Consider the following 72,089-nt stretch of genomic DNA (forward strand, 5'->3'; position numbering starts at 1 on the left):
ATGGTCAACAAAACTAAAGGGCAGTCTTCAGAATGGGAGAAGATATCTGCAAATGACACAGCTGATGACGGATTAGTATCCAAAAGGTATAAAGAAGTTATAAGTCAATACCAAAAAACAAAATAATCCAGTCAATAAATAAATAGAAGACCTGAACAGACATTTTTCTAAAGAAGATATATGGATGGTCAGTAGATACATGAAAAGATTCTTAACATCACTCATCATTGGGGAAATACAAATGAAAACTACAATGAGCTATTACCTCACACCAGTTAGAATGGCCAAAATTAACAACACAAGAAACAAAGGAGTTGGTAAAGATTTAGAGAGAAGGGAACCCTCTTACTCTTTTGGTGGGAATGCAAACTGGTGCAGCCATTCTGGAAAACAGTATGGAGGGTCCTTAAAAACTTAAAAATAGAATTGTACTATTAAGATATGTATGCACCTAAAGAATTCAAAAATATTAATTTGAAGAGTCATATGTATCCGGATGTTTATAGCAGTATTATCGACCATAGCCCAATTATGGAAGAAACCCCAATGTCCATCAACTGATGAATGGACAAAGAAATTGTGTATGTGTGTATACATATATATGTGTATATACACATGTATATAATATTCATATCATTTATATAAAGTATTAAAATATTATACAATGTACTATTAATGGAATTAATATTGCATAATAAAATAAGTTAATAATATAAAAATATAAAATAAATATATAATATATAATATAATAATAGAAAATATATTATCTCATAAATATTATATAAAATATATTAAAATATAATAAAATATAAAATAATACTTTATATATAATATTAGTCCAATTACACTATATATGAGTATTACTCAGGTAACAAAGTATGATATCTTTTTATTTGTAATGTCATGGATGAAGCTGAAAATTATTTTGCTAAGTGAAGTAAGTCAGAGAAAGACAATTACAATTTTATTCATATGTGGATTTTAAGAAACAAAGCACAGGAACATAAGGGGGAAAGAAAAGAAAGGAAAACTAAGAAACAGATTCTTAACTATAGAGAACAAAATGGTAGTTACCAGAGGGGAGAGGGGTAGAAGGATGCATTAAATATGTGATGTAGATTAAGGAGTGCCCTTGTGATGAGCACCAGTCTTGTATATAAGTCTTGCATCACTAAATCCCACAACTGAAAGTAATATTATACTCTTATGTTTACTAATTGGATGTAAGTAATACTTGGAAGAAAGAAAAAGAAACACAAGGAAATAGCCACATGCTTAACTCCTTGAAACTGTAATGTATATAAATGGTCTTTTTTATTTTAAGATTTTATCTATTCACCTGACAGACAGAGAGAGATCACAAGTAGGCAGAGAAGCAGGCAGAGAGAGAGGAGGAAGCAGGCTCAATGCCGAGAAAAGAATCCCATGTGGGACTTGATCCTGGAACCCCGGGATCATGAGCCTTGCGGAAGGCAGAGGCCTTAACCCTCTGAGCCACCCAGGCGCCCCATAAATGTATTATGTATTTAAAGATATAAATGGTCTTTAAATAATATCTTCTTTCATTAAAAAAAAAAAAAGTGTCTGGAGTGTAATCCCACTTTCCTCATGACCCAGCTCTGTGACCTTAGGCAAATGACTCAACAATCTCACCGGCATTTGAAAGAAGTGAGTGATAAAAGTACCACACCTCTTACTCATTAAGAGTGTCAACTACAATTGCAGTAACCTGACCACAGTTTTCAATTAGAGTTCTCTCTCATCCCACCTCACTATTATGTAGGAGAGAAGGCATCCCAACAAAGATCACTAAAGTTTACCTCTTTCTTTTTTGACGCTGACTTCCAGGAATTGATTTCTTTTGTCCCTTGCTGTGTTGATTTAGGGCTGCTACCTTAGGAGAGAGGCCCAGCTGACCTGGGAGTTGAACTTTTCACATCACCTGTTCCAACAGGGTCCGAATTCTCATAACCCCTGAGCTGGACAGAAGTTAGGAGAGGGGCTGTTTTACCATTGACCCAGCTGGTAAGAAGATTGTAAGACGCCTTCAGACAGGAGCACCAAAGATCAGGGTTGGGAGGTTTCCCTCTCACCAACACCAACCCTCTGGTAGTCCAAGTCACTATACCCAAAGTCAGGCCATGAGAGGAGTTTTGTCCTCATGGAGAACAAAAAGATTAAGGCACTGTGAGATGGTTGGGCTGCTGAATGACAGGGCTCACCCCAGATGCCCTGGGGTGATGGCCAACCATCATGGCACCTCCTGGAGAAATTTAAGTCCCCTCAGACAGATTCTAGCTGAGTCTTCAATGCTGAGCTGATAAAGACCCCAAATCTCTCACAATTGTTGACTGGCTGGGCCCACAGGTCTTGGTTTACAGACACCTCACAGCTCCATCTCCTGCTTCCAGACACCTCTCTATCCTCTTAACTGCTACCTCCTTTCACACTTTTCACTGCCAGGGAAATCACGAATGCCAGCTAGGTACATGAACGCTCTTATTCACCCTGGGAGAAGACTGATAAAACCAAAGCACTAAATCTTATTCCCTTACTCTTATCTTCTTCTGAGTTCTTTCTTCCCACAGTGAAAGAAAGACACACATAGTTGGGACAGTTGCAATTCTGCTGATGGCTTGGGGTGGGGAATGTCCCTCAGGTAGGTGGGGCCATCTGGGGCTCCTTCATACTGTTGGCCACCTACCTCCTTAGTGTCAGACAAAGAATGGGAGTTCAGCCTCTTTCCCTGGAGATCATCTGAGGTAGGAAGACCATCCCAGCCCTTATTTTTTTCCCAGAAGGAAAACACATCCCCTTGCAAGAGGCTTGCCTTCTCATCCTCAACTTGATAGCTGTGATTCCCTCCCCCTGGCTTTTTTTAAAAAAAGATTTTATCTATTTATTTGTGAGAGAGAGAGAGAGAGAGAAAACAGAGGGAGAAAGGGAGAGGCAGACTCCCTCTGCTGAGCAGAGAGCCTGACATGGGGTTTGATCCCAGGACCCTGACATCATGACCTGAGCCAAAGGTGGACACTTAACTAACTGAGCCATGCGGGCATCCCTAGCTGTGGTTTTCTAACACGGAAGAAGGATCAAGGGTTGTGATGCCATGTTGAGAGTCTCTTGGCTGTCTAAGAGTTGTATACCTTGTTGTGGATATTTGCAATCTTTGCACTTTGCAAAGCAAACCATTTCTATCACCCTGTTACAGTCATTAGACACCTCCCTGGGGCCTCTTTCCTGTCCACAAAGACCCTGGGGAGCTTTCCTTTCTGCTTCCACATGAGAATGAGAAAGTTACAATCACTGAGAGGTTGAAGAGCTGCCCAGAGTTACCCAGTCAGTAGTGAGCAGTGCTGGGATTCAGCCCCGAAACTCCTTGGGGCTGGTGCATTGACACCAGGAGAGGCCACAGCTGAATTCAGAAAGGACACTCAGTGGTGGATGTAGCATTTGCATCTACTCTCAACAGATGGAAGCCAGGGAGATCCTGAGGTGGACATGTTGGGAAATCCCAGGGAACAATTTTCTGGGCAGTGTGTGCACCCAGCTGAGGGGCTACCCCCACAGGAGCTAAATGTGGACTTCTTAGTGGTCTGGGCCCAGTATGGAGTTCATGCAGCCTCTGCATTGTCCCTGCCCTCTGGAACAGAAGTGGACTTGGGAATTTCTATTTTGGGGAACTGGAATCCTTTCCAGGAATAGAAACTGAAGCTGACCTTTCCTGATTTCCTTCTTGCTGGATCTGGATTCCTGCCAACTGCTTTATCTACAAATGATAGAGCTCTGAGCATGAGAGGTGCTAGAGCAGAAAAACTAACAAAATTGTACTGTCCTTTCTAGCTCCTCTTCCCTCCTTCTCTCTAGGCTCTTCCGAGGAAAATCTGAGCCCAACATAATTCCCTTCCTTCCTTCTGGAGCAAATGGGGCCTGGAGGTAGTTTGGATACTCCCAGAGGGGACTGCCTCTGCCTGAGGGCTGGACCCTTCTTCAAGGAAAGGTAACTTTATAAGTGGACCACTGACATCTTCCTGATCATGGTCGTTCCCTGCTTACCGGACCAGGTAACTGAGAGAGCTCCTATAACCCAACTTGGTTCCTAAGCCTGCTAGTATGAAGACATGGAAGGTAGAGCCTGACACCAGGGCAGGAGAGCTTGGGGACTGGCCTATCCAGTTCAGTGAGTATTCACAACAGGCCCCGCCCCTCTGACATTCTTCAGTGACAAAGCTCAGCACCCAAACTCTGGATCCCCCAGATCCACCTAGCCCTCCCATACAGAGGCAATGTACTTCTCATAATCTTTCCAAGTTAGTTCTGGTCTGTTCAAGAGCATGCCCACTGAGCATGTGGAGTTGTTCCACTTTCCTGGAACAAACTGGGATATTGGTTTCCCCTTAGATTTTCCCTGCAATGATCGGATAAAGAACACATCTGGGGCTTGACCCACATTGAGTTTTGAGTTGACAAAAGTCCTTGATGTTTCAGGCTCTACATCTGGTATAAGGTGGGTTCCACTTCTCCATGAATCTCCCTTGTTGGTGCTCAGGATAAATAGGCATGGTGCAACCTGTATGGGAAATCCCCTAACAAGTGTCCTCATTGTATGTTTTAGGTGGTGAAATCTTTTTTATGAATATGACTAGCATTATATATATTTTTTATTTTTCACTTGCATATATTCATTTACTAAAACTTGCATAAGCCTGACCTTATTCACCAACACAAAACATATGAGCAGGACAATGCACATGCACAAGGCCTTGGAGGAGGCTGAATATGACCAGCATTTTTAAAAAGGTTAACTGATTAGAATAGACGTGAGTAGAAAACCAATTGTGTGGTGAAACATAGTTTTGGATGAGTGAGTGTGTGCATAAGTGTTGAATGTGTGCTTAGTTCCTATGTGACATGTATCTCTTACTGCTGGTCTCATTCAGAAGACTTTGGAAGACCTGCTCACAGGTCTGGTTCTCCTTCTAAGCACCACTGCCCTCTCCTGTTGAACCTGCCTCATGGGTTCCCACCATAAAGGTCTATGTCCCTTTTTAAAGGAGACATTCAGTTCCTCTTCAGAGAGAGAGAGACCAGAGGTAAGACATGAATCGGGTCTGCAAGGAAGGGCCACTTGCATCCCAGATTGATCCTTGATGGGCTTTTCTTGACTTCTGGGTCAGTGCTCTGGGTCTCAATGTCCTGAAGGCTCACATACACCAATAATGACCACTCTTGGAGGACCCTGCAACCTCTCATAAAGTTATGTGTTCTGACCCTCGCCTGGTGGGGTCACATGGATACAGTACTTCACTGGAAGGGCAATTGGGCTAGGGCTTGGGCAGACTCTATATACAAGGTTGATCAGCATCAGGGTGCAGGGTATGGACAGATGAATAGGCAATGGGGGCCCAGAGCTGGGACTTTGAGGTCTCAGCACCCTCTTCAGCAGGAACCAACAGAGGTACTCAGGTGAGCAGACAGGTACAAAGTCAATGAATAGGTCAGATGTGGTCACAGAAACGGTCTATCCTAGCTCCCATTCACTTTCCTCAGGGGTGTGAATGAGCTGACTTCAACACTTCAGGTCACAGATTTAGGAAGAAAAGTTAATTTATTTGTCACCAATAAGTTCAGGATATGAAAAAAGTATATTATGTTTCTTTCATCTAATAGAAATGTGCCAAATAGCAGCTGGGAGCTAGGATCACAGGAAAAGGAATCTATTGGATTTATTTGTTTAAGAATGCGAATATCTGAATGCGTATTTTCATACCAAGTATTTCACATGAGGTGTGGCAATACTTTCTGGGACTTTAGCTCATTCTTTATGTCAGTTTCAGCCTATTGACAGCGGCTATAGTGTCTGGAAGAGACTGGGGCATTAACCTGGGTCCCTAATACTTGAGGCTAGCCAGCATAGATATTGCCATGGCCAGAGCCAATGCTGCAGCTGGACTGGCCCTTGTACTTCTTATTATGATTAGAAGATACACCTCAGCAAAACCCATCAGAGAACTTTGAAAAAACTGTATTACTCACAGGTGTTGGAGGACACGTGGTATGCAAGGGACCACACGGTGAAGTTAAGGGGAGAGAGAGAGAGAGAGAGAGAGAGGTGGACTTGAGGTTCTGTCTTTGTTGGGGTTAAATGTGGGATGCCTAGGGCTTGGGGGCTCACTATTTATTAATGAATTTAAAACATGAGAGTGGTAATTAAAACATGGGAAGGGAAAAGCAGAGTGACATGGGTGGTACGTTATCTAAGATATCCAGGGCTTTCTAAAGAGAGCTTCATGGGTAGAGTGACCAGGTTCTTTATCCAGTTGTGTAGTTGGTAACATGTTTATCTGAATGGATATCTTGGAAGGGCTGCTTTGGCATCGATGTAGGTTATGCACTTTATAAACTAAAAAGCTAATTGCCAAGCACTTACTGAGGAGACAGGGTATTTTCAGTGATCTGATAGAGAAGTCAGGGTGATATGGATACATGCGGAGGTAATGCTGGGATTGAGACAAACGAGAGCAAGGATTCAAGGGCTCCTGCCCAATTCTTGTCCTTTCTGGCTGGCCTGGCCCAGAGCACTGCTGACAAGAGCACTGAGCCTTTCCCAGTCCATATTAGGTATAAGCTTAGAAGCAAGCAGAATCCATGGCATGCTCAGGGTTAGAAGACAGCTGTTTACACAACCTTGTCAGTGAGCTGGAAACTCACCCAGAGGATTGTTTCCCTGGGGCCAGGATGACAGGTGAGGCCTCCTGGAATCTTCATATCCCCCATAAGCAAGGGACTAAAGAGGTCTTAAAGAAGGTTTTGGTGCAAAGGTAGGGAAAGGGTGCTCTTTGAAAATTGAGATAAAAGAGATTTTATATCCACTACCACGGCTGACCATTCCTTCCTCATCCTCCACTACTCTCCTTGTGAGCAAATCATACTGTGTCCACTTATATGGCAAACACATTTTCAACTTGGTGGATAAGAGGTTGAGGGGAGGAGAATTGGAATAGGGCCTGTGAATAAGATGGTTATCTTGACATCACAGAGTTTTCTTCCCTTGTCACTTCTCCCAGTCTAGGAGGTTCCCCTATCCCCCAACCCAACCCAGAGCTCCATCTTCCTGGCTTCTAGCCAGATTTGCCCATGCATGCTCTGCCCAACCACCATGTTGCTTACCTCTCACCAAGCTCAGGGCAGCTCGACTCCCTGTAGAAGGAGAAGCCATCCTTGCTGACCTATTGCATCTCAAGTTTGTCAAGGGAGCCCCTGGTAGAGAACACTGAAGACTTTGTTGTTACCAGAAGCAGGGGATTCTGGTCTCCAAGAAGATGGGGTGGTGATCACATGATATTTCCATCATTTTTTTTTTTTTCTGTGTATACTCCCATAAACTTCTGATCATTTTTTAAGGAATTTCTATCTCCCCTTGGGTGTGTAGGTCCCAAGAAGAGTTTCTGAGAAGTGGGGACACTTTTTTGGGATTTTCTCTCATACTTGCAAAAGTGGGGAGTGCCAAATTTCAGTGAGTTTTCTTTAAGGTGGAATGAGGGTGGGAACTTATAGAGAACTATGATTTCCATTCTCTTCCTATATTAGGAAGGGCACTTACAGGAAGGGGGGTAAAAGACCATTGATAGCAGTAAGAGGACCCACATCCCCAAGGGAAGCGTCTCAGCATCCAGCCACCCTTCAGTTCATAGGGCTACAGATTTAGCATTAACTAGGATTATCCTCCCTTCCTGTATAGAAAGAAAATAATCACACTATGGGTTCAAATCTTTTATTTCTTTTCTGTAAGACATCATTTCTTCATCTATAACCAGAAATAATAATATCACTTATCTAACAGAACTTGTGAACGATTAACTAAGAAAAGGCTTTCAAAAGACCTAGCCTCAACAGACTTACAGAATAGTACCATCATACACTGTGGTAAGAGTTAGAGTGTGTTAGAACCAGAGAAAAGTCTTCCTCAAAGATCCTAATAAGATGAGAGAGGATTTACTGACAGGTGCTGGGAGCCCTGCTGAAAGAGCTTCACCTGGATGATACCACGTAACCTTCACTGGAGTCCTGAGAGGTAGGTGATATGATGGCCCTGCTGCACAGGGAAGAATACTGAGCAGGTTTTACATTGTCTTGGGCAGAGCTCATCCCTTGGCCCTTTCCTTCAATAGGCAGGGTGAGTCCATGTTTTGGAGCTGGTTTCAGCCAGAGAAGTCTGGGGAGCAATGAAGGAAACAGGTCCCACCCTAGGAGAAGTGAACTTGGCTGACCAGAGGATAAAAGCAAGAAGCTTTACCATGCGGCCTACCAATGGGTGTGGAACTTATACCACAGTGGGGACCGTGGGCTCTCTGGGACAGAAACATTGCAGGTGGGTGTGAGCATGGGTTTCTAGCAGCTTCACAGGGCCCCATAGGTTTGTCTGGTAGGCGGCATTTCATGGAGTAGAATTTTCAGGGCTTCTCTACCAAAATGGCAGACTTGAATTAAAAAAAAAAAAAAATCTGTTCATGCATACAGAAGTAGTAGATTTTTAAAAATATTTTTATTGTGTTATGTTAGTCACCATACTAAACATGATTAGTTTTTGATGTACTGCTCCCTGATACATTGTTTAAAATCCTTATTTTTAAAAATTTTTAAATTTTTTTATTTTTTACAAACACATAATATATTTTTATCCGCAGGGGTACAGGTCTGTGAATCGCCAGGTTTACACACTTCATAGCACTTACCATAGCACATACCCTCCCCATTGTCCATAACCCCACCCCCCTCTCCCAACTCCCTCCCACCAGCAACCCTCAGTTTGTTTTGTGAGATTAAGAGTCTCACAAAACTTGGTTTGTCTCCTCCCAATCCCATCTTGTTTCATTTATTCTTCTCCTACCCCCTTAACACCCCCCCCCCATGTTGCATCTCCACATGCTCATATCAGGGAGATCATATGATAGTTGTCTTTCTCTGATCGACTTATTTCGCTAAGCATGATATCCTCTAGTTCCATCCACATTGTCGCATATAACACACAATACTCCATGAATATGTGCCCTCCTTAATACACACCACCTGGCAATTGCACTACTGGGTATTTACCCCAAAGATACAGGTGTAGTGAAAAGAAGGGCCACCTATACCCCAACATTTACAGCAGCAATGTCCACAATAGCCAAACTGTGGAAAGAGCTGAGATGCCCTTCAATAGATGAATGGATAAAGAAGATGGGGTCCATATAGACAATGGAATATTACTCAGCCATCAGAAAGGACAAATACCCAACTTTTACTTCAGCTTGGATGGGACTGGAGGAGATTATGCGGAGAAGTAAGAGATTTTTAAGAGAACAGCAAGTAGGCACTCATTACTTGTGGGATTGTGAAAGCACACCAGCCAAAAGCACTATGTGTGCAGGAAGTAGGAGGAAAGTCCACTAGGTAATCCCAGTCAATTCCTTTTCCTAATCCTGTTTTACAAAATGCTTGTAATCCCACTGTAGGTTTCATCCTACAAGAGAAATCTACATTCATGGAAGAGCTTAAATACTTATGACAACAACCAGACAATGATAAATAATCATGTGCAAACATAAGTGCTGACTTAAAATCAGTAAGAAATTATTTGGAAAGTTTGTGATGACTTAGATGTTCAAGTTGCAAAGACACAGGCGTTCCTTACGCATGCCCTTGGTGTTAAAAGGTAACCTTTTTTTTTTGTTTATTTTTTAATTTAAATTCAATTATCCAAGGTATCATACATCATTAGTTTTTTAGACAGTGTTCAGTGATTCTTTGGTTGAGTGTAACAAATTTTTTTTGCATAGGTGCAAAAAGGAAACATATTTAACAGTACTCAGAAAAAATAGACTTTAAAACAAAGATTGTAAGAAGATACAAAGTAGAATATTATATAGTCATAGACAAAAGAATTCAACAACAACATATAAGAATTATAAATATTTATGCAACAAACATGACAGCACCCAAACACATAAACTGAAAACAGGTATAAAGGAAATAATCAATAGCAATACAATAATAATAGACTTTATAAAAAAATTAACATATAATGGATTATTTGTTTCAGGGGTATAGGTCTGTGATTCATGAATCCTACACAAATGCCAGCACTCCCCAATGTCCATCACCCAGCCACCCCATACCTCCCACCCACCTCCACTCCAGCAACCCTCAGTCTGTTTCCTGAGACCAAGAGTATCTTAAGTTTTATCTCCCTCTCTGGTTTCATCTTATTTCATTTTCCCCTCCCTTTCCCATGATCCTCTGTCTTTTTTCTCAAATTCCTCAAATCAGTGAGATCATATGATAACTGTCCCTCTCTGATTGAATTATTTCACTCAGCATAATACCCTCTAGCTCCATTCATGTCATTGCAAATGTTAAGATTTTGCTTCTCTTGAAGGCTGCATAGTATTCCATTGTGTGTGTGTGTGTGTGTGTGTGTGTGTGTGTATCTATCTCACATCTTCTTTATCCATTCATCTGTTGATGGACATCTAGGTTCTTTCCATAGTTTGGCTATTGTGGACATTGCTGCTGTAAACACTGTGGTGCATGTGCCAATAAAGGACCCCATTTACCTCAACAGACAGATTATCATAGCAGAATATCAATAAGGAAACCATAGCTTTGAATGACAAACAGGATCAGGTGGATGTAAGTGGATATATCCAGAACATTCTATCTTAAAACTGCAGAATACACATTCTTTATCAGTGCATATGGAACATTCTCCGGATTAGATCACATATTAGGCCACAAAACAAGTCTCAATAAGTTTCAAAAGTTCTAAGTCATATCATGCACCTTTTCTGATTGTGGTGCTGTGAAACTAGAAATCAACCACAAGATAAAATCTGGAAAGAGCACAAGTACATGGGGGCTAAATAATTGGGTCTACATAATGAGTGGGTTAGCCAAGAAATGAGAGAGAAAATTAAAAAATACAAGGAGGCAGTTGAAAATAATACACAGTGGTTCAAAATCTTTGGGATGCAGAAAACATGGATGGAACTAGAGCGTATCATGCTTAGCGAAATAAGTCAAGCAGAGAAAGACAACTATCATATGATCTCCCTGATATGAGGAAGTGGTGATGCAACATGGGGGCTTAAGTGGGTAGGAGAAGAATAAATGAAGCAATTCTTTTTTTAAAATTTTTTATATATTTGTCAGAGAGATAGAGAGAGCACAGGCATGCAGAGTGGCAAGTAGAGGCAGAGTGAGAAGCAGGCTCCCTGTGAACAAGGAGCCAGATGTGGGACTCAATCCCAGGACCCTGGGATCATGACCTTAGCTGAAGGCAGCTGCTTAACTGACAGCCACTCAGGCATCCCCAGGAAAAGCAATTCTAAGACTTAAGTTTGCACCGGTATGAAAGACCCTAGAGGACCCGCACCCAAGGACGCACTCACAGACCACTGGATGCAATAAGCAAGAGGATTTTATTCGGACATGCTCGGACTCCCAGGGACACTTGACCACGAAATCCGCAAGGGATGGGTCAGTGTCTGAGAGCCCCGATCTGTTTTGGGAGTCCCATAATATAGAATTTTACAGTCCATTACATCAGAGCCCTCACTTTTCTAGCCAGTAATTTCAAAGCATTACAGTAAGGCCTACACACAGGTAGCCAATCCTTTAAAACCAACCATAAATTCTGGCCAGTCACCGTTCAGGTAGTGTACAGTAGAGGGTACGTGTTGAATTGCACGTTTCTAACCTTTATCTGTATACGTGCTGAACCCCACGTCTCCAGCTAGCGTACGTGCTGAACCGTACGTCTCCGGCCTTGGTACGGGAGACAACCCTTATCAATCTTACTTAGTAGTAGGGGAAATTCTTAACAGGGGAAAGGTATAACTATTTGATTACACAGCGAGCGAGGGTTTAAGCAATTTTTCATTTCTTATCAAAGCATTAGAAGCATTATTATACAGAAGCCAGAAACAGCTGGGTTAAACACAGATTTTTGCTATTCGTTATCCTGTTATGCTGCTTGCTGACTCCCTTATCTATGGTCAGCTGGCCACAGTTTCTTAGTTAGCATAAGCTGGTTATAAAAAGAATGTTAAAACTTATAGGCTATACTATAGTTCTGACCTGGGGTCCTTCAGGTACAGTTCTGCCTCAAGAAGCAAGAAAAATATCAAATAAACTACCTCACCCTACACCTAAAACAGATAGAAAAAGGAAAACAACCAAAGCTCTAAAACAGTAGAAGAAAGGAAATAATATAAAGTACAACTGGAATAAATGAAATGAAAGAACAAAACCAATAGAAAAGAGTAATGAAACCAGGAGCAGGTTCTTTGGAAAGATCAACAGAAGTGATAAACCTCTACCAGACTCATCAAAAAAGAAAGAGAGAGAGAGAGACAAATGAGCTCACATAAGCAAAATAAGAAATGAAAGAGGAGACATAGAAAGTGACACAACAGAAACACAAACGGTTATCAGAGGATATTATGAAAAATTATTTGCCAAGGAATTGGATATTACAGAAGAAATGGATAAATTCCTAGAAACACGTAACCTCCTAAAACTCAATCAGGAAGAAATAGAAAATCCAAATGACTATCAGCAATGAAATTGAATCAGTAATCAAAATACTTCCAACAAACAAATGTCAGGGTCAAATGGCTTCCCAGGTTAATTTTTGCAAATATTTATGGAAGAGTAAGCTCCTGTTTTTATCAGACCATTCCAAAAAATAGAAGAGGAAGGAAAACTTCCAAAATCATTCTATAAAGCTAGCATTACCCTAATATGAAAATCAGATAGAGACACTAAGAAAGAGAGGGAGAGAGAGAACTGTAGGCCATAATCTCTGATGAACATAGATGCAAAACTCCTCATTAAATATTAGCAAGTCAAATCCAACAATACATTAAAATATCACCCACCACCATCAAGTGGGATTTGTTCCCAACTGCAAATGTGGTTCAATAGATGCAAATTGTTAAAAAAAAAAATATCAATCAGTGTTATACAACACATGAAAAAGAGAAAGAAGAAAAACTGTATGATCATTTCAATTGATGCAGAAAAAAACAATGGCAAAGTATAACATCTATTCATTAAAAAAACCCTCTATAGGTTTAGAGGGAACAAATCTCAACATAATAGAGCCCATGTATGAAAAACCTACAGTGAACATCACACTCAGTGGTGAAAAACTGAGAGCCTTTCCCCTAAGATCAGGAACACAAGGATGTTCACTCCCACTACGTTTATTCAAGATAGTACTACAAGTCCTAGCCACAGCAATCAGACCAAAAAAAAAAAAAAGAAAAGAAAAGAAAAAAAGACTAAAATCCATCCAAATTAAATGAAGTTGTAAAAGTTTCACTATTTGCAAATGACATGAAACTAGACAGAGAAAAAACTGAAGATTCCAACAAAAAACTCCTAGAACTGATAAATGAAATCAGTAACATCTCAGGATACACAATAAACTGTGCAGAAATCCATTGCATTTTTATAAACTAATAATAAAGTAGCAGAAAGAGAAATCATTAAAAATCCCATTTACATTACACCAAAACCATGACATATCGGGAATAAATTTAACCAATGCAGTGAAAGATCTGTACCCTGAAAACTATAAAGCCTTAGTGGAAGTCTGAAGATGTTGCAAACAAATGGAAAGATATTCCATGTCATGCATTGGAAGAACATATACTGTTAAATTGTCCACGCAAAGCATAGCACTATACAGATTTAATGCAATCCCTCTCAAAATACCCACAGCATTTTTCACGGAACTAGAACCAGCAATCCTAAAATTACTATGGAACTTCAAAGACCCCAAATAGCAAAAGCAATCTTGAGAAAGAAAAATAAAGGTATCACAATTCCAGATTTCAAGTGATACTTCAAACTGGTAGTAATTAAAACAGTATTGTCTTGGGATGAAAATATACACAAGATCAATGGAATAAAACTGAAAGCCCAGAAATTAATCTAAATGCATAGGGTCAATTAACGCATAACAAAGAAGATAAGAATAGGCAAAGGGAAAAAAGCAGTTATTTCAACAAATGGTTTTAGGAAAACTGGACAGCCAGATGTAAAAGACTGGCTGGACCACTTTTAACACCGTACCCCAAAATAACTCAAAATGGATTAATGACTTAAATGTGAGACCTGAAACCAAGAAACTATTTTGTTGTTGTTTTTCTTCAGAGTTCTCTACCTTACTTGCTAATCCCTCATTAATTCAACCCCCAATCATAGTTAAATGTACAATTCATTGGGAAGCTCTATTTTTAATTTCTTAAGGAATCTGCACACTGTTTTCCAAAGTGGCTGCACCAACTACTGGGTATTTACCCCGAAGATACAGATGTAGTGAAAAGAAGGGCCATCTGTACCCCAATGTTTATAGCCAAACTATGGAAAGAACCAAGATGCCCTTCAAAGGACGAATGGATAAGGAAGATGTGGTCCATATACACTATGGAGTATTATGCCTCCATCAGAAAGGATGAATACCCAACTTTTGTAGTAACATGGATGGGTCTGCAGGAGATTATGCTGAGTGAAATAAGTCAAGCAGAGAGAGTCAGTTGTCATATGGTCTCACTTGTGGAGCATAAGGAATAACACGGAGGACATGGGGAGATGGAGAGGAGAAGGGAATTGGGGGAAATTGAAGGGGGAGACGAACCATGCGAAACTGAAGGGGCAGGGGGTGGGAGGTTGGGCGAGCCTGGTGGTGGGTATTATGGAGGGCACGTATTGCATGGAGCACTGGGTGTGGTACATAAACAATGTAAACATAAACAATGAATTCTGGTACACTCCTATACACTGAAAAGAAATAAAAAAAATAAAGATGTACAATTCATTGCTTTTTGTCTTAAATTTAACTTTATTTTATTTAAATTCAACTAAGTAACATATAGTGCATTATTATTTTCAGTGGTAGAGTTCAGTTATTCATCAGTTTCATATAATACCCAGTGCTCATTTCATAATGTGCCCCCCCCTTAATGCCCATCACCCAGTTACTCCATCCCCCACCCATCTCCCCTCCAGCCACCTTCGGTTTGTTTCCTAGTTGAGTCTCTTATAGTTGGGGCACCTGGGTGGCTCAGTCAATTGAACATCGGCCTTTGATTGGATAAGGATCTCAGGGTCCTGGAATAAGCCCAGTGTCTGGTCCCTTGCTTAGTGGGGTACCTGCTTCTCCCTCTCCCTCTGTCCCCACTGCTGTGCTCTCTCTCTCTCAAAAAAATAGATAAAATCTTCTAAAAATTTTTCAAAAAGGGTGTCTTGGTTGCTCAATCCCTTAAGTATTTGCCTTCAGCTTAGGTCATGATCCTGAGGTCCAGGGATGGAGCCTGGTATGGGTCCCCCTGCTCCTCAGGGAGCCTGATTCTCTCTTTCTCCCTCTGCCTGCCACTCCCCTGCTTGTGCACTCTCTCCCTCTGTCAAATAAATAAATAAAATCTTTAAAAATTTTTTTAAAGTTTTAAAAATAATAAAATTTATTTTAAAAAAAGAGTCTCTATGGTTTGTCTCCCTCTCTAATTTCATCTTATTTTATTTTTCTTTCCCCTCCCCTATGATCCTCTATTTTGTGAAACCACAAATCTCTTAAAAAATATATGCAGTAATCTCTTACATGTCTCCTTCAGCAACATATTTACAAAAATGTCTCTCCAGGCAGGGCAAACAAAGGCAAAGATAAATTATTGTGATTACAAGAAAATAAAAAGCTTTTCTACAGGGAAGGAAACTAAACACAAAACAGAAGTCCATAAAAGGGAAGATATTTGCAAATAATAGATCTGATAAGGGATTATTATAGAAAAGTTATAAAGAACTTACACAACTCAACATACACACACACACACACACACACACACGTGATTTTAAAATGGGCAGATGACCTGAGTAGACATAACTCCTTCCCAAGAAATTCCCAAGCAAAAGCATGCAGATGACCAAAACCGATACCAATCACCGAAAAGACGATCAACATTACTAATTATCAGGGAATGCAAATCAAAGCTGCAGTGAGATATCGCACATCAGTCAGAATGGCTATTAAAAAGAAAGAACACCAAGTGTTGGTGAGATGTAGAATGAAGGGAATTATCAGGCACTGTTGTGAGAATGTAAATTGGTACAACCACCATGGGCAACTGTGTGACCTTTCATCAAAAGACTAAAAATACATAACAGATGAAATCTAGTAAAAGATAAAATTCAGTAACACCACTATTGTGCATTTAAACAAAGAAAACAAAACCATTAATTCAAAAAAGTATCTGCACCTCTATGTTTATTGCAACATTATTTACTATGGTCGAGATATGGAAGCAATGCAGGTGTGCACTGATAGATGAATAGACACAGAAGATGAAGTGTGTATATATAAATATACGTGTGTATACACGCACACATACACACACACACACACACACAATGGATTACCCAGCCATAAAACATGAGAGCTTGCCATTTGCAACAACATGGATCACTTCGAAGGTGTTATACTAAGTGAAATAAGTCAGAAAGAGAAAGACAAATACCACGTAATTTTACTTATAAGTGGAATCTGAACAAGCAAACAAGTGAGAACAAAACAGACTGTTAAATACAGAGAACAAACTGGTAGTTGCCAGAGGGGAGGTGGGTGAGGGGAAGGTAAAAATAGGTAAAGGAGATTAGGAAGTACCCACTTCCAGTTATAAAGTAAGTCACAGAGATGAATAGTACAACATGTGGAATGTAGTCAATAATATTATAACAATGTTGTATGGTGACAGATGGTGACTGCGCTGTATAGAGTTGTCAAATCAGTGTTTTGCACCTAAAACTAGTGTAATGTTTTATGTTAATTATTCTTTAATCAAAAGCTGGTGGGTGTGTGAGGGATATAAGCTCCAGGTTAGAGGAGAGAACTGCTGTTTGCAGGGGTCACAGCAGTTTACTGGGCGGATGGTTCATTCCATTTTTTTCTCCTTCTTTTTTAGAAAGACAGCTTCATTGAGCTATAGTTCACATAAGTCTTATTTCTTCAGCTATTTTTCTTACCAGATGTTTGTTTGAAAAGACATTAATAAAAATATTTTTAACAGGTGGAGCCTTGAGTGTGCTCATCTAGGACAATTACCAAATAGCAAATGGAGAACCTGGGGTACAGGACATTGTGTAGGGAGTGCTGCCATTTTTGTCAAGAGGAGAAAACAGATGTGCATATTTCTTCCTATATTCCTTAAAGGGACCTGTAAAGATGACAGGGTCCCCTCTGGTACAGAAACTTGAAGAATGGCCATTGTGTGCCTTGTATACATCTTATAGCTCTTGGTTCATAAACTACATAGCTGATGTCTTTTCGACAAATAAATGAAAAACAAAACTAAACAAAAATACCAAAAGCCAGACTATGGCTCCCCAGGACACAAGGTTACTCCCTATTCAGTTTCCACCCCAACTGGGTATACTGTCTTTTAATTCCTGCACTAACCATGCAGAGTTAGCAAAGACTCCCCAGGTTTCAGGGCTCAGTCCTTCAGAAGACTACTCTCACTTCAGACACCAGCTGCACTGGGGGGTGGGGGGATCCTTAGGTCACCTGGATCTCCAACTGTCTACAAATTAGAGGGGTCTTGTAACCCCCTCAGACTTGCTAATTGATCAGAATGCTTCACATGAGTCAGGCAAGTGTTATACTTACAAATCCAGTTTTATTTAAAAGGATGCACATAGGGTGGGTTCTGGTGGGGAGTACACAGCTTCCATGCTCTGTTCATGGAGCCAGAGTATGCAACCTTCCAGAACATCAATGCAAACATAACTAAGAAGCTGAATGAGCTTTAGTGTCTAGGGTTTTTGTTGATGTTCACTTCAAAGACATGATTGCTTAAATAACTGGCTATTTAATTGAACTCAGTGTCTACCCACTTCTCCTTCCCAGAGGTTCAGCTGGCCCTGAGCCTCCACTCTCTGTTCACATGGTGGGTTTCCTGGTGACCAGCCACTGACCTGAAGCAATTAAGGATCCTACCAGGAATAACTTCATTAGCAAAACAAAGTCAGCTTCCAACAGTCAGGAAATCCTCAGGGATTTTTTTTAAATTAAAAAGAGTGTTAATTGGGAAGAGATACAAGAGAGCATTTTACACCCCTAAAGAGAGGATACATAATATTTTCAAATACAAAAAAAATATATTTTTTTCAAACGGCAAGGTTTTAGGTCTATCTGTTGTAACTAACTTCATGAAAGTAGAAATCCAACAGGCTGTCTAGTCTTGACACTGTAAAATAAAAGTAGAAACTGACAATTGTTCCCAGGGATTCTGAAGCTCTGTGCCAGGAACCAGGGACAAGGCTAGATAGACTCTTCATTAGATTCACTCCCTGTAGAGTTTGAGCTGTCCACGGCCAACAGGTGAGGCATGAGTGTCATTCTCCCAGGAAGCAGTCCTGTGTTCTCTGAATGTGGATTCAGATTCTGCCTGGCTAGGAACCTGGGGCTGGTTAGGGTGTCCTTTGGGGTCACTGAGAAGCCTGCTGACTGGGATCCCATGTCTTTCTCTTACTCACAATGCCAAAGCACATCATATCAACGGCCACGGTGCCTTTCAGTTTCTCTTCCCAACAATGTTTGTGTTTCTCGGAAAAGGAGCTTTCAACTTTGATTTCACTTTCTATTCCTGGAAATGCAGGGCTCTGCCATGCGATGACTGCTTCTTACTATTGGGCAGGTTCCTGTGAGGGTGGAGCAGAGGCCACAGATGATTTAAGTCCTGCCAGCTCCTCACACAAAGTGAAGACATTTCAGATGACCATCAGCTGTTTAATTTCTTCAGTGACCACACCAGCACACAGGACCTGTTCCAGTGTAAGGCCAGTCTGAGCGGAGCAGAGCTCCTGCTGGGGGCTGCAGGGAGCACATCCACCAGGCTCAGCATCTCCTGAGCTGCTCAGGGACACATTCAGAGCTCAACGCTGACACCGGGAGTCTCTTTCCCTCCAGGAACTGGCAAGCAAGAAATCACAGATTTGTATGTCTAAGCTTGGAAGAGACTGGATGCATGATCTCGGGTGCTATGGACTTGAAAGGCTGAGGGGCAGGGTGTCTGGTGGATGGCTGTGAGCCAGTTAGAGCATTTAACTATTTGGGACATTTTCAGAGGGAGGTTGGAGGACAAACTTGATTCCTGTGAACTGCAGAAGGATCATGTGAATGTCTGGGGTATTAGTGGATGGGGCTTTTCCCCAAGAGCTTCCTGATCAGACACCCCCTACTCCCCATCTCATGCCTAACTACCTTTCTGTGGGGGAGACAATGCATGTATTATCTATTAATGACACAATTCAAATAAATAATTTTTTAAAGACTTTATTTATTTATTTGACAGGCAGTGATCACAAGTATGCAGAGAGGCAAGCAGTGGGGAAGCAGGCTCCTTGCTGAGCAGAGAGCTCCATGTAGGGTTCAATCCCAGGACCCTGGGATCATGACCTGAGCCAAAGGCAGAGGCTTTAACCCACTGAGCCACCCAGGTACCCCTCAAATAAATTAATTTTAAAGGATCATTAGCTTTATTATATAATTCATGAATTAGGCAATATCTTATCTAGCAAACAGAAAGGGGCTCTATTGAGCTGTGGGAAGGGAAATGTTTTTAAAGGAAGAGGGGAAGAGAAAAAGAAAGAAATCATTGACAGTTCCTTTCCCACTGGGAGGGCACCTGCTTTGCAGCAGGGCAAACTTCAACTGAACTGGAAAACACACATACAGTAAGAAGAACACATTGATGACTCAGGCTAGGTGACAGCTGAATGAAGACCAGCTGTGGGTGTTCAAATGTCTCTCAAAGGAGGTGATGTGAGTCCTCTGAGGGCAAAAACAATTTTTCCAGGATAATGGGCCTGACAAGTCAGACATTGCTGGTAGACTTCCACAATTTTATAGAAGTCTTCCCTCCAATATGTATCGATAGTTTGAGTCATCTTAAATATACTATAATGGGTGAAGAAATAAAACAACAACAACAAAAAATGTATTTGCTAGTGAGTCAGGAAGAATCTGGCCACTGTCTTGTGTTCCATAAATCCCCGACTGTTCATTCAACTTACAACCATTGGTTACCCATGTTATATTTCTCTGGTTTGGAAGCAGAGGGTTGCCATGTTACCCTGGCATTAGAATGGGCAAAAATCTCACAACGAGCAGACATTTTTGCAGAGAGGCAGAATGGACGTTGTCCACATGTGTCACGTTCTTTATAGATTCTTTTGTTGGCTGCCTTTGCATATGAAAGTCAGCTGGAGGCAGTTTCCTTGTACTCTGTTTCAGTCCTGTTAGTGGGAGCCTCAGTTTTGATGACTGCAATTTCAGAAGGTAAGAGAATAATTACAAGCATTAACATTATACTAGGATGTATCAAATTCCCAGGAATTTCACATAATTTCTAGAATACATATACCCATGGAAATGCAACATAATACACGGGATCTTTGTTTTCTAGGAAGATCACTTAAAATGGAAGGGTAACATTCTCAACCGACTACCAAAAGTAGATCAGATGTTTAAAATAACCATCAAATCTTTGTCCTTTTAACATATAGGAATCCAAATTCTAATTTTACACCAGTTTACTTTTCTATGAGAACATATTCATTGTAATGTTTGTCAGTCCCAACCATGAATAAATTCCTTTCTAAAGGTTCATTTTTATAGTATTTCTACAACTTTCTTTTGCCTCAAAAAAAAAATGTTTCTCCAGTCCATATATATTTTTTTAACCAAAAGCACATAACCTAGTTTTCTTTCTTTCAGAGATGTTTCCTTTTTTAATTTTTAGTAGCTTTACCACACACATTAGAGGTCTGAACACTTAGAAGCTTTAATTTCTAGTTATAACTAAGTAACGTTATATAAATATATAATTAGATAACAAGTAAGCACTTGTTATCTGTGTGTTAGACCAGTCTTCTGTTCTTGAGATGGGAAGTTTATAAATACACATTTTTTTTCTAGAAACCTATCCTTTTTTTAAAAATTTTTTTATTTTTTATAAACATATATTTGTATCCCCAGGGGTACAGGTCTGTGAACCGCCAGAAACCTATCCTTTTTTAAAATACTATGATCTTCCCATACAATACACCAAAAAGGTTTACCAACAGTACTTACATTTATCTTTAGTTTCTCAGTAATAAAGGAGCCAAAATTAGAGACATGTATGTTTAGTAATTAATGTTTCATGATTTTAATTTATTTGGATGTGATCTAGAAATACAATGAATTTAACTTAAATCATTCAGAGAAGACCCAGGAGCTTGAGCCTGCAGATCCTGCAGAGCTTAAAGCTTGAGCCTGCAGATCCTGCAGAGCTTAAAGCAGGAAGCTGCTTCAGAGACAGATGTGGTCTGACACCATGTAACCTCCTGAAGACAGGAATGGTGGTTTACAGGCACCAACTTTTAAGTGTAATTTGCATTTGAGTATAAGGGCAGGCAGGTCCTTCTCAACTTTCCAGCAATGACAGCCATACAGAAAATACCTACTTACAGAAAATACCTGAATGATGGGAAATTTAATGCTGCTTTGTTAACCAATGCATTCTCTTCCTTTTGTGCAATGTGTAAGCATTCGAATATTATGACCCACCAATTCCTCTCCTATTTCTGGAGAAGGCTCTACAAAGGTGTCCAAGAAACATGTGTAACATGTTTGTAGCAGAACTGTGTCGAATAGAAAGAAACAACTGTAAAAAACCCCAATCCAAAGTGCCCACTGACAGAAAATAGATAATATGTTCTATCTTTGCAAAATGGAAAACACATGTGATAGAAACAATTGTAAATGAAAAGCAGCTTGCAGAAGATGACACACAAAATAATTATATTTTTCTAAGACACCCACCAAGGACAAATAATTTTCTGAGGAACCACATATAGTGGTAAAAATGGAAGGAAGCAAAAAAAGATAAAATTTGAAGGTGCTGTATGTCTGAGAAGAGATATGGAGAGACAGGATATGGATTAATTGTGTAGGAATATTCACTTATATAAGAAACATTCCTGTTCTTAATTTTGGAAGTTGACAGGTATTTAGATTTAGATTTTTTTTAATGTTGCATGATGATATTTTTTTAAAGAGTTATTTACTTATTTTAGACCGAGAAAGAGTACCTGCAATCAGGGGAGGGGCAAGGAAGAGGGAAAGGATCTTTAAGAAGACTCCCTGCTGAGCAGGGAGCCCAAAGATCTTGACCTAAGCGGAAACCAATAGTTGGACACCTGACGGAGCCACCCTGGCATTCCTTTATATCTTTATTTATTCTGTGTATATGTACATATGAGATATCATATATATCCTACTGAAGCTAATGGCTGAACACATATTACACTTGGAAAAGGCACCAAAGGACAATGTCAAAGCTGAAGAACAATGTCAACAGCCATCATCTTTTTCATTAGACTGTATTTTAGAGCAGTTTTGGGTAAATAGCAAAATTAAGCAGAAGGTACAGAGGGTTCCCGTGTATCCCCTGCCCTCACACAAGTACCGCCTCCCCACTGTTAACAACTCACACCATCCTACAGTTCATGAACCCAAACTGACCCCATCTTTCTCCCTCCACGTCCATAGTCCATAGTTAACATTGGGTTCCCTCTTGGTGCTGTGTATTCTATGGGATTTGACAAAAGTGTAATTTATCTGCCATTAACCCACCATTACCACATCACACAGACTGGTTTCACTGTTCTAAATGGACTCTGTGCTCCACTGGCTTGTCCCTCCCTCCCCTGAACCCTTGGAAACCACTGATCTTTTTACTGAATCTGTAGTTTTGCCTTTTCCAGAATGTTACACAGTTGGAATCATGTAGTATGTTGCCTTTCCAGATTGGTTTCTCCCACTTGGTAATGTGCATCTCCATGCCTTTTCACATCAGCTGTCATTTAAGGAGCCTTCTGAATGCTGAGTGTTGATGGATGTGCTCTAGGTCATCACTCCCTTGTGACATTTCTGACATAGTCCCCAGGGATGAAGAGTTCTATGATTTTCCATGGAGTCAACCAGGTGACCATCCAAGGAATGCAAATGAAATTGGCACTGGGCTTTTTACTGGCAACATGGCATGCTGGAAGGAGATAGATCTTCAGAGATCTAAGATGAAATGATGTTGTATCCAGAATCCTATACTCAGTTAAACTATTTATTGAAAGTAAGCTCTAAATAAAGGCATTAATTGGAAATCCAAAAACTCAGAAAGTTCACCTCCCAGAGAACATTTTCTGTTCTCTTTAGCCAGGATCTCATTGTTTTAGGGTTTTTTTGTTTTGTTTTGCTTTTTAGATTCCACAAATAGTGAGATCATATGGTATCATACGATATTTGTCAGTCTCTGAATTATTTCATTTAGCTAAAGCCTGCAAGGTACACCTATGTTGTTGCAAGTAGAAAGATTTTATTTTTTTTCATAACTGAATAATATTACATCATATATATATATGTATATATATCACTATTAAATATATGTGTATGCCCTCAAACACATATCACGATTAAACCACAAGTTGTATATAGATAGATAGATATATAGATAGATATATTAAACCACAAGTTATATATATATATATAGCTATATATATATATATATATATATATATATATATATATAAAATAGATATAGATCAGATATCTGGGATATCTCCTCCCCTCTGGGAACCACCAGTTTCTGTTCTGTGTTTCAGGGTCTCTCCCTCTATCTCTCTTTTTCTACTTTTTTCTTTGTTTCTTTTGTTTCTTAAATTCCAAGTATTGTTGCTTCCCGATGGCACATGGGAGAAGGATGAGGCACAAACAAGTCAGCTATAAGAGAAAGGGAGCAGGGGACAACGGTAGAAAAGACCGTTGCCCTGAACAACTTTTCAGTTCCGTTTTTATTAGATATAGACAGTAATTAACAGAAGAGCGGAAGAAGGCTAAACATTAGTCTTATGTCTTATAGATAAACAAGAAGGAAGGCAAAATATGTTTGCTCAAGCATTATAAAGTTTATAGTTGAGCAAGCACATTCGAAGGACTTACCTAATTAGCCACAGGTGCTCTCGGTGGGGGGAAAGGGGAGATAAGGGAAAAATGAAGCAGGGGGCATTCTGCTCGGCTTCAGGGCTGTATATTGTCCTCTCCCCCAGAGGTCTGTTGCCAGTATGCGTTTTTCTTGAGGCTATACTAAACATGCTTGGTGGGGCACCTGGGTGGCTCAGTGGGTTAAAGCCTCTGCCTTCGGCTCAGGTCATGATCTCAGGGTCTTGGATTTAGCCCCACATCGGGCTCTCTGCTCAGTGGAGAGAATAGAGCCTGCTTCCTCCTCTCTCTCTCTGCTTGCCTCTCTGTCAAATAAATAAATAAAATCTTAAAAAATAAAAAACATGCTTGGTAACTAGCAGAATTTCCCATGGGTTATATTTTAAGTAATACATTGTTCTGAGGGACAGTTAAATGTATGAGTCAAGTCATATGGTATATATGTCTTACTCTAACTTATTTCACTTAGCATTTTATTCTATTCATGTTGTTGTTGCAAATGGCAAGGTCTTACTCTTTTTTAAAATTAAATTAAATTAAATTAAATTAAATTTATTTATTTGTCAGAGAGAGAGAGAGAGAGCGAGCGAGTGCACAAATGGGGGGGTGGGAGAAGGAGAAGCAATTCCGGGCTGATCAAGGAGCCCGATGCGGGACTTGATCTGAGGACCCTGGGATAAGGACCTCAGCTGAAGGCAGATGCTCAACCAACTGAGCCACCCAGATGTCCCCAGCAATATCTCATTCTTTTTTAATGGCTGAATAGTATTTACTTTATATATAGGTATTTTATGTTTTCCATATACATATAAACTGTATGTTTTCTATATTCATATATAATCACATCTTCTGTATCCATTCCCCTATGGATGGAATTTTATTTTATTTTTTGATGCTGTTGTAATTCTTTTTTTTTTTTTTTTAAGATTTTATTTATTTATTTGCCAGAGAGAGAGTGAGTACAAGCAGGGGGAATGGCAGGCAATGGGAGAAGCAGGCTCCCTGCTGAGCAAGAAGCCCAGTGCAGGACTATCCTAGGACACTGTGATCATGGCCTGAGCTTCAGGCAAGTGCTTAACCGACTCAACCACTCAGACCTCCCTCATTCTGCATAATTCTAATTGTTTTCTTAATTGGTCTTTCAGCTAGTTGATTTTTAGTGTACAGAAATTCAACAGATTTTTATATACTCATTTTGTATCTTGAAATGTTGTTAACTTTGCTCATTACTTTGAACAAGTTTTTGGTGAAATCTTTGGGTTTACCTCTTCCTTTGTGGTGTGGATGACTTTTATATCTTTTTTTTCCTGATTGTTATGACCAGAACTTCCAGGACTATTTTGCATAGAATGGTGTGGCAAGGCATCCTTGTCTTTTTCCTGATCTTAGAGGAAAAGATTTCTTCCTTTCACTTTTGAGTATGATGTTAGCGGGGGGCCTGCCTGTATGGCTTCTATTATGCACAATTTGCTGAACATTTATTTATGAAAAGACATTTAATTTTGTCTTTTTTTTTTTTTTTTTTTTGCTTTAACTGAGTTGACCATCTAATTTTTATCCTTTATTTCATTTATGTGGTATATTATATACATTGATTTGCTCATGTGAAATTAAGCTTGCATCCCTTGGGACACAAATAAAATAAATCCCACTGACCCTGATGTATGATTCTTTTCATATGATGTTGAATTTTGTTTGCTAATATTTTGTTGAAAAAATTTGCATGTATTCTTATTAAGGATACTTGCTTGGGGAGAGGAAGCATGCAGTGAGCAGGAGGACCCTAGGCTCCCCTCATCCCATGAACCCAATGAGATAACTATCAAGTCATCCTGAATATCCCAGGAATTGACCTGAAGATGGTCAACTAAAGGGAGAGAAGAGGCCGCACTGAAGAAGGTAGGAAGTGTGGAGTCATGGTTTAGGGGAGAAAGGGATGTTGGGTGCTGCAGATGGCAGGGTGGGGGCATGGATGTGGAGAAGTCATGTGTGTGTAAGAGAGAGAGAGAGAGAAGTAGAGGACCACATAGGGGGAACACAGCAGGAGAATATTATCCCACAGCCATTGACTTGGAAAATAAGAGGGGCTATATATTATGAATTCTTGCAACTAGCTTGGGTTAAAGTCTGCAGTTTTAAACAGCACAGCAGGCTTGGCTTTAGCACAGAAGGCTTGGCTGTGCTTCTTCTGGAAAGAAGGCAGGCAAACAACCCAGGTCAGACAGCTTGGAAACAGGGATCTTGAGAATGCTTGGGGCACACAAGGGAGAGATTGTTTACTTTTCTTGGAGCATGACCTTGAAGGGTTCACACAGATGCCTCTCCTGAAACAATTTACAATTCCCCCTTCCTTGCACCATTTCCCTCCCACCCACCTCAGCTCCAACTGCTGGAAGCACCACAAGGCTGATATTGGCAGCCTAACTTGCTTACACCAAGCCCTACCCCGCTGCACTCTGGTGAGACTGACCTTCTCAATCAGCTAGCCTCGGTCCCAGTACAGAGGCCCTACCCCATGAAGACAAGCACACCCCCTCCCACCCCAATGCTCTGTGGCCAGACCAAAGTGTTTTTAAAATTTTCTTTCTTAAAAAATTTATTTTATTTTGAAAGAGAGATAGTGTGTAGACATGCAAGTGGTGGGGAGGAGCAGGGGTGGTGGGGAGAGAAGAAATCTCAAGCAGGCTCAATGTTTAGTGCAGAGTGCAGCCAGGGCTCAATCTCATGACCCTAAGATCATGATCTGAGCTGAAATCAAGAGATGGACACTTAACTGACTGAGTCACTCAGGTGTCCTCAGAACAAAGAGTTTTGAGTGCAAAGGAGAGACCAAAACTGACAAAAGCAAGAAAGGACAGAAAATCACCAGAACTAATGACAAAACAGTTATAAAATGGTACTAAATACATATCTATCAATAATTACTTTGAATGTTAATGGACATAACACTCTAATCAAAAGACATTGGGTAACCCCTAAACAACTAGAACTCATGCAGCTATTCAGTAATGTGGCAGAATACAAAGTCAATGTACAGAAATCAGTGGCTTTCTTCTACACTAACAATGAAAATACAGAAAGGGAAATTAGAGAATCGATTCGATTTACTATAGCACCAAGAGCCATAAGATACCTGGGAATAAACCTAACCAAAGAAGTAAAGGATCTGTACTCGAAGAACTACAGAACACTCGTGAAAGAAATTAAAGAAGACACAAAAAGATGGAAGACCATTCCATGCACTTGGATCGGAAGAATAAACATTGTTAAAATGTCTATACTGCCTAGAGCAATCTATACTTTTAATGTCATTCCGATCAAAATTCCACCAGTATTTTTCAAAGAGCTGGAGCAAATAATCCAAAAATTTTTATGGAATCAGAAGAGACCCCGAATCGCTAAGGAAATGTTGAAAAACCAAAATAAAACTGGGGGCATCACATTACCTGATTTCAAGCTTTACTACAAAGCTGTGATCACCAAGACAGCATGGTAGTGGCATAAAAACAGACACATATACCAGCGGAACATAGTAGAGAGCCCAGATATCAACACTCAACTCTATGGTCAAATAATCTTCAACAAAGCAGGAAAAAATATACAGTGGAAAAAAGACAGTCTCTTCAATAAATGGTGCTGGGAAAATTGGACAGCTATATGTAGAAGAATGAAACTCGACCATTCTCTTACACTGTACATAAAAGTAAACTCGAAATGGATAAAAGACCTCAATGTGAGACAGGAATCCATCAGAATCCTAGAGGAGAACATAGGCGGTAACCTCTTCGATATCAGCCACAGCAACTTCTTTCAAGATATGTCTCCAAAGGCAAAGGAAACAAAAACCAAAATAAACTTCTGGGACTTCATCAAGATCAAAAGCTTCTGCACAGCAAAGGAAACAGTTAACAAAACAAATAGGCAACCCATGGAGTGGGAGAAGATATTTGCAAATGACAGTACAGACAAAAGGTTGATATCCAGGTTCTATAAAGAACTCCTCAAACTCAACACACACAAAACAGATAATCATATCAAAAAATGGGCAGAAGATATGAATAGACACTTCTCCAATGAAGACATACAAATGACTATGAGACACATGAAAAAATGTTTATCATCACTAGCCATCAGGGAGATTCAAATGAAAACCACATTGAGATACCACCTTACACCAGTTAGAATGGCCAAAATTAGCAAGATGAAACAACGTGTGTTGGAGAGAACGTGGAGAAAGGTGAACCCTCTTACACTGTTGATGGGAATGCAAGTTGGTGCAGCCACTTTGGAGAACAGTGTGGAGATTCTTCAAGAAATTAAAAATAGAGCTTCCCTATGACCCTGCAATCGCACTACTGAGTATTTACCCCAAAGATACAGAGGTAGTGAAAAGAAGGGCCATCTGTACCCCAATGTTTATAGCTGCAATGGCCACGGTTGCAAAACTGTGGAAAGAACCAAGATGCCCTTCAACGGACGAATGGATAAGGAAGATGTGGTCCATATACACTATGGAGTATTATGCCTCCATCAGAAAGGATGAATACCCAACTTTTGTATCAACATGGACAGGACTGGAAGAGATGATGCTGAGTGAAATCAGTCAAGCAGAGAGAGTCAATTATCATATGGTTTCACTTATTTGTGGAGCATAACAAATAGCATGGAGGACATAGGGAGATGGAGAGGAGATGGGGGTTGAGGGAAATTGGAATGGGAGGTGACCCATGAGAGACTATGGACTCTGAAAAACAATCTGAGGGTTTTGAAGGGGTGGGGGTGGGAGGTTGGGGGAGGGCATGTATTGGGTGGAGCACTGGGTGTGGTGCAAAAACAATGAATTCAGTTATGCTGAAAAGAAATTAAAAAAAAAGACATTGTGTATCAGAACGGATTAAAAAATGTATTAGACACCTATAAGAGTCTCAGTTTATTCTATTATTTTTATAAAGATTTTCTTTCTTTCTTTGAGAGAGAAAGGGAGCACAAGTGAGAGAGCACAAGCAGGGGGAGCAGCAGCGAGAGAGAGAAGCAGAGACCCCACTGAGCAGAGAGCCTGATGTGGGGCTCAATCTCAGGACCCTAAGATCATGACCCGAGCCAAAGGTAGCTGGTTAACTGACTGAACCACTTAGGCACCCCAAGAGACTCATTTTAGACTTCAAGGCACTTGCTGATCTAAAGTGAAGGGATGGATGGGGAAATCCAAATCAAAACTACTATGAGGCAAGATGGCGGAGAAGTAGCAAGCTGAGACTGCTTCAGCTAGCCGGAGATCAGCTAGATAGCTTATCTAAAGATTGCAAACACCTGAAAATCCATCGGCAGATCGAAGAGAAGAAGAACAGCAATTCTGGAAACAGAAAAACAACCACTTTCTGAAAGGTAGGACCGGCGGAGAAGTGAATCCAAAGCGACGGGAAGATAGACCCCGGGGGGAGAGGCCGGCTCCCGGCAAGCAGCGGAGCAACCGTGCACAAAATCAGGACTTTTAAAAGTCTGTTCCGCTGAGGGACATCGCTCCAGAGGCTAAACCGGGGCGAAGCCCACGCGGGGTCAGCGTGGCCTCAGGTCCCGCAGGGTCACAGAAGGATCGGGGGTGTCTGAGTGTCGCAGAGCTTGCGGGTATTGGAACGGGAAAGCCGGCTACAGAGACAGAGCCGACAGTAAGCTCGCAGCTCCGTGTTACCTTGAACCGGTCGCAGGCTCGGTGAGCTCGGAGCGCGGCCGGAGGTCAGGCAGACGGGAGTAACTGGGCGCTGTTCTCTGAGGGCGCACTGAGGAGTGGGGCCCTGGGCTCTCGGCTCCTCCGGGCCGGAGACCAGGAGGCCGCCATTTGTATTCCCGTCCTCCGGAACTCTACGGAAAGCGCTCAGGTAACAAAAGCTCCTGAAAGCAAACCCGAGCAGATTACTCACCCCGGCCCTGGGTAAGGGCGGTGTAATTCCGCCTGGGGCAAAGACACTTGAGAATCACTACACCAGGCCCCTCCCCCAGAAGATCAACAAGAAATCCAGCCGAGACCAAGTTCACCTACCAAGGAGTGCGGTTTCAATACCAAGGAGAGCAGCAGAATTCCAGAGGAGGAGAAAGCCAAACACGGAACTCATGGCTTTTTTCCTGTGATTTTTTTTAGTCTTGCAGTTAATTTAATTTTTTCTTTTTCATTTTTTTTTTTCTCGCCTTCGGGTAAAATTTTTTTTTTAACTGTTACCTTTTTCTTTTTTAACGATTTTTTACTAGTTTATTTAATATATATATTTTTTCTTTTTTACATTTTTCTTAGGTGTTTTCTTTTTTTAAAAATTCTTTTCTTTTCCTTTTTTTTTTTCTTTTCTTTTTGTTTTTTTTTTTTTCTTTCTTCCTTTTTGAACCTCTTTTTATCCCCTTTCTCCCCACTCACGATTTTGGATCTCTTCTAATTTGGTTAAAGCATATTTTCCTGGGGTTGTTGCCACCCTTTTAGTATTTTACTTGCCCCTTCATTTACTCTTATCTGGACAAAATGACAAGACATAAAAATTCAACACAAAAAAAAGAACAAGAGGCAGTACCGAAGGCTAGGGACCTAATCAATACAGACATCGGTAATATGTCAGATCTAGAGTTCAGAATGACAATTCTCAAGGTTCTAGCCGGGCTCGAAAAAGGCATGGAAGATATTAGAGAAACCCTCTCGAGAGATATAAAAGCCCTTTCTGGAGAAATAAAAGAACTAAAATCTAACCAAGTTGAAATCAAAAAAGCTATTAATGAGGTGCAATCAAAAATGGAGGCTCTCACTGCTAGGATAAATGAGGCAGAAGAAAGAATTAGTGATATAGACGACCAAATGACAGAGAATAAAGAAGCTGAGCAAAAGAGGGACAAACAGCTACTGGACCACGAGGGGAGAATTCGAGAGATAAGTGACACCATAAGACGAAACAACATTAGAATAATTGGGATTCCAGAAGAAGAAGAAAGTGAGAGGGGAGCAGAAGGTATACTGGAGAGAATTATTGGGGAGAATTTCCCCAATATGGCAAAGGGAACGAGCATCGAAATTCAGGAGGTTCAGAGAATGCCCCTCAAAATCAATAAGAATAGGCCCACCCCCCGTCACCTAATAGTAAAATTTACAAGTCTCAATGACAAAGAGAAAATCCTGAAAGCAGCCCGGGAAAAGAAGTCTGTAACATACAATGGTAAAAATATTAGATTGGCAGCTGACTTATCCACAGAGACCTGGCAGGCCAGAAAGAGCTGGCATGATATTTTCAGAGCACTAAACAAGAAAAACATGCAGTCAAGAATACTATATCCAGCTAGGCTATCATTGAAAATAGAAGGAGAGATTAAAAGCTTCCAGGACAAACAACAACTGAAAGAATTTGCAAATACCAAACCAGCTCTACAGGAAATATTGAAAGGGGTCCTCTAAGCAAAGAGAGAGCCTACAAGTGGTAGATCAGAAAGGAACAGAGACCATATACAGTAACAGTCACCTTACAGGCAATACAATGGCACTAAATTCATATCTCTCAATAGTTACCCTGAATGTGAATGGGCTAAATGCCCCTGTCAAAAGACACAGGGTATCAGAATGGATAAAAAAACAAAACCCATCTATATGTTGCCTCCAAGAAACACATTTTAAGCCCGAAGACACCTCCAGATTTAAAGTGAGGGGGTGGAAAAGAATTTACCATGCTAATGGACATCAGAAGAAAGCAGGAGTGGCAATCCTTATATCAGATCAATTAGATTTTAAGCCAAAGACTGTAATAAGAGATGAGGAAGGACACTATATCATACTCAAAGGGTCTGTCCAACAAGAAGATTTAACAATTTTAAATATCTATGCCCCCAACGTGGGAGCAGCCAACTATATAAACCAATTAATAACAAAATCAAAGAAACACATCAACAACAATACAATAATAGTAGGGGACTTTAACACTCCCCTCACTGAAATGGACAGACCATCCAAGCAAAAGATCAGCAAGGAAATAAAGGCCTTAAATGACACACTGGACCAGATGGACATCACAGATATATTCAGAACATTTCATCCCAAAGCAACAGAATACACATTCTTCTCTAGTGCACATGGAACATTCTCCAGAATAGATCACATCCTCGGTCCTAAATCAGGACTCAACCGGTATCAAAAGATTGGGATCATTCCCTGCATATTTTCAGACCACAATGCTCTAAAGCTAGAACTCAACCACAAAAGGAAGTTTGGAAAGAACCCAAATACATGGAGACTAAACAGTATCCTTCTAAAGAATGAATGGGTCAACCGGGAAATTAAAGAAGAATTGAAAAAAATCATGGAAACAAATGATAATGAAAATACAACGGTTCAAAATCTGTGGGACACAACAAAGGCAGTCCTGAGAGGAAAATATATAGCGGTACAAGCCTTTCTCAAGAAATAAGAAAGGTCTCAGGTACACAACCTAACCCTACACCTAAAGGAGCTGGAGAAAGAACAAGAAAGAAACCCTAAGCCCAGCAGGAGAAGAGAAATCATAAAGATCAGAGCAGAAATCAATGAAATAGAAACCAAAAAAACAATAGAACAAATCAACGAAAGTAGGAGCTGGTTCTTTGAAAGAATTAATAAAATTGATAAACCCCTGGCCAGACTTATCAAAAAGAAAAGAGAAAGGACCCAATAAATAAAATCATGAATGAAAGAGGAGAGATCACAACTAACACCAAAGAAATACAAACTATTATAAGAACATACTATGAGCAACTCTACGCCAATAAATTTGACAATCTGGAAGAAATGGATGCATTCCTAGAAACATATAAACTACCACAACTGAACCAGGAAGAAATAGAAAGCCTGAACAGATCCATAACCAGTAAGGAGATTGAAACAGTTATTAAAAATCTCCAAACAAACAAAAGCCCAGGGCCAGACGGCTTCCCGGGGGAATTCTACCAAACATTTAAAGAAGAACTAATTCCTATTCTCCTGAAACTGTTCCAAAAAATAGAAATGGAAGGAAAACTTCCAAACTCATTTTATGAGGCCAGCATCACCTTGATCCCAAAACCAGACAAGGATCCCACCAAAAAAGAGAGCTATAGACCAATATCCTTGATGAACACAGATGCGAAAATACTCAACAAAATACTAGCCAATAGGATTCAACAGTACATTAAAAAGATTATTCACCACGACCAAGTGGGATTTATTCCAGGGCTGCAAGGTTGGTTCAACATCCGCAAATCAGTCAATGTGATACAACACATCAATAAAAGAAAGAACAAGAACCATATGATACTCTCAATAGATGCTGAAAAAGCATTTGACAAAGTACAGCATCCCTTCCTGATCAAAACTCTTCAAAGTGTAGGGATAGAGGGCACATACCTCAACATCATCAAAGCCATCTATGAAAAACCCACCGCAAATATCATTCTCAATGGAGAAAAACTGAAAGCTTTTCCGCTAAGGTCAGGAACACGGCAGGGATGTCCATTATCACCACTGCTTTTCAACATAGTACTAGAGGTCCTAGCCTCAGCAATCAGAAAACAAAAGGAAATTAAAGGCATCCAAATCGGCAAAGAAGAAGTCAAATTATCACTCTTCGCAGATGATATGATACTATATGTGGAAAACCCAAAAGACTCCACTCCAAAACTGCTAGAACTTATACAGGAATTCAGTAAAGTGTCAGGATATAAAATCAATGCACAGAAATCAGTTGCATTTCTCTACACCAACAGCAAGACAGAAGAAAGAGATATTAAGGAGTCAATCCCATTTACAATTGCATCCAAAACCATAAGATACCTAGGAATAAACCTAACCAAAGAGACACAGAATCTATACTCAGAAAACTATAAAGTACTAATGAAAGAAATTGAGGAAGACACAAAGAAATGGAAAAATGTTCCATGCTCCTGGATTGGAAGAATAAATATTGTGAAAATGTCTATGCTACCTAAAGCAATCTACACATTTAATGCAATTCCTATCAAAGTACCATCCATCTTTTTCAAAGAAATGGAACAAATAATTCTAAAATTTATATGGAACCAGAAAAGACCTCGAATAGCCAAAGGGATATTGAAAAAGAAAGCCAACGTTGGTGGCATCACAATTCCGGACTTCAAGCTCTATTACAAAGCTGTCATCATCAAGACAGCATGGTACTGGCACAAAAACAGACACATAGATCAATGGAACAGAATAGAGAGCCCAGAAATAGACCCTCAAATCTATGGTCAACTAATCTTCGACAAAGCAGGAAAGAATGTCCAATGGAAAAAAGACAGCCTTTTCAATAAATGGTGCTGGGAAAATTGGACAGCCACATGCAGAAAAATGAAATTGGACCATTTCCTTACACCACACACAAAAATAGACTCAAAATGGATGAAGGACCTCAATGTACGAAAGGAATCCATCAAAATCCTTGAGGAGAACACGGGCAGCAACCTCTTCGACCTCTGCCGCAGCAACATCTTCCTAGGAACAACGCAAAAGGCAAGGGAAGCAAGGGAAAAAATGAACTACTGGGATTTCATCAAGATCAAAAGCTTTTGCACAGCAAAGGAAACAGTTAACAAAATCAAAAGACAACTGACAGAATGGGAGAAGATATTTGCAAACGACATATCAGATAAAGGACTAGTGTCCAGAATCTATAAAGAACTTAGCAAACTCAACACCCAAAGAACAAATAATCCAATCAAGAAATGGGCAGAAGACATGAACAGACATTTCTGCAAAGAAGACATCCAGATGGCGAACAGACACATGAAAAAGTGCTCCATATCACTCGGCATCAGGGAAATACAAATCAAAACCACAATGAGATATCACCTCACACCAGTCAGAATGGCTAAAATCAACAAGTCAGGAAATGACAGATGCTGGCGAGGATGCGGAGAAAGGGGAACCCTCCTCCACTGTTGGTGGGAATGCAAGCTGGTGCAGCCACTCTGGAAAACAGCATGGAGGTTCCTCAAAATGTTGAAAATAGAACTGCCCTATGACCCAGCAATTGCACTATTGGGTATTTACCCTAAAGATACAAATGTAGTGATCCAAAGGGACACATGCACCCGAATGTTTATAGCAGCAATGTCCACAATAGCCAAACTATGGAAAGAACCTAGATGTCCATCAACAGATGAATGGATCAAGAAGATGTGGTATATATACACAATGGAATACTATGCAGCCATCAAAAGAAATGAAATCTTGCCATTTGCGACAACATGGATGGAACTAGAGCGTATCATGCTTAGCGAAATAAGTCAAGCAGAGAAAGACAACTATCATATGATCTCCCTGATATGAGGAAGTGGTGATGCAACATGGAGGCTTAAGTGGGTAGAAGAAGAATAAATGAAACAAGATGGGTTGGGAGGGAGACAAACCATAAGTGACTCTTAATCTCACAAAACAAACTGAGGGTTGCCGGGGGGAGGGGGTTTGGGAGAAGGGGGTGGGATTATGGACATTGGGGAGGGTATGTGATTTGGTGAGTGCTATGAAGTGTGTAAACCTGGTGATTCACAGACCTGTACCCCTGGGGATAAAAATATATGTTTATAAAAAATAAAAAATTAAAAAAAAAAAACTACTATGAGGTATTACCATTTGTCAGAACGGCTAAAATATTTTTGTGTCTTCTTTATTTTACACGAAAAGATGGAAAAATATACCATGCTCATGAATTGGAAAAATAAACATTGTTAAAATGTCTGTCCTGCCCAGAGCAATCTACACTTTCAAGGCCATCCCTATACCATATAAAAAATGCCATCATTTTTCAAGGAGCTGGATTAATCCTAAAATTTGTATGGAACCAGAAAATACCCTGAATCACTAAGGGAATGTTAAAAGCTGGGCATATCACATTGCCTGACTTCAAGTTATATTACAAAACTGTGATCAAGACAGCTTGGTATTGGCATAGAATCAGACACATAGATCAGTGGCACAGAATAGAGAACCCAGAAATGGACGTTCAACTCTATGGTCAACGAATCTTTAATAAATCAGGAAAAAAATACCCAATGGAAAAAAGACAGTCTCTTCAATTCATGTAGAAGAATGAAATGTGACCATTCTCTTATACCATACACAAAGATAAATTCAAAATGGATGAAGGACCTCAGTGTGAGACAGGAATCCATCAAAATCCTAGAGGAGAATATAGACAGTGATCTTGTGGGGCTGGTCACAGAGCACCCCTACCCTTCCTTGGGTTTTCCTGCTGAAGGTGCTCAAATAATCCTGACATGCTTCAGGTTAATGCTGTAGGAGTCCTACACTCCAGAATGGAGAATGTGAAACTGGTTCTACCCCTTTTTGAGAACTGGTGTGATTTCCAGGAATAGAAATTGAAAGCAACCATCCCTGGTTTCCCTGCATTTGGGCTAAGATCTTGCCACAACCATGATCCAGAAATTACACTGCTCTGAGCAGGTTAGGCACTGGAACAGAAAGCCCTACACTTTCACCTTCCTAACTCCTTTTCTTTCCTCTCTAGGCTCTTCCTAGGACACCCCAACCCAACACAGTTCTCTTCTTTCCTTACAGAGAATCCTGGGCATTGAACACGTTTTGCATGGTCTCAGAGGGAATGGTCTCTTCTTCAGGGCTGGACTCTTCCCCAGGGAGGGGTAACTTCCAGGAAGACCACTGATACCTTCTTGATAGTAGTCACACAATGCTTCCCGGAGCAGGTAAGTGAGAGGGCTCCTACAACCCAACTTGGCTAGTAACCCTCCTACTGTGACATGAAAGATAGAGTCTGACACCAGAGAAGAAGAGCTTGGGGATTGGATTACCCATTTCAGTGAGTAGTCACCATTGGGACCCTCTCTGAATATTCTTCAGGGACAAAATAGCACCCTAACTCTTTGGTTGCTGCAAACCTATCCAGCCCTCCAGTGTGGAGGTAATGGGGTTATCACCTCCATGTTCACAGCACTGGGGTTGGAAAAGGACAGGAAGATTTGTCATTCATATTCTCTTAGGGTCTAAGTAGTATTTAAGGACAATGACAATTTCAGGGGGGTAGCCTGGAGTCGGGAGAGTCTAACTGGAACACGGCCTTGACCTCCTGTGGATTAGGGAGTGGGGGTGGGGTTTCAGGGACAAAGGGTCTAACAGACCTTGGACAATGCATAACAGTGCACATGTGTATCTGGCATTGGAAAAACTATCCCCCTTGGTGGACACCAACTCCATCCTTCACCTCAGTGAGGTGGACTCTTGAAATACTCTTCCCAGATCAGGTCCTTTTGTGCTTCATACCCACTGATGATGCAGATGTTTATTATACTTTCCTAGAATAAATCAATATGTTGATATTTTTCCCTCACCCTTTCCCTATGATGATAAAATGGGGGAAATATGGGCTTTTCCCATGTTGGGTTCAAACTACAAATGGCCTTGATGCCTTAGATTTCTAGTTTGGTGATCATTGGGATCATTGGGCATGGTACAAACTATATAGGACCCTACGTTGGAAGTCCACTAATGAGTGTTTTCCTTTCTGCTTCTTAGGTCATGAAATCTATCTGATGCATTATAACAAGAGTTCAAAATAAAATTTACCCAATGCAATAGAATCCAGTAAGTTAAAATAAAGAGTAGACAGACTGTTGGTAAACTCTTTCTTCAGGTCTATGCATATGTGTGCATGCATGTGTGTTGAGTGTGTACTTGGTTCTAATGTGAAATGAATCTATCACTGCTGATCTCATTCAGAAGGCTGAAAGATCTTCTCCTAGGGTCTGATTCTTTTGCAAGCACAGCTGCCCTCTCTAGTTAAATCTGCTACTTGGGCCCCTTCCATAAAGGCCTATGTCTCTTTACTCAGAGACCCTCAAACTCTCTTTAGAAAGGAAATATCAGAGGTTTAGCATGAGTAGGATCTACAAGAAGGAAGTCAATTGCACCTGGACTTGTCTATGATGGCTTCTGGGTCAGTAATCTGAGCCTCAGTGTCCTGCAGACACATATGCACTGACCACTCCTGGAATAACTTACAGCTTATTGGAGTTACCCTTGTGCCATCCTGCAATGGTAGTGACACATGGACACATGCCTAAAAGGATCCCGAGAAGGTCCCATGTGTGGGGTTTTCTAGCACCAGGTGCAGGGCAGAGATCAAATGAGCAGGTAGTGGGTAATAGGAGAGCTGTGGCTGGTGCTTCATAACCTCGATCACCCCCCTTCAATAGGGTCCAGCACAGGGGCTCAGCTGAGAAGACATGTGAAAAGTCCATAGTCAGACATAGTCATAGAAATGGTCTGGAAAAATATAGGTTTGTGCTCCCCTTCCACACCCACCTTATGGTGGGGGGATGGTCATACTCTGCCCCAGCCCCTAATTGCTTTCCGAAGGGCTGTGGCAGAACTGGCTTCAACATTTCAGATGACAGATTTAGGAAGCAAAGTTAAATTATCCATCAACCAATAAGTAGAAGATATACAATGGTATATTGTGTTTCATTCATCTAACAGAAGTATGTCCCATACCTGCTGGGGACTAAGGGTACTAGAATCTAGGGAATTATTTACTGTAAGTGCAAAGACTTGCATGTGTATTTTTATGATACTAATCATCTAATGTGGGATGAAAGAAGGCTTTTTGGGACTTTAAACTTTTGAAGACACAGGGGTTTTTTTGATTGACCTAACAGTTGGGAAGTCAAATTTAGGTGGGCACATATGGACGTTCTGATGGGATTTAGACAAACCAGGAAAAGAAATCAAGGGTTGTAGCCCAGGTCCTATGTTCTGGCCTGCTTGGGCACCACAGGAACACTGATAAGGATATCCAGTCTTTTCCATCCCATACTAGGGCAAATTTACAGGCAAGCATAATATATAACATGCTGAGGGGCAGCAGAAAGCCCTTCACACAACCAAGTCAGTGAGCCTGGAACTCACCCAAGAGATTCTCTCCCTGGAGTCATAATGGCAGTTGAGGCCTCCAGGGACTTTTATGTACCCCATAAACAAGAATGGAGGCTATTCTGGATAATAGAGGTCTTAAAGAAGGCTTTGAGTACAAGGGCAAGGGATACTTTTCTTATTCCAGAATGTTCTTTCAGCCTGAACCAGCCCAGAGCTCCATCTTTCTGACTTCTAGCCAGCTTTAGCCATGCGTGCCTGTCCACCATGTCATTCACCCCCTCACCGAGCTCAGGGCACCTCCACTCCCTACAGGAAGAGGCACCATTTTTGCTGACCTATTGCAACTCTCCTGATGGAGGACCCTGAGAACTTTGTGGGCATAGGCCTCAGGAGATTCTAGTGCCCAACCAGATGGGATCATGATCACATCATAATCCATCAGCTTCCCTCCCTCTGAACTCCCAGCATCTCCTGATCATTTCACTGGGCATCTCTAACTCCCAATGGGGGTTGGGTTCACTGCAACATTTTCCGAAAAGTGGGGACACATTTTTGGATTTCTCTTCACACTTGGAATCAGTGAGTTTAATGTGGAGTGAGGAAGGGAGTTGAGAGAGAACTGAGTTCCATTCTCTCCCCCAAATTAGTAAGGGTTCATCCAGGGAGAGGTAGATGGTAATTGACAGCAATAATTGGACCCACATCCCTGGGAGAAGCATCTCAGAATCCAGCCAACCCTTAGCCCCTGGGGCTGGAGATTCAGCATTTACTAGGATGGTCCTCCTCTCCTGTCCAGACAGAAACAGAAAGACACTGTGAATTTATATCTTGGATCCTGAGTCATTGCTATGCAATTTGAGGCTTGTTTCTCATCTGTGAGACACTGTTTCTTGATCTGTGACCAGGAATAATACTATCACTTGTTTAATAGAGCTCAGAGAAGATTAATCAAGAAAAGGCATGCAGAACATCCTGCCCACACAGACTCACAGATCAAAATCTTCATACACTGCAGTAAGAGGTGGAGGGAATAAGAAGAACCAGAGAAAAGCCTTCCTCAGAGGTCATAAGACGAGAGAGAATCTACCAAGCAGTTGCTGGCAGGCCTCCCCAGGCTTTCACTTGGATCTTAGCATGAAGCCCTCCCTGAAGTCCTGTGAGGTGGGTAGCTTCCCTGCTGCACAAGACAAAACATTGGGGCTCAGTTTTCAATGTGAAAACATTCACATTACCATGGGCCAAGCCTGTCTGAAAACTCAGTCAGGGTTCTTGGCAATTTCCTCATTGGAAGAAAGCATCCAGAGAACTCTGGAGGGCAATCATGCAAGGGGGACACACCATTGGAGAGGAAAGCCAGTGTGGTGGGTAACAAGCTGCACCATAGCTCCTATAGCTCAAAAAAAAATTTGTCCTACAGACAGGATTGCAGTCTTTTTCAGCAGAAACATGAGTGTTTGGATGTGAGGTCTTATCTCCAAGAGCATCAGGAGAGTCCCTTAATGAGGCTGTACAAGAAAACTCCTCAGCAAATAGTCAGTCTTGAGTTAGAAAGTGTTTTAAAATTTGCATTTGTGCACACAGAGATAGTAGATGTCTTAAGGGAAATTACCACAGCAAGCAGCCATAACTTGTGGGATTTTGAAAGCCCACCAGCCAGCACTGTGTGTGTAGCCCCCAGGAGAGTCCAGTGGGTAATTCCAGCCAGTTCTCCTTCCCAATTCTGCCATATGAAATGCTTGCAATCTTTTTTTTTTTTTTGTAAAGATTTTATTTATTTGACAGTCAGAGATCACAAGTAGGCAGAGAGTCAGGCAGAGAGAGGAGGAAGCAGGCTCCTCGATGAGCAGAGAGTGGGATGTCGGCTCCATCCCAGGACCCTGGGATCATGACCTGAGCCGAAGGAAGAGGCTTTAACCCACTGAGCCACCCAGGCACCACAAATGCTTGCTATCTTACTGCAGGGTTCAGCTTACAAGAGAAAGCTCACGGGAGAGCTTAAATAGTTATAGCAATAATCACAGCAAAGATAAACAATCAAGTACAAACATAAGTACTGACTTAAAAATCAGTAGGATATTATTTGGAAAGCTTGTGTAACTTAAATGTTGCAATGGGTGAGAGACAGGGATTTTTTTAGGTATGCAGTTAGTGGTGAAAGATATGAAAAATGGGGGAAAACGCACTTTTCATTGCTGCTAAGACAATTAAATTGTTCTTGACCTTGAAGACATATGTATTGAGGATGTGTCGGCCCTTGGGATTGAACAGTATGGAGAGTTTGCACAAGTTTGCTTCTGCCTGGGGACATCCCTGGTGGGACATCCTGCTCACTCAATTTGGGTGGAGGAGTACCCCTATATGCCTGGTCCTGACTGAGCAACCCTCACAATATCCTTCTGCTCAAACCCCTCCATCCATAACCTGTGGAGAAGCTGACTACTAGTAGCACAGCTATAGAGCATTCATCAGTGGTCTCCTCTGAGCCTCTAACATGTGCACATCTCCTCAATAAGCACCCTTCCTGCTTTTCTTTTCAACAACTTCATTGGGATATAATTTACACATTCTGTATTCATCTCTTTAAAGTTTTCAGTAGATTTGAATATATTCACAAAGTTGTACACCCATCATAATCAGATTTATAACGTGTTCATTATCCAAAAGATATCCTGTACCTCTTGACTACCTCTCTTTTCCCTCCTACCATTTGCCCTTCCAATCTAGGAAACCCTCAATATATTTTCTGTGCCTAAGGATTTGCCTTTTCCAGACATTTCATATGAATAGAATCACAGAATATATTGTCCGATGGGCTGTCCGCATTCACTTAGCATAATATTTTGGGGTTCATTAGTACTTCATTTTTTTCTTGCCCAATAGTGATATTTTGTATGGATAGACCACATTTCTTTATCCGTTGAACAGTGGGTGGACAACTGTGTGAATCCCCCCTGGGAGGTTATTGTAATAATGTCGCTGTGAACATTTGCATGCAGGTTTTACCTATATGTACATTTTCATTCCTTTTAGGTATCTACCTAGGAATGGAACTGCTGGGTCATTTGGTGACTCTGTTTAAATCATTTTATTAGTTTTATTGGAAAAGAATAGGCCTATATCACTGTATGAATTTAAGGCACATAGCATGATTTATATATGTTGTGAAGTAATTACCTCAGTAGGTTCAGCTAACATCCATCATCTCAATCAAAGGAAAAGAAAGAAGAAAAAGGAGAAAAAGTTCTCCATGTGATGAGAACTCAGGATACAGTCCCTTGACAACTTTCCTATAAATCATACAGTCGTGTTATCTGTAGTCATCAGGTTGTACACTACATCCCTAGACTTACTTATCTTATAACTGAAATCTTATACCATTTGAACACTTCCTTCAATTCCACCTTCTCACCATGTGATAAATTGAATCCACAAGTGTGTTCTCTTTTTCTACGAATTATTTTATTTGAATTTTAGATTTCACACATTGGTTAGAACATGGAGTATCTGTCTGTCTGATTTATGTTACTTAGCATAATGCCCTCAGTGTCCATACATGTTACAAATGGTAGGATTTCCTCATTTTCTATGGTTGAATATGTTTAAATTTTTGACAAACTAACAAACATTTTTCCAGAGGCTTGCTGTTGTCACCTAAGTACCTTTGCAGGGAGTTGGGTGTGGATCTGATGCCCTCAGTTTGGGTTATCAAATATGATTAATCCTCTGCCATCCTATGTGCCAGGCTCTCTTCACTCCCCTGTTTTTCCTATTTCTGCAGGTCACTCCATTGCTCAGTGATGTGATACAGCCCACCCACTCTCTTCACACCCCATTACTTGCATCCTCCACCTCTGATAAGCCATACAATATGGGCTGGAGTGTCCTACCTAAGGAGGTTGCCATAAATGTGGAAAAGGCCTTGGGAGGAGGGAAGTTGCTGGAGGTAGCCTCTGTGGTCAAGGAGACCCTGAAGACAGCATCCAGTGCCCCAGTGAACATTGCAGTGACTGGGGACTCTGGCAATGGCATGTCCTCCTTCATTAATGCACTGCGGGGAATTGGGCAGGAGGAGGAGGAATCAGCTCCCACTGGGGTGGTGAGGACCACCCAGACTCCCACTCGTTACTTTTCCTCCCACTTTCCCAATGTGGTGTTGTGGGACCTACCCGGAATAGGGGCAGATACCCAATGCCTGGGGAACTATCTGCAGGAGATACAGTTTAGTCTGTATGACCTTGTCATCATCATTGCATCAGAACAGTTCAGCATGAATCTCGTGAAGCTTGCAAAAGTCATCCGGGACCTGGGAAAGAAGTTCTATATCGTCTGGACCAAGCTGGACAGGGACGTCAACACAAGTGCCCACTTGAAGGAACGACTCATGAAGAATATTCAGGAGAATATCCAGGAAAATCTCCAAAAAGAGGGAGTGTGTGAACCCAACATATTCCTGGTCTCTAGCTTTGACCCCTTATTGCATGACTTCCCTAAGCTTAGGATCACATTGCATAGGGACATTTCTGACACCAGGTACCATGGTCCTCTAGAAAATCTCTCCCACACTTATAAGAAGGCCATTAATGACAAAGTGATCACTTGCAGGAAGAAAATAGCCTCAAAGTCTTTTGACACCCTTGGTATCTGGAATGCAGATGATCTGGAGCAAAGTCTGATGGCCTACCACTTGCTCTTTGGTATAGATGATGAATCCCTCCAGCAGCTGGCTCAGAGTATGGGGAAGTCCATAGAGGAGTACAGGGCCCTTATGAGGTCTCAAGATCTAAATACTGTCCTCAGAGGGGACTGGCTATTTTCTTGCATGAATTGTAATGTAGTCTCTTGCCTATGTTTAATTCTGAGATGTATCCCACTGTTAGGTGTCTTTGTTTTCAACTCCCTTAGAGAGTGGAAACACAGATGCCTCCTTGAAATAGTTGCCAATGACACCAAGGACATCCTGAAGAAAATCCTGACAGACTCCATCATCTGAAGAAGTGATGTTTCAGCAACCTCCTTCTGAAGGGAATTCAGGACATCTGGGGTCCTATTGTCACACTGTCTCCTTTCTGAATTCTCAGTCAAGCTCAGTTACTTTCACTTTCATTGATTGTAAGTTCCTTGAGGTATATGAGATGACTTGCTCATTTTGAACTCATGTCAGGAAATTCCCAAATATGTTGTACTTTTGTCTTTTATTAAATGAGAGGTGGAAGAAAATATCTGCTCAATGTGACATAGAGTCATTCTGACATCCATTTCTCACTTAACCTTAGCATCATTTCTCTGATGTCCATGTTCTTTCACTTCTCATCTCACACTCTGTAAACTCATACAATCTTGACCTCCCTATATGTCAGTGGTAGACACTTTAAAATGACCTCTAACATTTCCTCCTATTTTCATGTCTGTGTTTAAGCCCTTTCCCTGGAGTGACTAATAGAATATGGCAGCAATAAATGAATGTCCAAAAATTCCAGAATTTTGTTATGAAAAGTGCATCTCTGTCTTATAAACACTCTGTTCACTGGCGCTGCCTTGCTCCTGTTCCAGCTCTGTTTTCCTCTCTCTCTCTCCATCTTCCTCTCCTCTTTCCTCTCTCGGCCTCATTACCATAAGAATTTTGGAGAGGTCCTGAGGAATCAGAGGCCATGTGGAGGATAGCAGAGGCAGCCTACATTAACTGCTGATCATGTAAATGTGTCATCTTGAGAGTAAATCCTTCAATCCCAGCAAGACTTCAGGAGGTGCAGCCCAGCTGATAGCTTGACTGCCATCTCAGGAGAGACCCTTATCCAGAACCACACAATTAAAACTGTTCCTGAATTATGGCCCTCAGAAACTATAAGCACATAAACACTTGTTTTAAGCCACTAAGTTGTGGATAATTTGTTCCACAAATTTGATCCACAACAATAGATACCAGATAATATCATCAAGAAGCTCCTTAAAAAATAGCCAGTTGTGAGTGACCTCCTCTCTCTGTGAGAGTCACTCCTGCATGTACCCAGCATGAAGAAGCTGCACCTTCTCCAATCACAGCTCTTTCCTCCTTGGGACCTGGACATGTCCTTCCTTGCTACCTACCAAAGGACCAGCCTCTGCCAACATTTTCAGGTCATTTCATCCAGCCTCAGGCCACACAGAGTTATCCAGTTTGGGGATCGATATTTAACAAGAAAAAAACAGAAGAAAAAAAAGAAGAAGAAGAAAAGAAAGAGCAAGATAGCTACATACAGCCATGCTCAGTAGCTGGAGGGAGAGTAAATGACAGTAGAATGTGAGCACTCCCCTGAGGAAGAGCATGCTAGGGTTCTCCCTGAAGGTTTTCTGTGAAATACCTCTAATTCCTGCTCTCACTTGGACTACTTGCTCTCCCAACCTGGAGCACAGGCCTTGCTCATATCCATCCATTCACTTAGTGGCACTGGTGCTTCTGGATTCCATGTTCCCTGTTCATTTACTTTGCATCCATTCTCAAAGTGAGAAAAAAGTTCTCTGTGTGGTAAACTTTCTAGTCTTGGCATTTCAAATTAATGCCATTGTTTTGTGATCACTTTCAATAGTTTAACTGAGTAGAAGATTCTGGACACAACATCATATTTTCTTAGAACTATGAAGATCTATCTCCTTCTAGCATGCCAGGTTGCCAGTAAAAAGCCCAATGCCAATTCCATTCAAATTCCTTGAATGGCCACCTGGTTGTCTCCAAGGAAAATTGTAGGAACTCTTCATCCCTGGGTTTCAGAAATGCCAGCAGGGACTAGTGACCTGGAGCACTTCCATCAACACTCAGCATTCAGAAGATTACATAAATGAATCTGGAATGTCAACATTATACCAAAAGATTAATTAATCTCCATATATCTGTGGTTCAGTCCTTTCCACACTGTGTAGGTAAACTTAATTATCTGTTCTCTGTCCTCTCTTTTCCCACAATTATGAAGACTGCTGCTAGGAGCACATGTTCATGCCTTCTGCACATATTTGCAGAGTGACTCTTAAGTATAGTGTTAGGAGTAGAAATGCTGAATCCTGAGGCCCATGAATGTGCAGTTTTATGATTGAGCCATACTGTTTTCTACAAAAAGGGTGTATTGATTTGCAGTCCCAGCAGCCATGTTTCAGAGAGTCTATCAATGTACATTCTCACCAATACCTGAGTTTGTCCAACTTTTCAAATTTTGCAGCAAACTAATGAACAATGTCATATCATAGTGCACAGAGATGAATTTGTCTCACTAATTGTGGTAATTTCTGTATTTTTCTCTATACACGTTTCTTTTTCTTTGAATATTCTGTACATGCCTTTTGCCCTCCTCCATGCTGGATTGTTTCAATTTTGCTTAGTGAGTTCTGGAATTTTTTTTTTTATTATAAACAGATTTTTTTTTTATATATAATTTTTTATTTTTTATAAACATATATTTTTATCCCCAGGGGTACAGGTCTGTGAATCACCAGGTTTACACACTTCACAGCACTCACCAAAGCACATACCCTCCCCAATGTCCATAATCCCACCCCCTTCTCCCAAACCCCCTCCCCCCAGCAACCCTCAGTTTGTTTTGTGAGATTAAGAGTCACTTATGGTTTGTCTCCCTCCCAATCCCATTTTCTTTCATTTATTCTTCTCGTACCCACTTAAGCCCCCATGTTGCATCACCACTTCCTCATATCAGGGAGATCATATGATAGTTGTCTTTCTCCACTTGACTTATTTCGCTAAGCATGATACGCTCTAGTTCCATCCATGTTGTCGCAAATGGCAAGATTTCATTTCTTTTGATGGCTGCATAGTATTCCATTGTGTATATATACCACATCTTCTTGATCCATTCATCTGTTGATGGACATCTAGGTTTTTTAAAATACTTTCCTTCTATTGATCATTAGTTGACTACCTTTATACAAAAATCACCAGATTTGTGGAGATTTATAAACATTCTTTTTGCATTTGTTTTCATGAAGAGAAGCTTTTCACTTTCATGTCAAAGTATCACATTGGTCAGTCTGTGTTATACAGCTGCCATCTTGGTATCTTTATACCAATATCATCTCATTTAAGAAAACTTTTCTTGGAGAAAAAGGAGGAGTTAAGATGGCAGAGGAATAGGGGAGTCTAATTTCATCTTGTTCCTGGAATTCAGCTTGATAGTTACCACATCATTCTGAACACTTGCAAAATTAACTGGAGATCTTAGAAAAGAATTGCTGAAATTCTACAAATACGAAAGCAACCATTTGCAAAGTAGGAGGTGCAGAGACATGAATCCAGAGATATATATCAGAAGATAAACTGCTGGGGAAGGGTCTGGTTTAAGGATGCTACCAGAAAGTATTTAAGCAGTGGAAATACAAGATGAGAACTTTTGAAGTCTGTGTGGGTGGAAGACATCCTCCCTGGAAAGCTCAGGTAGTGAAGCAGGGCAGAATATCAGGTGGGACAGCATTGTGTCAGGATCCCCATGGCTACAAAAAGAATGAGGGTGCCTGAGTATGACAGAGTTCCCAAACATCAGAGTAGGAAAGTCTGATGCAAACAGTTGAGTTTAGAAGCTGGCCTTCTACACAGTGTTGCCATAAACCACAAACTGCTGCTTGGTTGGGTGACCACTCTCCAAGCAGGGGCCAAGCCAAGGGCAGAAGCCCAGCGAGATGCCCTTTCCTCCCCTGAGGAGGGTTGGGGGTCTGTACCACAGGATCTGATAAAGTTTGGAGACTTGAAACAGGATTGCATGCCTGATATAAAAAATGTTCTGTCACAGGATGGGTGATCATAGAGTTCAGATGGAAACCAGGGAGACAAGAGTGATTGACTGCTTTTCTGTGAGTGGGGTGTCACCTTTCAGCTCTGGGGCTAGGGATTGGGGTGCTACCATTTTTATCCTCCCCATTGGTGCTGAAAGCCTTCAGGGAGCAATACAGCACCATTTAAGGCAATCCACAGCTGCTTGCACTGAACCCAGCACACTGGCAAGGGTGGGTGGTACCTTTCACCCAAGAAAGACCCCTGAGAATCAGTGCAACAGGCCCCTGCCCCAGAAGACCAGAGGAACATAAGGCTAATACCTAGTTTACTGATTATACAGAACTGCAGAACTTAAACTCTAGGGTAAAACAGTATATAACATTCATGTTTTTTTTTTCTTATTCGATAGTCTTTCAATTTTATATTTTTTTCCTTTTTAGCTACTTTTTATTTTATCAATTCCCTTTTTGAGTCTTTTAAAATTTTTATATTTAATTATATATATATATGTGTATAAGTGTGTGTGTATATATATATAGTTTCCTTTCATTGTATTCAATTTTATTTTTTATATATATAAAAGTTTTTCTTTCTTTCTTATTTTGGGATATAATTTCCTCAAACTAACAGTTCAAAACACACCCAGGATCTAGTTTACTTTGTGTTCAGTTCTCCTTCTTGTTTGATTATTTCTCTCTCTCTGCCTCTCTCTCTCTTTTTAAAAATTTTTTTTGTATTTTTATTTTTTTCAGCATAACAGTATTCATGGTTTTTTCACCATACCCACTGCTCCATGCAATCCATGCCCTCTCCAATATCCAACACCTGGTTCCCCAACCTCCCACCCCCCCTTCAAAACCCTCAGATTGGTTTTCAGAGTCCATAGTCTCTCATGGTTCACCTCCCATTCCAATTTCCCCCAATTCCTTTCTCCTCTCCATCTCCCCGTGTCCTCCATGCTATTTGTTATGCTCTACAAATAAGTGAAACTATATGATAATTGTCTCTCTCTGTTTGACTTATTTCACTCAGCATAATCTCTTCCAGTCCCATCCATGTTGCTACAAAAGTTGGGTATTCATCCTTTCTGATGGAGGCATAATACTCCATAGTGTATATGGACCACATCTTCCTTATCCATTCGTCCCTTGAAGGGTGTCTTGGTTCTTTCCACAGATTCGTGACTGTGGCCATTGCAGCTATAAACATTGGGGTACAGATGGCCCTTCTTTTCACTACCTCTGTATCTTTGGGGTAAATACCCAGGAGTGCAATTTCAGGGTAATAGGGAAGTTCTATTTTTAATTTTTGAGGAATCTCCACATTGTTCTCCAAAGAGGCTGCACCAACTTGCATTCCCACCAACAGTGTAAGAGGGTTCCCCTTTCTACACATTCCTTCCAACACATGTTGTTTCCTGTCTTGTTAATTTTGGTTATTCTAACTGGTGTAAGGTGATATCTCAATGTGGTTTTAACTTGAATCTCCCTGATGGCTAGTGATGATGAACATTTTTTCATGTGCCATATAGCCATTTGTATGTCTTCATTGGAGAAGTCTCTGTTCATATCTTCTGCCCATTTTTTGATATGCTTGTCTGTTTTGTTTGTGTTGAGTTTGAGGAGTTCATTATAGATCCTGGATATCAACCTTTTGTCTGTAATGTCATTTGCAAATATCTTCTCCCATTCTGTGGGTTGCCTCTTTGTTTTTTTGACTGTTTCCTTTGTTGTGCAGAAGCTTTTTTTAAAAAACATTATTTATTTATTTATTTGACAGACAGAGATAAAAGTAGGCAGAGAGGCAGGCAGAGAGAGATGAAGGGATGCAGGCTCCCCATTGAGCAGAGAGCCCGATGCAAACCTCGATCTCAGGACCCTGGGATCATGACCTGAGCAGAAGGCAGAGGCTTTAACCCACTAAGCTACCCAGGCGCCCTGTGTAGAAGCTTTTGATTTTGATGAAGTCCCAAAAGTTCATTTTCGCTCTTGTTTCCTTTGCCTTTGGAGACATATCTTGAAAGAAGTTGTGGCTTATATCGAAGAGATTACCGCCTATGTTCCCCTCTAGGATTCTGATAGATTCCTGTCTCACGTTGAGGACTTTTATCCATTTTGAGTTTATCTTTGTGTATGGTGTAAAAGAATGGTCGAGTTTCATTCTTCTACATATAGCTGTTCACTTTTCTTAGCACCATTTATCGAAGAGACTGTCTTCTTTCCACTGTATATTTTTTCCTGCTTTGTCGAAGATTATTTGCCCCTAGAGTAGAGGGTCCATATCTGGGTTCTCTACTCTGTTCCACTGGTCTATGTGTCTGTTTTTATGCCACTACCATGCTGTTTTGGTGATCACAGCTTTGTAGTAAAGCTTGAAATCAGGTAACGTGATGCCCCCAGTTTTATTTTTGTTTTTAAACGTTTCCTTAGCAATTCGGGCTCTCTTCTGATTCCATACAAATTTTTGGATTATTTGCTCTAGCTCTTTGAAGAATACCGGAGGAATTTTGATCGGAATGGCATTAAAAGTACAGATTGCTCTAGGCAGTATAAACATTTTAACAATATTTATTCTTCCTATCCAAGAGCATGGAATGGTCTTCCATCTTTTTGTGTCTTCTTCAATTTCTTTCATGAGTGTTCTGTAGTTCCTTGAGTACAGATCCTTTACCTCTTTGGTTAGGTTTATTCCCAGGTATCTTATGGTTCTTGGTGCTATAGTAAATGGAATCAATTCTCTAATTTCCCTTCCTGTATTTTCATTGTTAGTGTAGAAGAAAGCCACTGATTTCTGTACATTGATTTTGTATCCTGCCATGTTGTTGAATTGTTGTATGAGTTCTAGCAGTTTGGGGGTGGAGTCTATTGGGTTTTCCCCATAAGGAATCATGCCATCTGCGAAGAGAGAGAGAGTTTGACTTGTTCATTGCCAATTTGGATACCTTTTATTTCTCTTTGTTGTCCGATTGTTGTTGCTAGGACTTCTAATACTATGTTGAACAAGAGTGGTCAAAGTGGGCATCCTTGTCGTGTTCCTGATCTCAACAGGAGGCTGCCAGCTTTTCCCCATTGAGAACGATATTTGCTGTGGGTCTTTCATAGATAGATTTGTTGAGGTTCAGGAATGCTCACTCTATCTCTGTATTTTGAAATGTTTTAATCAGGAACGGATGCTGGATTTTGTCAAATGCTTTTTCTGCATCAATTGAGAGGACCATGTGGTTCTTCTCTCTTCTCATATTAATTTGTTGTATCACATTGATTGATTTGCGAATGTTGAACCATCCCACCTGATCATGGTGGATAATCTTTTTAATGTGCTGTTGCATCCTGTTAACTAGGATCTTGTTGAGAATCTTAGCATCCATATTTATCAGTGATATTGGTCTAAAATTCTCCTTTTTGGTAGGGTCTTTGCCTGGTTTGGGGATCAGGGTAATGCTGGCTTCATAGAAAGAGTCTGGAAGTTTTCCTTCTGCTTCAATTTTTTGAAACAGCTTCAGTAGAATAGGTGTTATTTCTTCTTTGAAGGTTTGGTAGAATACCCCAGGGAATCCATCAGGTCCGGGGGTCTTGTTTTTTGGTAGGTTTTTGATCACTGCTTCAATCTCGTTATTAGATATCTGTCTGTTCAGGTTGTCGATTTCTTCCTGGTTCAATTTTGGTAGTTTATATTTTTCCAGGAATGCATCCATTTCATCTAGGTTGCTAAGCTTATTGGCATATAACTGTTGATAATAACTTCTGATGATTGTTTCTACTTCCTTGGTGTTATTTGTGATCTCTCTCTTTTCATTCATAATTTTATGAATTTGGGCTTTTCTCTTTTCTTTTGGATTCATGTGGCCAATGGTTTATCGATCTTATTGATTCTTTCAAAAAACCAGCTTCTAGTTTCATTGATACGTTCTACTGTATCTCTGGTTTCTACCTCATTGATCTCAGCTCTAATCTTGATGATTTCCCTTTTTATGTGTGGAGTTTGTTTGGTTTGTTGTTGATTCTCCAGTTCTTTAAGGTGTAGAGATAGCTGGTGTGTTCTGGATTTTTCAATTTTTTTTGAGGGAGGCTTGGGTGGCTATGTATTTCCCCCTTATGACCACCTTTGCTGTATCCCATAGGTTCTGGATCAAAGTGTCTTCATTCTCATTGGTTTCCATGAATCGTTTCAGTTTTTCTTTGATCTCCTGGTTGATCCAAGTACTCTAAGCAAGGTGGTCTTTAGCTTCCAGGTGTTTGAGTTCCTTCAGAACTTTTCCTTGTGATTGAGTTTCAGTTTCAAAGCATTGTGATCTGAGAATATGCAGGGAATAATCTCAGTCTTTTGGTATCGGTTGAATCCCGATTTGTGACCCAGTATGTGGTCTATTCTTGAGAAGGTTCCTTGTGCACTTGAGAAGAATGTGTATTCTGTTGTTTTAGGGTGGAATGTTCTGTATATATCTATGAGGTCCATCTGGTCCAATGTGTCATTCAATGCTCTTGTTTCTTTATGATTTTCTGCTTCGATGATCTATTTCTGAGAGAGGTGTGTTAAGATCTCCTACTATTAATGTATTCATATCAATATGGCTCTTTATCTTGATTAACAGTTTTCTTATGTAATTAGCTGTTCCCATACTTGGGGCATAGATATTTACAATTGTTAGATCATCTTGGTGGATAGTCCCCTTAAGAATGAGGTAATGTCCTGCTGTATTTCTGACTGCATTCTTTAGTTTAAAATCTAATTTGTCTGATATGAGAACTGTTATCCTAGCCTTCTTTCAGCTAAAAAATAATCAGGGTCTGTCTTATTGTCAAGAAAATCTTTGGCTAGAGAGTCTACGGATCTTTGTTGGGTAGCTATGCTCTTAACAATGGATTCTGCATTATATTTAGGAGTTAAGGACAGGTTCCTAATCAAATTGTCCTGTAAATTCAGCTGTTAACCAGGGAATCATTTCCCTGTCAAAGGAAGCACATCCTGGTTCATGAATGTGTCCTGCTTAGTCTTTTTTAACTCAATGATGTAAATCCAAGGGAGCCAACCAATGTGATGTCATATTTCACTTGAGAAAATTTAGGGACATGATTAGATTTTTCTCTTAGCCTGAAATAAAAGATTGTTTTACATTCTGGAGTTTAATCCCGCTTCTGCACATGGGCTCAAACATACACCTGAGGTCCTTATTTTTCCAATATTATGTCAGAATAAAGGAAAGGGAAAGAAGGACAAAGTGTTTCTTATTTAGTTAAAGTTTCAAGACTTGATCTATTTTCTTGGATGAAGGCAATGTACTTCGATGTCAGTTACTTTTCTTCCTACCTAATTGATTTTGTTGTCTCTAGTATCTGTGCAGGACCAGATATCAAGTAAAGCCTTCTTTAGCTGTGATATGTATACCCAAGACTCAATACCTTCTAGTTTTTTAATAATGTCAGTAGTTGGGAGCACTTGGTAAGATTCCTTTCAATGGGGTTCAAAATGTATAATGTATTCTTCTGATGACAATTACAGACTACCCAATCACCAGAATCTAGATTATGACCAGCAGTAAACTTTGAACTGGTATCTGGGAAGACATCCTTAGCCCGTTGATGATAGGTTAATGGCAAAACATGAAATATTTTGCTGTAGTTAGTCATACTAGCATTAGACAACAAGGTATCAGTGGGGAGTTTATTACAAAAGTTGGGTATTCATCTTTTCTGATGGAGGCATTGTATATATGGACCATATCTTCTTTACCCATTCATCTGTTGAAGGGTATCTTGGCTCTTTCCACATTTTGGCTATTGTGGCCATTTCTGCTATGAACATTGGGGTCCATATGGCCCTTCTTTTCACTACACCTGTATCTTTGGGGTAAATACTCAGTAGTGCAATTGAAGGGTCATAAGGTAGCTCTATTTGTAATTTCTTAAGGAGTCTCCTCACTGTTTTCCAAAGTGGCTGTACCAACTTGCATTTTCACCAACCGTGTAAGAGGGCTCCCTTTCTCCACATCCTGTCCAATGCTTGTTGTTTCTTGTCTATTTAATTTTGACCATTCTAACTGGTGTAAGGTGGTATCTCAATGTGGTTTTGATTTGAATTTCCCTGATGGCTAATGGTGATGAACATTTTTTCATGTGAGAGATCAACATGTTTCATTAGTCTTCCTGTAATAAAGAAGCCAAAATTGGAGAAACCAATGATTAGTAATTAATGTTTCATTATTTTATCTTACCTGGAAATGATGTAGATAGATATTTAATGAATTTAATTTAAATCATTACCTAATCTAATTCAGCAAAACACTAAGATTTTAATTACTCAAATTAAAAAAAAAACAAAAACAAAAATATATGAAACTATTTAAAAATTTACATAAAATAATGAAAAATATATGTAGACATCTATTCAATATAGTTATTCTTTTTTTAAAGATTTTATTTATTTATTTGACAGAGAGAAATCACAAGTAGATGGAGAGGCAGGCAGAGAGAGAGAGAGGGAAGCAGGCTCCCCGCTGAGCAGAGAGCCCGAAGCGGGACTCGATCCCAGGATCCCGAGACCATGACCCGAGCCGAAAGCAGAGGCTCAACCCACTGAGCCACCCAGGCGCCCCAATATAGTTATTCTTAACAATAAGCCTTAGGTTACCCATAAAATGAGTACTCAGACATCATGAGACATCAATGTCATTTATTCTCCTGAGCTATTTTTATTTTTTTAATTTTATATATTTTTTAGTTTAATTCCAGGATAGTTAATGTACAGTGTTATATTAGCTTCAGGTGTTCAATAACATTTACATATAATGCTGGGTGCACATGACAAGTACACTCCTTAATCTCCATCACCTATTCTACCATTCCCCTTACTATATCCTCTCTGGTAGCCATCAGAGAGTATGGACAGAGTATGGACATTGTTCTCTATTTTTCTCTATAGTTAGTCGGTTTCTTTGTTGTTTCCTGTCTTGTTAATTTAGCTATTCTGACTGGTGTACCCATTGTGGTTTTGATTCGTATTTTCCTGATGCCAAGTGATCTTGAGCACTCTTTCATGTATCTGTTGGCCATTTGTATATCTTTTTTAGAAATGTCTGTTCATGTCTTCTGCCAATTTCCTGAGAGGATTATTTGGTTTTTTTTGGGTGTTGAGTTTGAGAAGTTCTTTATAGATCTTGGATACTATTTATTTATCTCATATGTCACTTGCAAATATCTTCTCTCATTCTGTAAGTTGCCTTTTAGTTTTGTTGATATTTCTTTTGCTGAAGAAACAGAAGCTTTTTATCTTGATGAAGTTCCAATGGTTTATTTTCACTGTTTCCCTGGCCTTTGGAGAGGTGTCTAACAAGAAAGTGCTGCAGCCAAGGTGGAAGAGGTTCCTGCCTGTGTTCTCCTCTAGGATTGTGCTGGATTCTTGTCTCACACTGAGGTCTTTCATCCATTTTGAGTTTATCTTTGTGTATTATGTAAGAGAATGGTCCAATTTCATTCTTTTGCATGTGGCTCTCTAATTTTCCCAACACCATTTACTGAAGAGACTGTCCTTTTTCCATTGGCTATTCTTTTCTGCTTTGTTGGAGGTTTGTTGACCATAGAGCTGAAGGTCCATTTCTGGGCTCTCTATTCTGTTCCATCGGTGCATGTGTCTGTTCTTGAGCTGGTACCATACTGTCTTGAAGTAGAAGTCTGGCATTGTGATACCACCAGCCTTAGTTTTCCTTTTCCACACTCTTTCAGCTACTCGGGGTCTTTTCTGGTTCCACACAAATTTTAGAATTATTTATTCCAGGTCTGTGAAAAATGTTGATGGTGTTTTGATAGGGATTGTATTGAATGTGTAGATTGCTCTGGACAGCTTTGACATTTTTGCAATGTTTATTCTTCGAATCCATGAACTTGGAATTTTTTTTTTTATCTCTTTGTGTCTTCCTCAATTTCTTTTATAAGCATTCTACAGTTTCTAGAGTACAGATCCTTCACCTCTTTGCTTAGGTTTCTTCCTAGGTATCTTACGGTTTTTGGTACAATTGTAAATGGGATCAATTTCCTAATTTCTTTTTCTTCAGTCACATTGGTAGTGTATAGAAATGCAACTGATGGGGCACCTGGGTGGCTCAGTGGGTTAAAGCCTCTGCCTTGGGCTCAGGTCATGATCTCAGAGTCCTGCGATCAAGAACTTCATCGGGCTCTCTGCTCAGCAGTGAGCCTGCTTCCACCTCTCTCTCTATCTGCCTGCCTGTCTGCCTACTTGTGATCTCTGCCTGTCAAATAACTAAATAAAATCTTTAAAAAAATTTTTTTAAAAAAGGAATAGTGTATTACTTTCATCCAGTAATTATTTAAAAAAAAAAAAGAAATGCAACTGATTTCTGTGCATTGATTTTATATCCAGCCACTATCCTGAATTACTGTACGAGTGCTAGCAATTTTGAGGTGGAGTCTTTTGGGTTTTCGACCTAAAGTATCATGTGACCTGCAAAGAGTGAGAGTTTAACTTTTTTACTAATTTGGATACCTTTGATTTCTTTTTGTTGTCTGATTACTGAGTCTAGTACTTCTAGCACTATGTTGAACAACAGTGGTGATGGTGATATCCCTGCCATGATCCTTATCTTAAGGGAAAAGCTCTCAGTTTTTCCCCATTGATAATGATATTCTCCATGGGCTTTTTGTAGATGGCTTTTATGATATTAAGGCATGTTCCTCTATTCCTACACTTTGAAGAGTTTTCATCAAGAAAGGATATTGTATTATGTCAAATGCTTTTTCTTCATCAATTGAGAGTATCATATGTTTCTTGACTTTTTTTTATTAATGATAAATCATCTTGATTTGTTTTATTAATGATAAATCATCTTGATTGTTTTGTGAACATTGGACCACCCTTACAGCCCAGAAATAAAACCCACTTGATCCTGGTGGATAATCCTTCTAATGACTGCTGTATCCTTTGGCTAGTTTCTCAGTGAGAATTCTGGCATCCATGTTTTTAATGGATATTTTTCTGTAATTCTCCTTTTTGGTGGGTTCTTTGTCTGGTATTGGGATGAAGGTAATGCTAGCCTCATAGAATGTTTTCCTTCGATTTCTATTTTTGAAATAACTTCAGAAGAATAGGTATTAGTTCCTCTTTAAATGTTTGATAGAATTCCCCTGGGAAGTCATCTGGCCCTGGACTCCAGTGATTTGGGGGAGTTTTATTACTGCTTCAATTTCCTTGCCAGTTATGAGTCTGTTCATGTTTTCTATTTCTTCTTGTTTTCAGTTTTGGTAGTTTATAAGTTGCCAGGAATGCATCCATTTCTTCCAGATTGCCTAATTTGTTGGCATATGGTTGCTCATAATGTGTTCTTAAAATTATTGTATTATTGCCTTGCTGTTGTTCATGATCTCTCTTCTTTCATTCATGATTTTATTAATTTGGGTCCTTTCTCTTTTCTTTTTGATAAGTTTGCTGAGGGATTTATCAATCTTATTAATTCTTTCAAAGAAGCAGTTTCTAGTTTTGTTTTACTGTTCTTCTAGTTTCTAGTTCGCGGATTTCTGCTGTAATCTTTATTGTTTCTCTTCTCCTGCTTGGTTTAGGCAGTATTTGCTCCTTGAGGTGCAAGTTTAGCTTGTGTATCTGACTTTTCTAATTTTTTTAGAAAGGCTTGCATTGCTATATTCACCCCTCTTAGGACCTCCTTTGCCATAGCCAAAAGATTTTGAACGGCTGTGTTTTCATTTTCATTAGTTTCCATAATTTTTTAAAATTCTCCTTTAATTTCCTGTTTGACCCAATCATTCTTTAGTAGGATTCCCTTATCCTCCAAGTGTTTGAGTTCCTTCCAAATTTCCTTTTCTGATGGAGTTCAAGTTTCAAAGCATTGTGGTCTGAAAACATGAAAGGAATAATCCCAATCTTATCCTTTTGTTGAGACTTGATTTGTGACCCAGTGTGTGTGATCTATTCTAGAGAATGTTCCATATGCACTAGAGAAGAATGTGTATTCTGTTGCTTTAGGATAGCATGCTCTGTGTATATCTGTGAAGTGCATCTGGTCTAGTCTGTCACTCAAAGCCCTTGTTTTCTTGTTGATCTTCTGCTTAGATGATCTGTACACCACTGTGAGTGGGGTTTTGAAGTCCCCTACTATTTTTGTATTATTATCAATATGTTTCTTTAATTTGATTATTAATTGGTTGATACATGTGGCTGGTCCGAAGTTAGTGATGTAAACATTTATAATTGTTAGATCTTCTTGTTGTAGTATATAGTATCCCTCTTCACCCCTTACTACAGTCTTTGGTTTAAAATCTAATTTATCTGATAATGAGGATTGCTACCCTAACTATCTTTTGAGATCCATTAGCATGATAAATGGTTGTCTGCCACCCTACTTTCAATCTGGAGGTGACCTTGTGTCCAAAATGAGTCTCTAGTACACAGCATATAGATGGATCTCACTTTTTCATCCAATCTGATCACCTGTGTCTTTTGATTGGAGCATTTAGCTCATTTAGATTCAGAGTAATTATTGAAAGATATGAATTGAATACCATTGTATTATCTTTAGAGTTCATGTTTCTGTAGATTGTCTCTGTTTCTTCTGGTCTATGTTACTCCCAAGAATATTCTCTCTCTTCACTTACAGGATCCCCTTTAATATTTCTTACAGGGCTGGACTAGTGGTCACAAATTCTTTCAGTTTCTGTTTGTCCTGGAAGCTTTTTCTCTCTCCTTTCACTCTGAATGACAGCCTTGCTGCATAAAATATTCCTGGGTGTGTGTTTTTCTCACTTAGTACTCTGAATATATCATGTCAGCCCTTTCTGGCCTGCCAGGTCTCTGTGGATAAGTCTGGTGGCAGCCTAATGTTTCTACCAGTGTAGCTTAAGAGCCTCTTATCTCAAGCTGCTTTCATGACTTTTTCTCTTTACCTCAAAATATGCAAGCTTCATTATTATGTGTTGGGGTGTTGACCTATTTTTATTTATTTTGAGAGGCATTCTCTTTAGTTATTGGACTTGAATGCCTGTTTCCTTCCCCAATTAGAGAATTTCTCAGCTTTGATTTGCTCAAATATATTTTCTGGACCTCTCTCTCTTTCTTCTTCTTCAGAGACCCCAGTAATACTAGTATTGTTTTGCTTTATGATGTCACTGATTTCTCAATGCCTTCCCTCATGGTCCATTAGTTGTTTATCTCTCTTTTCCTCATCTTTCTTCTTTCCATCAACTTGTCTTCTCTGTCACTGACTCTCTCTTCTGCCTCATTTACCCTATCTTTTAGAGTATCCAATTTAGACTGCATCTCAGTTAGGGCATTTTTATTTTTGACCTGACTAAATCTCATTTTTGCACGAAGATGTCACTCAGCCCAGCTAGTAACTCTATAGTTGTTCTGCTGCTTTCCATCTCCAACATTTTACTTATATCAATATCAATTTAATCTGTGGCAGAGAGTATTACCTTTGGTTCTTTCTTTTGTTGTGAACCCCTCCTTCTAGTCATTTTGCCCAGAGAAGAATGGATGAATGAGTGAGCACTATGGAAAATATGAACATCCAGACAAGCAAAATACACACTAGACAAGTCTGGGAAGGTCAGAAACTAGAAAAAAATGAGAAAGAAAAAGGGGGAAAAAAAAGATGGTAGAAGATGGTATATAATGTTATAGAGTGGACAGAACGGGGTGAGCGACTTGGTCCTGAGTGTATTGTGGTCTGTTAGAAGACACTAAATCCCCAAATTGTAAGGGAAGCAAAACCAAACAACAACAACAAAAACAACAACAACAAAATATACACACACAATTGAATAGAAAAATACACACACACACACACACACACACACACACACACACACACTAAAGTTGAATAGAGAAAAGAAGCCAAAATGAAGTGTATGTATATATATTATATGTGTGTGTGTGAAAATGTAAAAAATGAAAGTTAAAAAAGACCAAAAAACAAAGAGTTGAGGGGCTCCTGGGTGGCTCAGTGGGTTAAGCTTCTGCCTTTGGCTCAGGTCATGATATCAGGGTCCTGGCATTGAGCCTAGCATTGGGCTCTCCACTCCATAGGGAGCCTGCTTCCCCCTCTCACTGTCTGCCTGCCTCTCTGCCTACTTGTGATATCTCTCTGTCAAACAACAACAACAACAACAACAACACAACAAAATCAAGGAGTTGATAAAATAAGAAACTAGTTGAAAGAGGAAAAAAGAAAAAATAGAAAAATTTACACTGAAAGGTAAGTGAATCATGACAACACAAAACACAACAAAACAAAATCAAGTTGTATACATTATTTTCCCCTAGAGCTGGAGTTTTACAAACCCATGTGGGCCACAAACTTGCTGTTTACTTGTTCTTCCGGTTGGCTTTCTGGGGGTGGGGGCTGCTGCCCTGATTCTTAGGTGTCTTTCCTGGGAGTAGTTCACCTCCCCTTGTAAGTGGACCAGACTCAGTGTAAGCAGTTTTAGTTGCTCTGAGTGGTGTTTGCTCCCTGAAGGCTCTTCATGCCCCTTTAGAGGATCAAAGTAAAAATGGCCAACCCGATCTCCATCCCAGAGCTGAAAAATGGTGGTCCCCTCTCTCAGGGATAAGCAGTCTTCACTTTGTATGTGCCAAACTCTGCAGACTTCTGCAGTGTGTGCCCACACTGATCCTCCCAGGGGAAGGTGGATGGTTTACATTAACACCCTTTAAAAGGCTCCCACACAGATAGTTGTTGCCTGATCCCACACACATCTGCTCTGCCCCTCCCAGGGGAAGGCAGAGGGTCTCCATGCAGAGAGCAGTCACCCCATCAGGACACAGCTTGTGATTTATGGCAAACTGAGCTCAGAGCCTCCTCCAGAGCTTGCTGACAACTAGTTTCTCTGCTCCAGTGTATGGGAACTCTACTGGCTCAGGCACCCCCATTCTTTCTATGGTTCAGGGGATCCTGAGACCACACTGTCCCACCACCTAGGATTCTGCCCTACTTCACCTGGTGAGCACCTTTCACACAGGGATATCTTTCCCAGGAACACATTTCTACAGGTTCCAATTTTGTGTTCTGGGGCTATTTCACTTTCCCATAGCTGACTTATGGAGGATCCCTTCCCTGCCCTTTATCTTCCAATATCTCCCCTCAGTTTCACTTCCCTGCACCTACTTTTCTACTTGCAGAGATTTAGCAATTCTTTTCTTACATCTCAGGTTGAATTAATAGGTGTTCAGAATGATATAATTGTCCACCACTTCTCTGTAAATGGGAAGGCTTTATTTTTTATGGATAAATAATATCCCATCCTCTACATATGTACCACATGTTTTTTTATCCATTCATCAGTTGATGGACATTTGGGGTCATTCCATAATTTGGCTATTGTTGATAATGCTGCTATAAATATTAAGGTGCATGTATCCTTTGGAAGCAGTATTTTTTTATTCTTTGGGTAAATATCTAGTAATAAAGTTATTGGATCATATGGTAGTTCTATTTTCAACTTTTTGAGTCACCTCCATACTGTTTTCAAGTACAGTCCCAGTTTGCTTTCCTATGAACAGGGTAAGAAGGAGTACCATGGATCTTAGATACAACATACACAATGTGCTGGTGGGTAGAGCACTTAAGTGTTTGGAGTTTTAAAAATCCCATTTATTTTTTGTTAGTTTGTTTATTCTTTTGTTTATTTAGTGTTTTTTGTAAGCTAGTCCTTTACCTCATGGACACATTCAAAGAACACAACAGTACTGATGTAATTGAACGATGGACACCAGCAGTGCCCAAATAACTAGGGATTAGGACAGGGATTGAACCAGTAGACCTCCAAGAATGGGGACTGCAGCCTGCTTCCACACACATGGAGAACTGTAACTACCACCAACAGTTCCCAAATCAGAATCTGAGTTCAGAACCAAGGGCTAGGTTTAAGTTACTATGAACTATTCAATAGTGTGCCCTCTATGTACAACCACAAATTTCCATCATGGACTAAACCAGCAGGTTCCATTATTGAAGACTGAAGGCAGGAAATGGGGAACAGACTAAGCCAGCAGAGACCAGTAAATACAGACTGTGGCCTGGAATTGGGGAAAGGATTCCAGTGTGGACTTGTGGATTGAACCAAAGCCTAAGAATGTTGCTCTGTCAGAGCCTGTGTGTCAGTGACAGAGTGATCCACTAATCCTGTTTGGAAAGGCAATTCTTTCACAAGCTCCCATGCAAAATAGAGCAGAGCCCAGAGCAAGATGGACTTACCAATGATCCTTGTAAATGTTGAGAAAAGGTGAACTCAAAAGGATTCATTGGGCACCACACCTGTGTTTCTTGTTGGCCCCAGATAGAGTCAGAAGTTTGCTTAGGCTGTAGACACTGCCACTAAATATGTTAAACAAAAGAATTGAACCAAGTAATTCTAACAACCTAATTGACTTTATTAAGTGATTTTTGAATTGATAATCAAAATATCCCATCTAGGAATTAGAAAAGAGCTCCATTTTGCTGTAGAAAAGAAAAGGGTTTTAAATGAGGAGAGAAAGCAGAAAAACAATTATTAGGAAAACAATTATTAGGAAAGAATCCTTGTTTTAGGCTCAGTTGCCATCCTAAGGAGAGAGAAGATCTGTCAGTATAGTTTTTAGTGCTGACCAGGAAACTGCCAAGTCGACTGCTGTAAGATTACATCCCTGGGGGTTAAAACTGCTGTTAGAAACTAAGTCTTGTTTACTGACTTTGGGCTTTAACTTAAATGGACCCATTATGACTCTGTGGCTTTCTTTTTAACACATCTCTCCATAGAACTATGAATCCTGTGTGTCTCACACTGACTTTATTTTGAGTCCTAGTTTTATCTCTCACCACCTCATAGTGTGCTCTGCCTTTGCTCCCTGAGACAGAGCTCCGCCCTTGGAAGAGAGCCCTCACCTTGAATTCTATGTCTGAACATTGCTAACAGTAAGACCCTCATTGCTTCTCTCTTAACCTCAACATTTATTTGATTTGAAGTTGGAAATTATTATATGTCCTTATAGGATTGTTAAGAGGATGAGATGAGGAACATATGTAGAGATGCACATCTAAGGTTTACTGGCATGGATTTCTTACATTCCCTGCCATTTCTATTCTAGCTGCAGAGAACACAGTGCCAGAAGGTAAGTACAAGCTCCCAGGGATATCGTAAGGTACTCTGCCCCTGCCCGCTCCCCCCCGGAATGCTGTTGCAGCAGAAAATACTAAGTAACAGAGCTTTACATACAACATCAGGTGAGGTATAGAACCTATAGAAGAATAGGGCATGGCTTTTGTGGAGTTGAAATATGCTCAGTGCACAGAATTTCGCTTTCCATGTCTGCTTACCCTCTAACTCTGTCATTTGGTTCCCTTTATTTCCCTTTATTTGTTCCACTCCTTAGGACCTGTCTCAGGTGTATTTCCTCACCCTCCAATGCATTCTTTTATGTAGAAAGTGGACCGGCTCATGAAACAAGTTGTTTCAAGGAGTCTTTTTGTTTTTCTTCCCCATCCTCTGAGAATGCACAGGCAGGAGACTATAGCAGAAGGAGTTGTAGTCTCACCTTGTTGGCTCGCCCTTGAGGCCAAGCTTGTATATGCCACTTCCATACTTAGTCTCCTTCAATCTGCTTTGTGAGAGGCTTGCTCCCCAGAGGGGTGGTGGGATGCTTTTCTCTCCACACAGCAAGAGGTTGTCCCTGCACATGCCAGATGCTCAGGATTTCCTTTCTTCTGTATGTGAAGAATATTCCTGCTGGGTAGTCGGATGTGCTGGCACCATGATTCCTGTTTGTTTAATAGTTGTCTCTTTCACCCTTGACAAGCTAGACACGCTCCCCCCGGTTTTCTCTTCTAAGGAGAAATGCATGCTGCATTCATATGTGTGCAAGTCCAGACAATGTGCACTTGGTCTGAATAATTTCTTCCAAAAATGTCTTTTGCCATCGTCTCCTGGGCTGCAGCAATGGCTAGCCAAAAGCCCCCAAAGGACGTCTGATCCCTCATTTTATCTAAAGCACACCTCTCCAGCCTGCGTGCTGCTCAGACATCAGTGGTGACTTGAAGTGACTTGCTTCCTGGTCTAAAAACTCTGCAGGGGGCAGTATACAAATCTTTCACATTACCTTTAGTGCTGGGTATATGATTCTTCTGGTGCCCCCCTCTCAAGATATAAGCTTCCAGTGATCAGATAGGTTCAGGGATTCAAGAACAAGCTCAGTTTCATTGATATCAGAGAAAGTGACAGAAGTCCCTGCTTCAGTCTTTGTTCACATGATCTTTTACATCATTGGCACTCTATACATCAGTCAGTCCTCCAGGAAGACTATCTCCCCTGCGTGATTTCTGTCCACTTTTATGCACAGGTATGAAGGAGGTGTTGGGTGGGGTCTTGGAACAGTTGGGGTGGGTCATAGCAAGTGGATAGTCCAACATACTTTTTATAACATGGGAACCCATGCCACCTGCTGTTGCTTTTCCATGAAATACAAAGAGTCCTTTCAAAACTTTCACAAGCCAGCACACTTTCTAGATAAAAGAAAAAACTAGATAAAAACTAGATAAAAAACACACACAAAAGAAAACTAGATAAAAAACATATTTGCAATCATTGAAAGTTTCTCCTAATGAAGATATACAGTATCTTTTCTGAGAAAGAAAGGAGCCAGTCATCCTTACTTAGGTGCCTCATGTGAGAACCAAGTTCTGTGACATGGTGTTGTAGGAGGTTATCAGAAGTGGGTTTTCTGGAGGGTCTTACATCACAGTGGGAAGGGGTGTTGAGATAACTGCTGGTGCTTAGATTCGCTGCAATGAAAAAGTAATATTTTCATAACATTACAAACAAAGTAAACTAAAGCAAGATAAATAAGAATGATGTGGGCTTCTGGAAAAGTTTGGATTGAAGAATCAGGCTGTAAAATTAGTATGGAAGAATGAAGAGTGTCTTATAGAAGAAGGGCTTTCCAAGATAAGGGAAGAGCCTGAACAAAAGCAATGACTGGACAGAAAGAGAAGCGCTCCTGGGTACAATGTTGTGGCCAGGACTGACATTATACCTGTCCCTAACAGCACAGCCCATGCCATTTCTTGCTTTATTAACTTTTTCCTTCCCTTTTTTTCTCCTCCCCATAGTGCCTTCTACTGCTCCAGCCATGGGTCAGTCCCTCTCTTCCACATCCTCTTATACAAAGAGTAGTGATTTGGCCTCCAGCTTTGACAAGCTTTTTAAGAACTTCAAGCCAGAAAGCAAAATCCTCTTTCAGGAAACCATCGCATTGATTGAAACACGCCTGAAGGCGGGGGACATTCCCAGAGTGGCTTCTGTAATTAGTGATGCATTGAGAGATATCGACATTGCCCCTCTAAACATTGTTGTGACTGGGGAGCCTGGAACAGGGAAGTCTAGTTTCATAAATGCTCTGCGGAGGGTGAGGCATGATGAAGAAGGGGCTGCCCCCACCGGGGCAGTGGAGACAACCTTGGAGAGAAGAGCATACAAAAACCCGAAACTTCCCAATGTGACATTTTGGGATCTGCCTGGTATGATGACCACTACCTTTCAGCCACAGAAGTATCTGAAGAAGATGAAATTTGGTGAGTATGACTTCTTTATTATCATCTCTTCTACATGCTTCAAAATTAATGATGCTCATTTGGCAGAAGCAATTAGAAGAATGAAGAATTTCTACTTTGTTCAAACTAAAGTGGACAGCGATTTACATAGTGCAAAAATAAGTAAACCCAGCACATTCAATAAAGATGAAATCTTACAAAGGATCCGCAGTGACTGTGTGGCTCAGTTGGAGAATTCTAATATGGGTGGCACTCAGGTCTTCTTAATCCCCAGCTTTGATTTGTCTTATTATGACTTCCCACACCTGGAGACCACCTTTCTGAGGGCGCTCCCAGCCCACAAGCGCCACATCTTCATGCAATACCTGCCGAATGTTATGGAGGCCGCCATTGACCCTAAGAGGGATTCCCTGAAACAGAAGGTCTGGCTGGAGGCCCTGATGGCTGGAGCATCAGCCACCATCCCTTTCCTGGGTTTTATCAGTGATAATGATGTGGAGAAGCTGGAGGAGACTTTAACCCTCTACAGGTCTTACTTTGGGCTGGATGACTCATCCCTGGAAACCATAGCCAAGGACTTGCATGTGTCACCGGAGAAACCAAGGCAAACCTCACCTCTCCCCATTTGCTATCAGCTGAGAAGGGTGATGAGTTATTAGGAGAAAAACTGTTGAGATATGTGGAAAAATTCTGCGCTGTTACTGGAGGACCCATTGCCAGTGGTATTTACTTTAGGAAGATATTCTACTTGCAAAATTATTTCCTTGAGACCATGGTGAGTGATGCAAAAGTTCTTCTTAAAAAACAAGTTATTTTTAAGGACCCTGTTGACTCTGGGCAATCCTATCTACCTCAGGATGTCAGGAATGAAAGTGGGGAAAATGAGCAGCCAGATCCTGAATTATTCTCCGTATTGGCATGGCACGGGGACCTGGAAGGATGACTTAGGACTTCCCTGAAGCAATCCTGACCCACTCCCCTCAAGGTGTTTCACAGACACATCCATAATTCACTCTGGAATAAACCATGTACTTAATGACCGTTATTTGACAGTGAGAACAATCAGCTCTAAAGATTCTTTTCATATGACCTTTCCTGGGAAAATGAAGGACAGGAGTCTAGAATTTTCTGCTTAGCAGAGAGAATATCTCTTTGTGCGGTGGTTACTACATACCCAGCACTGGTCTTTCTACTGACAGAGTAGTAAGAAAAGGCTGTTCACACAGATCTTCAGAAATTATTTTTTAAATGATTGATACATAGTCTATTTTTGGCATTCCTGTTATTCTGTTGTGAAGGCAGAAATTCTGCTCAGTTAATGTTGACTGATATCCTACTTGTCCTTTCTAGGATTATCATATTGAATAAATATTAATACAGTGAACTGAACATGTGTCACAGGAAATGGAAGAGAAACATTAGCTAAGGAAAAAAAATCTATCTAAGGCACACTGTGAGAGGAAGAAATGTGTAAGATGGAAAAAATAGTCCAAGGGTTTGCAAACTGTAGGTCTAGACACCTTTTGGTGGCTGGCAGTATATTTTGTGCCTGAGAATGGAGGTTAGGGAATAAGAGACAAGAGGATTGTCATGAATCTAAGTGGAAATTAAAAAAAGAAAAATACAAAAGGTCCTTAAACATATCCAATCTCTTGTCTAAGGAGGGAACTACAAATTATAAATGGCACCTACAATAAGATATCATTTATCTGCTATTAGATTGGGTGGATTGCAAGTTTGACATTGTGTGGATGAAACTATAAAAATAGTCTGTCATACAATGTTCATTCGTACACAGTGTGTACAGATTAGGCCATCCCTAGGAAAACACGCCTTTACACTTTGCCCCAGTGATCCCACTTTGAAGAATCTGGGCTGTAAAAACTGGGAGTAGATTGGTGATTAACAGGGGATGGAAAGTGGGGGAGAAATGTGTACAGCTTTTGATACTCTAGTTATAAGTTGAATGTATAGCATGGTGACTATGGTTTGTAACAGTCTTTTATATTCTACGACAATAATAATAATACTTGAAATTTGCTAAGAAAGTAGATCCTAAGCATTTTTTTTTAATTTTTTTATTTTTTATAAACATATATTTTTATCCCCAGGGGTACAGGTCTGTGAATCACCAGGTTTACACACTTCACAGCACTCACCAAATCACATGCCCTCCCCAATGTCCATAATCCCAACCCCTTCTCCCAAACCCCCTCCCCCCGACAACCCTCAGTTTGTTTTGTGAGATTAAGAGTCACTTATGGTTTGTCTCCCTCCCAATCCCATCTTGTTTCATTTATTCTTCTTCTACCCACTTAAGCCTCCATGTTGCATCACCACTTCCTCATATCAGGGAGATCATATGATAGTTGTCTTTCTCTGCTTGACTTATTTCGCTAAGCATGATACGCTCTAGTTCCATCCATGTTGTTGCAAATGGCAAGATTTCATTTCTTTTGATGGCTGCATAGTATTCCATTGTGTATATATACCACATCTTCTTGATCCATTCATCTGTTGATGGATCCTAAGCATTTTTACACACATACACACAGTATATATGTGAGGTGATGGATGTATTAATTATATTAATTTACTTGATTATGTTAATCATTTCACTACATGTACATATATATCAAATCATCACATTGTACACTTAAAATGATTTTGTTTGCCAATTTACCTAAATAAAGATGAGGGGGAAAGGAATAATAAATCTGGAAAAATTACAAAAAGACATATGTTAAAAGTTATTAGTTACAGCACTATTTGAAATGGTAAAAGACAAAATTTAAATGTTCTTCAATAGGAAACATTATAGCTACAAAATAGATAGATGATTTGACAACTATACAAAGGAGTCAGTAATATCCTCTATATTGCTGTGTTCTCATCTCCAAGATATATTGTTCAATGCAAAAAGTAAGATGGAGAATTATATGTACAGTATGTTAGTGACGATCTAAGATAGTGTAAAATATGAATTACATATTTGCACATATTCTTCAATTAAATATGAAACAACTTCAGTAATAAAATTCAATTGTGTATTGGGGAAGTGATGGGTGGAGAGGCAGTGTAAAGGCTAGTTTTTCCTTAATGCAACTTATTTTACATTGAAAATGCATGCAAATGTTTTACAAAGCTTGGTAACTGTGTAATTAAACAAGATGATCTAACATTTAATAAAATACAAAGCAAATCTAAACTTTGTTGGTATAAGAAAACAACTTATCTCTTCTTCTTCTCCACCCCCCACTCCCCCCCTTCCCTTCTTCTTCTACTTTTCTCCTCCCCCTCCCCCTCCTTCTCCTCCTCCTCCATTTATTATATTAGTCACCACACAGTACATAATTGGTTTTTGATGTAGTGTTCCAAGATTCATTGTTTACATATAACACCCAGTGCTCCATGGATATGTGCCCTCCTTAATACCCATCACCAGTCCAACACATCCCCCACCCCCTACCCTCTAAACCCTCAGTTTGTTTCTCAGAATCCACCGTCTCTCATGATTTGTCTCCCCTTCTGATTCTCCCCCCTTCATTTTTCCCTTCCTTAAAACAATTTATTTCAAGATTTTATTTATTTATTTACTTACTTATTTACTATTTTTAAAACCCCACTGTAATTAACATACAGTGTTATATTAGTTTTGGTATACAATGGTGATTCAACACTTCTGACCACTTCTCTATGTTCACTACAATAAGTGAATAAATAAATACTCTTTAATCCCCATCAACTTTTTCATCCACTGTCCTCCCCTCCTCCCTTCCAGTGACCACCCATTTGTTCTCCATAGTTAAGAGTCTTTTTCTCCTTCTGCTTCTCTTTTTTCCCCCTATGATCGTTTGTTTTATTTCTTAAGTTCCATATATGAGTGAAATCATATGGTATTTGTCTTCCTTTGACTGATTTTGTTCATTAACATAATACTCTCTAGCTCCATCCACATTATTGCAAATGGCAGGATTTCATTCTTTTCATGGTTGAGTAATATTCCATTGTATATCTATATATACTACTCTTCTTTATCCATTCATGTGGACATGTGGGCTCTTGCCATAATGTGGCTATTGTTGATAATGTTGCTATAAACATTGGGGTGTATGTGCCCCTTTGAATCAGTATGTTTGTATCCTTTGGGTAAATACCTAGTAGTGCAATCACTAGGTTGTAGGGTAGTTCTATTTTTAATTTTTTGAGGAAACTCCATACTGCTGTCTAGAGTGGCTGCACCAGTTTGCATTCTCATCAATGGTGTAAGAGGGTTCCCTTTTTTCCACGGCCCCACCAACACCTGTCGTTTCTTCTGTTCTTGATTTTAGCCATTCTGACAGGAGTGAGGTGATAACTCATTGTAGTTTTGATTTGTATGTCCCTTGTCCATCCCTTCCGTTTTCAATATGGAGGTGTCCAGGTCTAAAATGAGTCTCTTGTAGGCATAATATAGTTTTTTTTTTTAAATCCATTCTGAAAACCTGTTGCTTTTGATTGGAACATGTAGTCCATTTACATTGAAAGTAATTATTTTTATACATATTTTAAGCTCTATTACTTGTTTTGTCATTGCTTCTGGAGATTTTCTCTGGTCCTTTATGGTCTTTGTCACTTTTGGTCCTTCTTTCCCATTCGAAGAATACCCTTTAATATTTCTTGCAGGGCTGGTTCACTGGTCACAAACTCCTTTAAGTTTCGTTTCTCTGGGAAATGCTTTATTTCTCCTTCTATCCTGAATGATAGCCTTGCTGGATAGAATATTGTTGGTGGCAAATTTTTCCCACTCAGCACGTTGAATATGGCATGCCACTCTCATCTGGCTTGATGAGTTTCTCTTGAGAGATCTGCAGCTGGTCTTGTCTATCTTCCATTGTAAGTAAGGATTTTTTTTTTTTTTTTTTTTGGTCTTGCTGCCTTTAGGATTTCTTTTTTCTTTATCTCTATATTTTACAAATTTTATTTTACTCTGTCTTGGTGTTGGCCTGCTTCTGTTGATTTTGATGGGAGTTCTCTGTGCCTCCTGGATCTGGGTGTCTGTCTCCTTCCCCAGATTAGGGACATTTTCAGCCATTATTTCCTCATATAAATTTTTTGTCCCCTTTTCTCTCTTCTATTTCTGGGACCCCTATAATATGAATGTTATTATAATTGAAGGAGTCACAGAGTTCCCTAAGTCTATTCTTAAGTTTCATAATTCTTCTTTTTCCCTTGCTCAGCTTCATTATTTTTTACTATTTTGTTCTCTGTATTACTTATTCATTCCTCTATTTCTTCCAGCCTTTTGTTCATTGCATTAATGCCTGTTTACAATCTCATTTATAGCATGCTTCATTTCTGATTGGATCTTTTAAAAATATTTTATATCTGTGATAAGGATGATGTCTTCAATTATCTTCTCAAGCTGATGATTATAAGGTTTTTTAAAAGATTTTATTTGTTTATTTGACAGAGAGATCACAAGTAGACAGAGAGGCAGGTAGAGGGGGAGGGGGAAGCAGGCTCCCCGCTGAGCAAATAGCCTGATGTGGGGCTCGATCCCAGGACCCCAAGATCATGACCTGAGCCAAAGGCAGAGGCTTTAACCCACTGAGACACCCAGGCACCCCTGCTTATCAGTTTATATTCTCTATCCATCATGTTATTTCTATCTGTTTTGCTTAGATGTCTGCTATGGTCTTATCTTGTTCTTTCATTTAGGATAAATTCCTCCACCTTGACATCTTTTCTAACCCTCTACCTTCTTTTTTTTGTGTGTTATAAAAGCCAGTTATGTTTCCTATTCCTGAAAGTAATGGCTTTATGAAGAACAGGTTATGTAATGTCTGGGGCTTTGTGCTCCCAAGAATGACTCTGGTTTGCATTAAGTGCGCTCTGCTGTTATGCTCTGGCTGTACAATCCTTCAGGCCAGTTGTCTGCAGACTCTCCTTCCCTGCATGTTTGAGGTAGTCTCCTCTCTATGTTGTGAAGTTTGTTCTGTCAGTCTTCAGACTGATTTCTGGAGTATTTAGGAAGAATTGATAGTTATCTACTTGTGTTCCTGGGAACAGACAAGCCCAGAGTCTTCCTACACTCTGTCATCTTTCAAGGCTCAAATGCCAGCATTTTAAAAATTTATTTTTTACTTCTGGATGATTTCCTGATTTTCCAAGCCTTGTGTAGTTCATTTCCACCTAGTTCTCAAACTTCTTATTTCCAAGAGATTTTGTTGTTGTTGTTCTCTGACTGTTCCCTGTGTATGGCCTCTGATCTTTATGCATTCAGTTTTCAACCAGCTAGCATTGACTGACAGGCTACTATGTGCCAGAAAATCATTTAGGTGTAGGTATAGTGTAGTAGTTTCTTATCTCTCTGACACTAATGAAAGGTCGATTTTCCCCCTGCTCCCTCATTTCCCTCTGATACCTTTGAGTTGCCATCGCCTTCCCATCTAAGTGCTGCCATCACTGTTAGGGGCTCATGCCAGAGGCTGTGATCCTTGACTGTCCTTTCCTATATATATATAGAAACCTATCCTATGTAAATAGTCACAACACACACACACACACACACCCTCTCTCTCTCTCTCCAGGGGAGAAGACAACAAAAAGACAATGAGGGAAGCCAGGAAGCAGGTGAGTGAGTGAAAAGGGATTTAGTTGACCTGAGAAAACAAAACCCTGATGTGACAACAAGGCAACCACATTTGTTCTTCTGTGCCCCAGGCTGGTGGAGGTGCTTGAAGCCACTACTGGGCTGAATTGTGTCCCCCCCACTTCCATCCCATTCTGTGATGAAGTCCAAACCCCCAATGCCTTTGAAGTAAATGTATGTGGA

The 72,089-nt window shown here is 40.2% G+C and overlaps 2 protein-coding genes across 5 annotated transcripts; both read left to right on the top strand.

Annotated features, from left to right (window-relative positions):
- Positions 1 to 25,828: 25,828 nt before the first annotated feature.
- On the top strand, positions 25,829 to 44,425 carry LOC131832671 (immunity-related GTPase family M protein 1-like). 4 transcript variants are annotated; one of them, XM_059175971.1, is made up of 5 exons: positions 25,829 to 25,984; positions 36,651 to 36,796; positions 37,623 to 37,691; positions 39,913 to 40,142; positions 42,760 to 44,425. In XM_059175971.1, exons 4-5 carry the CDS (start codon positions 39,942 to 39,944, stop codon positions 43,969 to 43,971), a joined length of 1,413 nt encoding a protein of 470 aa, XP_059031954.1. In that variant the 5' UTR covers positions 25,829 to 25,984; positions 36,651 to 36,796; positions 37,623 to 37,691; positions 39,913 to 39,941; the 3' UTR covers positions 43,972 to 44,425. The 4 variants fall into 4 exon arrangements, with proteins under 4 accessions (XP_059031954.1, XP_059031956.1, XP_059031957.1 ...); XM_059175972.1 differs by lacking the exon at positions 25,829 to 25,984 and adding an exon at positions 36,466 to 36,536; XM_059175973.1 differs by lacking the exon at positions 39,913 to 40,142.
- A 20,426-nt stretch (positions 44,426 to 64,851) lies between these two features.
- Positions 64,852 to 66,215, top strand: LOC131831203 (interferon-gamma-inducible GTPase 10-like). The gene is given in 2 exon segments (XM_059173376.1): positions 64,852 to 65,869; positions 65,872 to 66,215. Coding segments are annotated over 2 exon segments (1,362 nt in total).
- The last annotated feature ends 5,874 nt before the right edge of the window (positions 66,216 to 72,089 follow it).

The sequence above is a fragment of the Mustela lutreola genome, chromosome 5 (genome assembly GCF_030435805.1).
Source record: "Mustela lutreola isolate mMusLut2 chromosome 5, mMusLut2.pri, whole genome shotgun sequence".
NCBI lineage: Eukaryota > Metazoa > Chordata > Mammalia > Carnivora > Mustelidae > Mustela > Mustela lutreola.

Excerpts from the sequence above, each read along its gene's own strand:
- LOC131832671 (XM_059175971.1), top strand. The coding sequence starts at position 39,942 with ATGCAGAACATCCTGCCCACACAGACTCACAGATCAAAATCTTCATAC. Across the intron at positions 40,143-42,759 it reads CCTCCCTGAAGTCCTGTGAG|GTCACTCCATTGCTCAGTGA; the intron begins GTGGGTAGCTTC and ends CTATTTCTGCAG.